General features: G+C 43.5%; 1 protein-coding gene across 1 annotated transcript; it reads right to left on the bottom strand.

The window, feature by feature from the left end:
• Positions 1–8,625: 8,625 nt before the first annotated feature.
• LOC147633400 (uncharacterized) lies at positions 8,626–39,409 on the bottom strand. Its single transcript, XM_086806466.1, has 4 exons — positions 38,227–39,409; positions 37,821–38,123; positions 9,593–9,665; positions 8,626–9,279 (listed from the first exon to the last, which is right to left on the bottom strand). Exons 2-4 carry the CDS (start codon positions 38,001–38,003, stop codon positions 8,723–8,725), a joined length of 813 nt encoding a protein of 270 aa, XP_086662592.1. The 5' UTR covers positions 38,004–38,123; positions 38,227–39,409; the 3' UTR covers positions 8,626–8,722.
• Positions 39,410–72,089: the final 32,680 nt, after the last annotated feature.

A 72,089-nucleotide genomic window follows, 5' to 3' on the forward strand; every position in this document is an offset into this window, starting at 1 on the left:
TATCCCTTTCATTCTAAATTCAAAAAATATTCCCCCCAAAAAGGAAAATTTGTATTTCCCACTAGATTCCAAAAGAAACAAAAACAAAAACCCACGTGAATGGAAATCTCACGTGAACGGAAAAATAATGTGAACGAAAATCTGACGTGAACGGAAATCCGACGCAAAAAAAAATGAAAACTTAATTTCCACGTAAAGTCCGGTTCACGCGTGAAAAGTTTTTCATAGCATGAAACAACAGTTCACGCGGTAAAAAAAAATAATAAAATAAAAAATAAAAACGAAATTTAATTTCCACGTGAAGTTCAATTCAAGTGTGAAAAGTGTTTCACAGCGCAGTTCACGTAAAAAAAATAATAATAATAATAATAATCCCACGTGAAGTCCGGTTCATGAGTGAAGAGTGTTTCACGACGTGAAACAATAGTGCACGCAGCCAAAAAAAATAAAATTTAATTTCCACGTGAAGTCTAGTTCACATATAAAGAGTGTTTCGCGGCGTGAAACAGCAGTTCACGCGGCAAAAATAAAATAAAATTTCCACGTGAAGTCCAGTTCACGCATGAAAAGTGTTTCACAGCGTGAAACAACAGTTCACGCAACAAAAAATTAAAAAAAATAAAATTTAATTCCACGTGAAGTCCGGTTTACGCGTGAAGAGTGTTTCACGACGTCAAACAACAACTCACGCAGCAAAAATAAATAATTTTAAAATTTTAAAAAATAAAATTTAATTTCCACGTGAAGTCCGGTTCACGCGTAAAGAGTGTTTCACGGTGTGAAACAGCAGTTCACACGGCCAAAAATAAAAAACAAAAAAAAATAAAATTTAATTTCCACGTGAAGTCCGGTTCACGCGTGAAGAGTGTTTCACATCGTGAAATAACAGTTCACGCGACTTTGGAGACCACCCCTCTTTGGATGCCCGTATCTCCTAAACCGTATATCCGATGAAGGCGCTCTAGGGCTCATCGAAGACCAATCAAGAAACTAGAACCCACCCAACCACCCCAAATGGATAATAATGATCACATGACATATGCAGAAGGCAAAAAACAAGCTCAAGAGTGCATGCTTAGCATGGTTGAATGTCTTACATGGTCACCGATTGTGATTGAGCCTCATAATGCCAAAAGTAAAACAGCAACCAAGATACAAAACCTAGAGGAGTACCACTTTCCCTTTCAAGAGGAAGACATACTCTCTTACAGAAGAGTCATTTGAGATAGATTGTACAAACTATAGGCTTGAGAAAGCACGTAAGGAATTCGATAATTCCCTCTTACAAGATTAAAACAATCTCTCAAAACCTCATTCGGAGGAATGCTCTTCTCTCATGATAAAGCCAGCATTATATCAACACTTGCATCTTTAATGGCTCAACCTGAGTTATACAAGGACATAACGAACTACATAAACCAGGACTGTGAGGATTTGCAAGTTTCTAAATAGCCCTCATTAAGAATTGTCAGAGGACCAAGTGTGTCATTGTACACATTGGGTGCTCTTGAAAAAGCTGAGACCCAAACAGAGGATGAAAGTGAATGGGAATATGAAACAGACACAGGATCTAAAGCTGAAACAATAACCGAAACACCCATGATTCCTTTGGAAGATTCTATCATGGTATGGTTGGATTTCCTTACAAGAAATGATGTTCAGCACAAACACGCATTGATTAGCCCTCGAGCAAGTCATAACATCATGACAATGAACACTTGGGTGTCATTAGGACAACCTAACCTCACCCCGACAAGCAATAGTCTTGCAAAAGGAACCAATGAACAAAACATTGAAGTTCCAAGTTACTTTAGATACACTACTCGAACGATGGCGATATGGAATTTACATTTCATATCACCCTAGATTCCCTTGAGTATGATGTCATCATTGGCGGTTCTTGGATAAGTGAATCATTGTATTCACTAGATAAATCCATGCAAACAATCACCTTGAACACTCTTGCATTCATGTAATGTACAATTGCTATTTACGGGAGGAAGAACCTTGCACGATCTGGAACTTCCAACATATCTTACTGAAAAGATTCCTAGGATTTTGGTTGGATTGGAAATTGCAAATGAAATCACCACAACTCAAGCACAGCTTTATCAACACAAGAACACAATCTCATGACCCTAGAGCTATGGGATTTGTTAGGTCAACCTCATGACCCTAGAGCTATGGGATTTGTTAGGTCAACCAACACTCACGGCCCATATTGAAAGGATTACCTTTACACAAGACTTGAACATGCCATGTCTGGGGTACTTTGAACATACAATAATGTATATTGAAACTAACCTCCTCACTTGCAAGTTTTTGGTGGTTGAGTATGTGTTGGAAGTAGATTTGATCTTGGGACATAAATGGACTATTGCTGCCCAAGCACCACTGTGCTTTGCTAGCGATAGAGTCATCATGATGGTCAACGACAAGAAGTTAACAATACCATACTGCAAGGAAGAGAATCTAACTTTAATGGATATCTATGATGCTGAACGCAAAAGAATACCAGCCTCTTCCACAAAAGCCCCTCTACACAATGACCTACCATCTGCATCAACAACAACCAACTCCGATAAAGCCTCTACTCCATCAACCCCTTACGAAGTTTGATGCCAAAACCTCGCAACAACAATCAGCAACTATTCCTGAAGAATTTCCCAGATCCCAACCATCTAACTCTAACAGGGAACTCAAAGGAAAGGCCTCGGATCCTATGCATCTTCATCGACAAACCTCATCAAAGAAGACATCCACATGCTCAAAGGCCTCCTCATCAACAAGAGACTCTAATCTCATCATCATCAACAATGCCCATGAGTTTCAAACCTGCAGCCTCCGCGCCAAAAGTAGGGCCCCAAACCTTTCACCCCAAAAGAAAAATCCACCACGACAACCACAATCAAGATATCTTAATAGTATCAAAATGTGGGTGGAAAAGCAGCTACTTGTAGCTCAAGGCTACTATGAAGGTGCCAATCAAATTTGGGTGCCTCAATAGTCAAAACCTCTTCCACAACGTAACACTCGAAAGCTAAGGAAGAAGAAAAGTACTCCACAACACCTTCCACCACAAAAGCCTATGCGAGTTCCTCAAAGAACCCCACCAATGCAACAAGTGTGGATACCAAAAACATTGATGCAAGCGCAAGGGTACTACCAAAGAAATACCAAAGCTTGGGTCCCCAAGCGCATCACAAAGTCCCCTAAGCTCGCACAAAGAAGGAAGCCTCAACACCAAGCATATCGGCAACCAAATTACAATGTTCATCAAAGATGGGTGCCTGTGCATGTACGTCAACAACAAGGATACTATGATGGTGATTCCATCTTATGGTTGCCAAAATCGAACAATGTGAAGAAACCCTCACCACTGACTTCAACCCCAACAACTTCACTTATAGTTCAACAAGAGTGGAGACCCAAGAAACAGCAAGAAAATCCCTCAACCACTCTCGTGCATATACAGAACCAACACAAGAGCTTGTGTGTTCAAATAAACAATCAACAGTCTTCCCTATTGACTCGACATCATGTCAGCAACAACAAATTCAAGATCAAATACATAGACTTAAGAGCACATCAAGAACAAAATAACAATGCTCTTGTCACCCCTCTGGAAATGATAAATGATCCATCCTAAGCATGTGCAAACACAGGCTGTCAATCTCTGCAGTTTCACGTCTACAGATTCACGTCATGACTTTCGCGTCTACTATTTTATGTCATGACTTTCAGTCTGCAGATTCACGTCTTGGACTTTCACATCTGCTATTTCATGTCATGACTTTCACGTCTGCTCTTTCACATCATGACATTCACGTCTAGTCTTTCACGCCTCAGTGTTTCACGTCTTAGCGGTTCACATGGAGACAAAAAAAATTGAGGTCAAAATTTACAAATTCAAGGAGTTCCATCTCAAGGCTTAAGAACTTGTACTTTCACGATTTAAGTCTCATCATGGATTAAGCCATATCACACAATAGCCACTATATATTTGTTAAGCTTATTGTTTACTATTCTTTTGGCTAAATTAATGTAGCAGCTGCTCCATGAGTATGAATCCATACTCATGCACTAGAGAACATTTGCACCAATGTCTCACCAACAACAACTTCCACGTACATCTGTGGATGAGGGAGCCATGGTGGGCGGAAGCGTGGTCAATGGTACAACCCATCGCCTGGAATTTTCCTTCAAATTATAAACCTCTCCAAACGATGCCACCATTTTCACAAATCAATGATCTTCAATTCTTCGTGAAGATATCTATATTAGCCTCCCAAGTCGACGTAATTCTTTCAATCCTTACCAACAAGTCGCTACTTCAACACAGAGCAGTTCAATAAGAGTCTATATGACTCAATTCTTGTACTTTATGAAAATCTGCTTCTAAGAGCACTTAAATATACATAAAAACATAAAAAGCACATAGGTAGAAGAAGAGAGGATTAGGTCCTACTCAACAACATTTAACAAGAATTCCACCACACAAAGGAACATCATCACAAGCCAATTACTTCAAGTGATGAATGTCGCTTCAATGAATCAAATGAGGAACTAAGAATCACCATCTCGTTCTGATGATTAAGTCTTCGTTCCTCCGGATCCTTCTCTCTTCTTTCCCATTTTTAACATCTCTTAGTGTCCCCACTAACAAAAATCACATGTAACCTTGCCAATGATTGCCAAAAACAAAGTGAGCAAAAAAAAAACGCTCACACATAAAAATGCAATCATTCGCAAGCCTCCCACCCCGTTAGGAATTCTCAATACACCACTAATCTCTCCATTTATTAACTAGCTTTTCTTATCTCCTCCGGAGGAACAAAGACCATTGAACGTCATTCAACATCAAAGCCATCGACAAAGCTTATTCATTCTCCCCACACAAAAGTCTTCAACACGATCACGAGGACGTGATCGTCATCAGGAAGGGGAGAATGTTAATCTAATTCTAGAATTAATAAGAGCTACCGGCATTATCTTACATTAGGGAGTCACGATAGATACACCAAAGAGACATACATTCAAGATATCAAGCAATAGTGTCCAAAGCTACAACTTGGACGGGCGCCTGTAATGGTGTGACGGAGTATTTATGGTAATTCCCGCTTCAAGAGCGTGTGGTAGCAAGTTAGGATGAAGTCCTAAGTGATGTACTTAGTGGATGTATTATGAGAGTAGTCATTGTAATAGCATTAGGCCTCTTATGAGCCTAAAGTACCCGGTCGGCCATAATTTAAGTGAGTGTGAACACTTATGGCCATGTATATAAATGAATTTCTCTCATTATACAACATACTCTCCCATTGTGCAATTGAGTCTTGCTCTTGCTAATCTCTCTCCCTAATGCATGCTAGTGAGTGTGTGAGTGAAGTGAGGTGAGAGGAGGGACGAGGACCCATACTGCAACGTGGCGGTGTGACAACACTCGCGGGAGACACTGCGAAATTACTTCTCAAGGAGTTGTAGAGCTTGGAGACCTCGAGGATTACGAGCTCAACCATTGGAAAGATCCTCAAGACAGTTGCGGTTCACCAGGTAAGCTCTTTTTAGATGTGTTTCAAGGAGGATTAGGGTGAGCCTTAACAATTGAGCAAGGTCTTACCGCTTGGCTTATAGCTCAAGGGCAATGTCTATTACTTTACAAAAGCTTGGTTTGAAATCAACACATAAGATCAATCATCCATTCCAAAACAGTTTTCTTCATATAAATACATATTGATACATAGAAAATCACTCAATCCCATTGCCCTAGCATATGGTTTTATTTTTCTAGTGAAGTTGGTCTTTTTATTTGTTGCTTGGCTTTGACATACTTGGCGTTGGAAGATTCAAAAGACGATGGCATGGATAAACCACCAATGATCCAAAAACACAAAGATTAGGTTCAATTAGGCCTTCATTAGTAAAGATAATTCATTGTTATGAACTAAAAAATAAACCAACTTTGGAGTGATGAGATGATTTGAGCAAGATAGACTTGAAGAGAGCTCGAATCCTTTTAAGGACATGAATAGCAATGGATTCGCTTCAGTATGAAAGAATAACTGTCATTAGGTGTATTAACCATTAGCTACTCCCAAATTTACCAAAGTAGCTCTTTGAACTTGCAAACTGCTAAAAACACGACATAGCATCGTGCTTTGTCAAATCTAACCACACAACCGTGTTCGTGATGTGCCAAAACCCCAAGTACCAGATCAAGTTACGTTCTTTTTCTTTGTGTAGATGATTGGACCAATTTTTCCCAATTTTACTATCGTCTGATTTTCGACCTACCACCGCCAACAATTTATGCCCTTTCACTTCAATTTCGCCGAGTAGACGACGTGTCTATGAGATGGGATCAAGGCTCAGGCATTTCTTTGAGCAATGGTGTTGAGTGCAGAAAGAAATCTAGCCTCCACTGTAACTAGGTATGGCAGAAAAAGAAAAGAATGACTGAAAAAATGTAATTAAGTTAATGACAATGATTAATCATTCAATTAATAAGATTAATTAAGAGTAATGTAAGCATTCAAGTTATGACCCATGCTTTGATACCAATTGTCAGATATCATGGAGACTAAAACACATCAAGATAAGCCAAGGCTAATCATAATTAAAAGGGATTAGAACTTAAATACAAGTGATTAACTTAAGCAAATACGATTAGCATAATGACAACACAATGTAGGAGAAACGGAGAGTGTAATTCTTTATTAGAGTGAGCCTCTTTTATAGGCTAAGGACAAAGCATAAAATGCTAAAGGCATCTCTTCAAATCACTCCCAAATTCTCTCCGAAAATATCTCCACTCCATGATTCTCTCTCCAAGATTCTAGGTCCTTGATTCTCTCTTCATGACTCTAGCTTTGGTGGGCTGAATAGCATCCACTTGGCCACTAGCTAAAGTAAAGATTCCCTGGTAACCAAGTTGCTTTTCCAATGATTAATTACAATGATTAAAATAACCTTAGACCACACGACCCTTACATACACGAGTGACCAAGAATATTCGGTTAACGCTATGTCTACCAACACCTATGAGAAGAACACCTTATAAAAACACTCTATTTCATTGTACATGCATGATTCACAAAGTTTACGAGCCTTGCTTTTAATATATGGGTTTTTTCCTCTTTTATCTCCATGCTTTTGGACATTCAAACAATTCATGGATCATATGTAAGACCTTTTGGTCTCATAGGCCCTTTGAGTCTTTAGTGGACGTTGATCTCTCTCTCTCTCTTCCCTTAATTCAAGCCCCTTGCAAAGAAAATATCCTCATTTGCTTGTGCACTAGTCAAAAATATCCTCATTTGCTTGTGCACTAGTCAAAAATACGGTTAAAAATAATTAGAAGCTCCTCTCTCTCTCTCCCCAAAATGGAAGATCCTTACAAAGAAAACATCTTGTTTGCTTGTACAATGTTTCAAAAAAATGGTTAACAATAAGAAAATATCCTCCTGTTTGCTTATGCATTGGTTTAAAAAAAGGTTTAAAATAAGAAAATCCTACTTAGTAACTCCTCTCTCTCTCTCTCTCTCTCTCTCTCTCTCTCTCACACACACACACACACACAACACGCTCACACGCACGCACAAGACACTTTCTGTGGAGGAACTCTTCTCATCATTACCATCAAACTATCGCATAATTTAAGTGGATTAAAAGGCCAGTTACTTCTTGATAGTAGTAAGAGTTCCACTAAAACTTTGATGTTTTGAGAATCTAGAACAATAATAATCTCATACACAAGGTTGAGTCGTGAATATATGTATATCAAGTCATGCTCAGTATTTCTAGCCCTTGGGAACTTTCCTTCAATCTTTCATATTCGGCTAACCTTCATTTTTACTTCCCTCAAGTTAACTATGAGAAGGGAATTGCTATTACATTTTACATCTGAGGAGGAAAATAATGGTTGAGCCTCTTACACATACTTCAAAGTATATGTGCGACTATATGTACTTGATTCCCCCAGTACAAATAGTAGTTGCAAAGGTAAATGTGGCAGATGTGATGGTGGCAAGGGACAGCTACCCAGCCTCTGGCTCTCGCAAGTGATCATGTATGTCAGCATTGAAGCGTGACCAACATGTTTTACATGAATTTCATGGCCAAAAAACAAGAAATGAACCCCTCCTTCTATCCCAGTTCAAAAAGACTTGGTTCGATGGACTTGAAGCTTCCAAGCAGGTTTCAACATTTCTATTACTAAGCTTGCCCTCAGCATCCCACAGAAGACGCTAAAGCCCCACCTTGGGCATAGAGCTACGGAGTATGATCCCATGTTAATGGCACAAGAGCAGACCTTCCACCCTGCTATCAAAAGAATGGGTGAAACCTTCACATCTTTGGAGAAAGTTAATGAAATCTTGAAAACGGCACACTCAAACCCTTACAAGGCATGAAAAAGAATCATGACTAGGGGCAATCCCACCCTCCAAACACATCAAACCTGTTTGGGGCTTGATAGACCATGCTACATCTAAGCCACATAAATGAGTTGATAAAATGCAAGATGCACAGCGTTATGGATTCTAACCACCAGAACATCAAAACTTGACAAGTACAAAGAGCCCTGTACACTTACGAAGGCCTGGAGAAGCACTCATGACCAAACAGAGGTGGTGAAAACCTACACACGCTATATCCTTTAAAAAAGCCCCTCATACATGCTCAAAAATTTGCTTCCACGCCTTTAAAATGAAGACAATTTGTTTTATCAATATGGTACCACATATGGCAAAGCGTAAATGTCAACCAAAGGCAAAAGCAGTGCTTCCGCCAACACCTGAGAAGTTCCACCCTCTCCTGTTTTTTCCCTTGGCTTCAAGTCGATCTGGTTATTATGGAGAAACAACCACTCCTGGTCATCAACTGCAGACCAAACCTCTTCACTTTGGGGCATGGACCGAGTATGACTCAGCCTACTTGGGTCAATTCTGCTTTCTACAGCATGACTGGTCGGAGGAGCCAAATCACCTGCAACTGAAGCATTACCATTTCCTGCAGGCCTATTCACAACCAAGGACAGCCAACCATCTGCTCTACCATTAGCCTCCCTTGCTTTGTCATGGAATGCCTGATCATAGTTTGCAATCTCCAGCGACTGTTTACTACTAGAACTGCCTGCGTGTATGCTAAGAGTCCTTTGGAGCAGGTTCTCCATCTTAACGGTAGGGCAAGCAGCTTTGATCTCAGGTATCTTCCCATTCTTAAAGGTGACCACTCCATTGATGAGTTCAGTTCGTTGGATCTTTTTGGACCGCTTGTCCTTGTCTGTCGGCACAGGCAAGTGGATGCAAACCCCTTGTTTTATTTAAATTTACAGAAATCTACGGTACCACTACATGCACACATGCAAACCTTGGACCTCAACCAGGACCTAACAACAGAATATTTGCATGAGCAATGTGGCTTTCCTGGCAAAGTCTACAACCTAAAGGTAAAAGGTCTTTTGAGGTCTTGTTTGACTCAGCTGTGCAGGAGACATGTAATACAAATAAAGGCACTCTGTAAAAGGGGACTAGCTGGACACAAGAAGGGGAAAATTTGGAAGAAGCAAATAGGCACACAGGGGAGAGCAACTTACCATGTGAATCACCATTTGCATCACTGTCTCTCGTCCTCTTTTTCTTCTTGTCCTTGTATTTATGATTCTCTTTCTGCATGTTTTACAACGGGCAGCAATCAGAAAGCCTTACAATGAAGCATTGCAGTCAGCACAACTTCACAATGCAAACTTTATAGAGAGAAACTGTTTTCTTTCCTTTTCTGCTTTCTTGAACGGAAAAAGGAAGAGTGTTCACATGCTCCAAAGCAAAAATTACAACTGCATGTGAACTGGGCAAATGGACCGCTCAGCATAGGACCACAGGGTAAACAAAGGGCGTTGACATGCTCAAAAGCAAGGGTCTTTACTCAACTTTATACCCTCTTACAAGAGAATATTTGATTGGTACCTTGACAGCCCCCTTTCTTAAAGCTCAGTGTGTGGAAGCAAAAAATACAAGAGCATGTGAATTGGGCAAATGGAGTGCTCAGCATAGGACCACAGGCTAAACAAACATAAAATTAGGGGACATGTTACAAAGCCAGTTATCTACTTCCGCCTCAAACAAATCCTTATTGTAAAACTTTCAAGATGTTCATGACACTTTATAAGGATGTGGCTTGATAAAGATTAATGGTAGGCAGACCTGCACTAGGCCCGTGTTCATGGGTTCAGTTGTCAATGTGTCAATTGGATGAATACCATGTTGAGCCTATCCAATGAAAATTTTGGTATAATGGTCACGACTCATAATGTACTGAAGATTTGCCTAGCCTTTTAGAGTAATTCCATTATGTAGGCCACTGCTCGGGCCTGCTCAAAGCATGTCTCACTTATTAAAGCTCTAAATTATTATTCCCATGCATTGACTTCTGAGCCTAACCCTCGGCTGCTTTGGCAATCAAACAAATTTTGTCAAGAACAGGCTTCTCGAACTATTCTTCACCTAGTTGGAGATAAGAGTTCACTATTCCATCCCCACAAGTTGAGTTCACTATTCCATCCACACATGTTGAGTTGAAGAAGGGCAAGACAAAAAGAGGGATGAGCACAGAGGGGAGGGATTTGAATGCTTCTAGTCCATGGAAAGAAAGGAAAGGACCTCTCTTTCTACTCTTCTATTTTATAAAAGTATTCTCATCACCTCAGCAAGACCCTCAATCTGTGCTTCTCGCGGTCTGACAGGAGGAGCACCGGTCCAATCTCTCTTGACTTGATAGATTCTATGTGGATGAGTGGGCTTGCGGTCGCGGGGGCATGATTGGTATCTTGGCGGGCACTACCTTCTGGGATCATGCTCGAGTCATTCTGTCCTTGGAGAACCCCTAGAAGCAAGACAAGAACTTGAGCACTAGGATTCCGGACAGCCTCATACAAGACCCTGAGATCTACAGCAGGATAGAGGAGATATGGGAGGGACTAGATTTCATCTTAGGTTCTGCCACACGCACCTTGGATGCGGGCCTCGACGAGATCAGCATTTTTTTGCAGGAGGTAGCATAGTAGAATGGCAGGATTTTGTGAGCAAGAGAGGTGCATTTGGAGGGGTCTTGCTTCTCTCCAGCGTCTCCATGAGAGTTCCCTCACTAGCCCGTGGATAGAGAGTCAGCTTGCTACCACCCGTATGGAGATCAGATCCATAGAGGAGAGGAGGGTGGAGTATAGATATCATGCTAGAGCATCCTTCTGAACCCAGGCTGGAGATAGCGTCACTCGGGATTTCTTTGAGATTGCAAGCCCTCACAGACGGAGAGATAATATTCGCAGGTTGCGAGGCCAGGATGGAGCTATACCCCCCCCCCCCCCCTCTATTGGTCATGTCCACTCCCGGCTAGTTCAGGTGTGAACACAGCTTACTCACGGGCATTTTTTCCCCGTGACTGGACAGGTTTTTCCCCGTGTGAACACCCTTATGTGTGTTGGGCACTTATTGAGTACATCTTTTCCAGCAATCTCACGTTTCTTTGTGCTTGAGGTTGTGTGTGTGTGTGTGTGCAGGCTAGCTGCCCTCCTACCCAACATTGGTATCAAAGCCTCGTTAGGGTTAGGGTTACACCCTGCTGCCCTCCCAACATTAGGGTTACGGTTTTGTTGCTTACTGCACTGAGCACTAAACATCACACCTGCTGTGCTGCTGCCCATCGATTGTACCTGTATTGCGCCGACCGTACACTGTTGTACGCTGTCTGCTGTGCGCCGCCGCCAACTGTACCTGTGCCACCGCCGCCCAACTGTACCTGTGCTGCCGCTCATCGACTACCTACGCCGCTGCCCTCGCTGCCCAACGCCACCTGTTTGTACCTGCACTTCACCAGAACTGCGCCGCCCTACCTCAGATCTGCGCCGCCTGCCACAGATCTGCATCGCCTGCCTCCGCCCCTGCGTTGCCGTATTGTGCTGCCTTGTGTACCTACCCGTACTGTTGTACCCGCCGAATGTGCTACTGTACCTGCACAATTGAAGCTGCTCACACTTTGGGGTATTTTGCTATTTTTTCAAATACTCAGAAATTGCTAAATACACTGCATTATTTTTGGGGCTTTTCAACATTGAGCTCAAAATTGCACATTTTTGACCTGAAATTGCACATTTTGTTTGTTGAAATTTGGGGCTTTTCACCATTGAGCCTGCAATTGCAACATTGGCACACATTGGCATTGATTTCAGCAGATTTGGTGCATAATTGCACTAGAAATTTGGGGATATTGGAGAAATTGGCACAATTTTGCAGAAATTGGCACTATTTGCAAGTATTTTGGGTATTATAGACACATTTACTTGGCATTTTTGGGTATTACAGACACATTTACTTGGCATTGGGGTATTTCCCCCAATTTTTGGGCATTACAACATTTGGTACAGTTGACTCCTGTTCAGATTTGGTCTAATTGGCTGCCTTAAAATTGGGGCTTTTCTACATTGAGCCCATCTTTGCAGCATTCGACCAATTTACCTTTGATTTTGCCAGGATTTGAGCACTTGCAGATTTCACAGGTGTCAGCTGATCGTGTTTTTCACAGCACATGTATACATTTGTGGTTTGCTGCAGTATATGTATGCCATTGTGGACAGTATATGTATGCCATTGTGTGGACACTTTGACTGATTTGCATCATCATGCAATACACTTGCAGATTTGGGACATGCATATGTATTTCTCGTGGTGAAGGAGTTCCCTTTCAGTCCATTGATTATCCTGCTATTTATCTCCCGCATTCTTACAATTTTGCAGGGCATTGCCTACTTGTGGTGACTTGTGACAAATTTGTTGTGTTGTCATGGCCGACAGTAATAATGACCTCTTTGGAATGCTCCCTCAAGAGGACAAGCTCAATGGGAATAACTACCCTATGTGGGCTTATATGATGCGTCATGTATTGGTTGCCAAGAATGTATGGCTATAGGTGGATGGCACTGAGGAGCGCACTTGCTCCAGTGGAAGGTGAAGTGATTCCCGCTCACCCTCCTGCAGGTTCACCTCCTCGTCCTCCTCCTACTCAACAGCAGCATACTTGGGATGCTAGGGATGCTCAGGCCCATGCGTTGATTGCTCTCTCGTGTCGCAAGCATATCATTCCGCACATTTGTTCTTGCACCACTGCAAAGGGTGCTTGGGATACCTTGGCGCCGTTGTATTCAGGTCGCAATGAGGCTCATGTAGCTTACCTTCGGAGCAAGCTTGAGACCGACCGCATGCTTCAAGGTGACTCTATCAATCACTACCTTACGCATGTGAAAGACCTACGAGAGCAGCTCATTAACATTGATGAGGTCTTGACCGATGGCTATCTTATTCAGACAGTTTTGCGTAATTTGCCCAACTCTTATCAGACATTTGGCACCACTTTGCGGTTGTTGGCTGGCAATGCACCTAATGCGGTCACTTTTGACAACCTTGTGACTCTCTTGCTTAGTGAAGAGCTATCTCATTCCAACAAGAACAACATGATGTCTGTTGAGTCAACAATGGCTGATCCCTTTCGTGGCAATAGATTTGGGCCTAAACCTAACCCATCAAATCCTCCCAAGACAGAGGACAAGCCTGAAAAGAAAAAGCGCTGTAGTTATTGTAGGAAAACAAGGCACACCATAGAGGAATGGAGGAAGCGTATTGAGAGCGAAAAGAAGAAGAAGCTGGCATCTTCTTCCACAGGTGCAGATCAGGCCAATTTGGCTACACATGTATCAGCCTTGATCCTTACATCTTCAGAGATGTCTTTCTGATGCCGTTGCTTTTGATGACTATGCTCTATAGTCTGTACTCCTTGGTATGCATTGTCTACCAGATGCATTTCAGGGGGGGATTTTACTTGCCCACATGCAGTTGGTGATGCCTCATGGTCACTTATGCTTGTTGACCCTTATGCTTGTCTATGCTCGACGCTTGCCATACATGCCACTGATCATGGCATCGCTGAGAGTTTACCCATCCTCTCATAGCATTGGCTGATGCCCGCCTCGAGCCCCCACTTTTTCTCCCGATTTTTAGCTTTTCCCATTACTGAATTTTTACTTTTATCAGCCCTACCATTGCTGATTTTTCCTCATCGGATCCTCCATTGATGAGTTTCCCTCTTGCAGCTTACATTGCATGTCTCACAGGCATGACTTCTGAATCTTGTTGCCTTTACACATGCGTATATATGCTACCTCTTCTTATGTTTATCACTGGTGCAGTTACAAAGCTATGCTTTGCTCTCCTGTTGTCATTGATGTGGATTACATGCAGTTCAGCTTGGCATTTGGTGCTTGCCTTCAGGGTGATATTATGCAATGCCTCTTGATTTGATGCAGTTGATGTCCACATAATCTTTGCCATGCATTTCAGGTGATGCGTTTATGTACTACTCTCCTCTAGCATTAGCACTATGACATTGGGGCTTCTCTATTTCCCCGTCATATAGTGCTTGCTTTTCCCATTGGCACTACAGTTCATCTTTGCTATCGTGATAACTCTTACTGTGGAGCATACTGCGCGGCAGCATTCACAACTTTATCACCCTGCTTCCAGTTTACACCGTTCACTTGAGGGGGATTTGTTGGTCATGTCCACTCCCGGCTAGTTCAAGTGTGAACACAGCTTACTCACGGGCATTTTTTCCCTGTGACTCGACACAAGTTTTTCCCCGTGTGAACACACTTATGTGTGTTGGGTACCTTGCCCTAGGCTACTATATGTACTCACTTGTACTTTCATTTGATTATTATTGAGTACATCTTTTCCAGCACTCTCACGTTTCTCTATGCTTGAGGTTGTGTGTGTGTGTGTGTGTGCAGACTAGCTGCCCTCCTACCCCCCCCCCCCCCCCAAATGTGAGCCATTGCCACGAATTTCTTCACAGCCCTCCTCGCGGGTGCCCCATTATCCTCACAAGTGGTGGATGCGCGAGAGGGTCTGGTGGCACACGAGAGGTGTGGTTCCCCCCACTCTTCGGACCTTCTTATTGACTCCCTTCACAGCAGAGGAGCTGGCGGAGGCCATGACGGCTCTTCCTAGGGGCAAATTCCCAAGGACGGACGGGCTTCCAATTTCCTTCTTTCTTTGCCACTGGGATCTCATGGAAGGCAGCCTTCGAGCAGCCTTAATGAGATTATGACTACATGCAACATGCTAGAGAGGCTCTATGAGGGTCTGATTCACTTGATTCCTAAGGAGGAGTGTGGTGACAGATCAGAGATTCGGCAATGGAGACCCATCACCCTCCTTGGGACCGCCTACAAGATTTTGGCCAAGGCCATCAGCCGGAGACTTCAGCTTTTTCTCCCCGACTTGATCCAGGACACTCAGACACGTTTTGTTCAAGATCGTAGCATTCTTCACTTTCCGGTGTGACAGATTCCCCCTTTCCCGCTTGGTACGGAAGGGTTGTCCATTGGCACCATACCTCTTCCAATTTGTCGTCGAGGCCATGAGCAATTTTCTCTCGGCTCAAGAGACGGGGCTCCAGGGATTGTGTCTCCCCATCGGTACTCATCAGCTGCTAGACTCAGAGTTTGCAGACGACACAACTTACTTATCCAGAGATTGGGGAGTATGACACATCAGCATAAAAAGGATGTGATGGGGAGTGTGACACACAATGAGATAAGATAAGAGTGGGCTAAGAGATAGTTCTCATAGGAAGCAACAAATCCCAACAAAAACCCTCCCACTCCACTTGTATGATTTGTTTGCATGGCAAGCAACACAGAGAGCCCTTCCCTCATGAGGCTACTCATCCGGCTTCTCACATCCTGGAACTTATACATATGGACTTGTGTGCTCCCATACCAAGGGTGGTGCTAGGTACTTCATGCTTATTATTGGTGATTTCTCACATAAAGTTTGGGTGTATCTCTTGGCAGAAAAATCTCAAGCTTTCTTCCGCTTTCAAGAGTGGGTGGCTCTGGTCGAGAATGTGACCACATAGAAGGTTCGACAAGTTTGTTCGGCCAATGGAGGAGATGACAGCATCTGCATCAACCATAACAGCTCACGCAAGTATCCAAATATGCCTAGTACTCAGCCTCCTCAGTAGAAGAAATTGATATTGTATCTTGCTTCTTGGATCGCCAGGAAATGAGCCTGAAACCTAAAGTGAAGCAATAACCATAAGTGGATTGCATGGTAAGACGATAGTCCAAGGTACCAGATAAGTATTGAAGAACCCTGGGAGCGGTCTGCCAAAGAGAATGTTGAGCAGTTGAAGAGAACACTGACACTGTAAGAAATGTCGGCCTAGTATAAGTCAAGTGAATAAGAGAACCCAAAAGCCTCTGGTACTCTGTACTGTCCTCAAAGATGGGAGTAGAATCTTCTCAAGAAAGCTTGGAGTTAGGATCCATTGGACAAGAAAGAGGACGGCACTCGATCATCCGAAATATCTCCAAGAGCTGCTGTAGATATTCGTTCCAGCTAAGGAAGTCTCCATTAGGAATCTGATAGACCTCCATACCAAGAAAGTAGTGGAGAAGTCCTAAATCAGTCATCTCAAAAGTGAGCTAAATCTAACTGGAGCTGTTCGATCTTAGCAAGATGAGAGCTAGTGATCAACAAATCATAAACATATAAGACAATCACACAGATCAAAGCATCCTGAGCAAAGGCATAGAGATTGCTATTTGCAAAGCATCTTTGGAAGCCAAGGGAAAGAAAGAATGCATCAATCTTATCATACCATGCCTTCGGTGCCTATTTCAAACCATAAAGGGCTTTGTGCAATCTGTACACCTTACCCTGGTGTCCAGGAACTTGAAAACCTTGAGGCTGTTCAACATAGACCTCCTCATGTAAGTCGCCATTGAGAAAGGCAGACTTGACATCCATCTGATAAACCGGCCAACGAGGATGAACGGAGAGAGCAAGAACTCTCCGAATAGTGGTGTATCTTACTGTTGTTGGGGTAAAGGCGTTATGCCCACCCTTATAGTGTGTACAAGCCCATAAGTTATAGTACATAGTACACTTAGTACTTTTAATGTACTAAGTGCACTATGTGTACTAGTGCAATATACATGTGTGATAGGGGAGTCACACACTCATGCTATTATGAGTTGACTTATCCCCACAACTCTCTCTCTCTCTCTCTCCCTTGCTTCTCTGTGTATGTCTCCCATGAATGAACCTAACCCTAATTCTCCCATCAACTGGTATCAGAGCCCTGGTTTTGTTCTTGAGTGCTAAATCACTAGCTTGTAGGGGTTTCCTCTCTGACGCAGGCAGGCAGCAGCTCGACTTCTCCCATTCAGCAGCCTGTGTGTGAAGAGGCCAGAAACAACCAAAAGGCTGCTGAGCAAGTAGCCCACGCTGCCCAGCAGGCAGCAGCCACGCTGCCCAGCAGACGCTTGGTCACAAGCGGTGAACGTAGCAGTGCACGGGGTGTAGACTGTCGCTAGGCGAAGCATGCGAATTCGTCAACCTGGCGACAGCAAGTCGTTGGTGATCATTGACACGAACGTGCGCTTGCAGCAACGCATTGGGCGGATAAGCGCTACTAGGCGAAGGCAATAAGCGCTCAGCAGCGAGCGAACACGTCTATGAGGCGAACTCAGGCGAACACGCTTCAGACATTCTTGCAGGCGTACGGTGTGTGCGCTTACAGCTTGTAGTTCCCTCTGTCAACGTCCCCGGTGCTTTCACGCCACGCAGGCGTTGGGCGGATACGCCTGGCCACAAGGCGCTTATTGCTGCGAGCGCTTATTGCTCCGACTGTGAAGCTAGGGGGGCAGCATGGCAATCTGGTTAACCAAAGACCTTCCCATGATGTAACCAGGCGCAGCCAGCGCTTCATAGCAGCAGCAGCCAGCTATCCGTACAACTGGGAAGCGTGAGGAGTCCTTCATCAGCACAATTCTTTCTGCAGCAAAATCATCACCCCCCCTTTTCCTGCAACAGCCTGCAAATTGAAGAAAAATTAGAAATTACAAGGTATTTTCCTCAATTTTTTTTTTGGGATTTGCAATTGAGCAAGTACAATCAACAATTGAGCAGATACAGGTGTCGAATTGCTCAATTTTGAGCAAAATTGGCAAAATTGGGTGACATTGGTCACAATCAGGATCAATTTGCAGGAAATTGGTCACAATCAGGATCAATTTGCAGGAAATTGGATGTCAAAATTTGGGGCTTTTGATGTAATTGTGCAATTAAGCACTCATACATGCTGTATGATGTGAGAAATCGCACATTTGGGCAAAATTGCAGCAAATTGCAGTGCAAATCAAGGGGCTTTTGTGCCGATTGGGTTGATTTGCATGCAGGCGATCGCATTTGATGCTGTGGATAATGTGTTGATGCCTTACAAGCACTCAATGTGCCTGTAAATCAAGGGGCTTTCATTATTTGGATGTATATGTGGCCAGGGGGAAGCATCGTGAACACTCTGGATGCCTTCATGTGCGTCAATGTACCATGTATGATCAGCAATTGATCTTAAATCAAGGGGCTTTTCAAGTTTGTATGCTTGTTGAGCTTGGCAAAGCAGCAGGCAAGACATTTATGCCTTGAATCCTCAAAAATCAGCTTGCAGTCAAGGGGCTTTTGCCCAATTTCTGTTCGGGACTGTTTTATGCAGTGTTCGGGACTGTAAAAGTCTGATTTTTACTCATTTAAACAGCCAGGAGAGCATTTATTGCTACTGTACCTGCTGGTACAGATTTGGCACAGCTTTGTGCAAGTTTTGGCATGGCTGTACATTGTTTTGAGTGACCAAAAGGTTCAATTTCAGTTGCTGTACTTGCCGGGACAGGTTTGGTACAACATTGGTGAGCACTTGGTACTGCTGTACAGTACTTTGGAAGGGCAAAAGAGCACATTTGAGGTGCTGTCCAAAATCTGCAGCAACCAGATTTTGGTGTTTTCATCACATAAAGTGGGAGAAAAGTTGCATTTGTGCTTCCGCAGTGGGAGATAAAGCTTGGGAGAACATTTGTGAGCACTTTGTGTGCTTTTTGGTGCAGTGTTTGCACATTTTCCAGGGAGTCAGGCATTGACAGGTTGCATATTGCTATGGCAACCACAGGTGAGAGCTCTTCATTGCTTCACATCAAGAAGCTTGAAGGCTCGCATAATTATGATATTTGGCAAACCCAGTGCTACAATGTGTTGCTCCAGAAAAAGCAGCACAAGCCTATCAAAGAAAGGGGTGTAATGCCCGCTTCTCTTACTGCTGAAGAGTGGGAAGATATGGATGAGCTGGCAAGATCTACTATCATGTTGTCTGTGTCAGACTCATTACTTTTCAGCATTCGTGAAGAGAAGACAGCTTGGGGAATGTGGCAGAGATTGCAGGACTTGTATGCCCAACAAAGTGCCTCAAGCAAAGTGTATTGGTTGAAGAAACTCATAGGTCTTCAGATGAAGGAAGGGGCATCTATGACAGCCCATCTCAATGAGTTTAATGGTATTGTCAGCCAGGTCATCAATCAAAAGTTGGCAATGGACGATGAGTTCAAAGCCACTTTTTTGTTATGCACTTTGCCAGAGAGTTGGGACACATTCAGGACAGCCACTAGCAATTCGAATGCTATGCTGTCATATGCAGATGTTGAGGGTGCTCTTCTTCAAGAAGAGATGAACAGGAAAAACAACTCTGTTGGAAAGTCCAATGCAATGAATGCACGTGGGAGATCCCAGCAAAGGGGGAAAAGCCAAGAAAGGGGAAGGAGCAAGTCTCGCTCCAAAAAGGATTTGGAATGCCATTATTGTGGCAAGAAGGGACACATTAAAAAGCAATGCTACAAATGGAAAAATGATCAAAAAGAAAAGGGAAAAGGCAAAGACAAAGAGAAAGATGAAGCCAAAGATGTAAAGCCAAAGGGCAAAAGTGGAGTCAAGATTGAAGAAATCAATGTGTCACATGCAGGTGGCAGTGAGGATGAGGTCCTCTTTACGTCTTCACTTGATGCCCATTCACTTCTTACAGGTGGTCATGGTATGCACTCATGGATCATTGATTCAGGTGCCTCCTTTCATGTCACACGTTGCAGAGACTTGTTTGTCAGGTATACTGCTGGCAATGAAGGAGTGGTTTATTTGGGTGATAACCATGCATGCAAGATTCTTGGCAGAGGTGATGTGAGGCTTGTGTTTTCAGATGGCTCACAGCTTATGCTCCATGATGTCAGGCATGTGCCTGAGATCAAGAAGAATCTGCTTTCTACTGGACAGCTTGATGATGCTGATTATGTTACCACATTTGGTCGTGGAAAGTGGAAAATTAGTAAGGGCTCACTGGTTGTTGCCAGAGGCTCTAAGGTGGACACTCTTTACTTTATGCATGCAGGTGTTTGTCACCATGCTAATGTAAATGCAACCGAGCTGCCGGAAATTTCTATGTGGCATAGCCGGTTGGGACACATGAGTGTCAAGGGAATGGAGCAATTGTCTCGTTTGGGTTACTTGCCTTCTCTAAAGTTTTCAAGTTTTCAGTTTTGTGAGCATTGTATATATGGTAGGCAACTACAGTGCCCCCACAAGAAAGCTCTTGGACAGAAAGATGCTCAGTTAGAGCTTGTGCATACTGATGTATGTGAGATGCCTCAGCTTTCTTTGGGAGGGGCAAAATACTTTGTGTCTTTTATAGATGATGCCACACGCAAGGTGTGGGTCTATCCTCTTCGTTTGAAGAGTGATACATTCTCAGTGTTTCAGAAGTTTGTTGCTCATGTTGAGAATCAAACTGGCAAAACACTGAAGGCTTTGCGTTCCGACAATGGTGGAGAGTATATGTCCAAACAGTTTCAGGACTTTTGTGATGCTAAAGGCATCAAGAGGGAGCTCTCTACTCCTTATGATCCTCCACAAAACGGGACAGCAGAGAGGATGAACAGGACCATACAGGAGAAGGTCCGTTCTATGTTGTCACATGCTGCATTACCTCATGGTTTTTGGGCTGAAGCTGTTATGACAGCCGTTCACCTTATAAACAGGTCACCTAACACGAGGCTTGGTGGGAAAGTGCCAGAAGAAGTATGGACAGGGAAGCCTCCGTCATACAAGCACTTGAGAGTGTTTGGTTGCGTTGCGTACGTGCACATACGCAGGGAAATGCGCACCAAACTTGATCCTAAGTCTCACAAATGCATATTCCTAGGATATGGTGACAGAGGTGAAATGGGTTATAGACTTTGGGATCCCGTGAATAGAAAGATCATACGCAGCAATGATGTCATTTTTGATGAAACATGCATGTATAAGGAGCCTGCAAGGCAACAGGAGCCTAGCAGAGTCATCTTTGATGATGATGGACATCATGGACAACAACAAAGGGCTGTAAATCAGCCATTACAGCAGGAAAACCAGCCCTTAAATGGTGCTGAAAATGGTCCAAATGGACAGCCAGAGATGGCAGAAGATATCCCTATGGATATACCACAGTTGGAGGAGATACCGGGCATGATTTTTCAGCCTTATGGCATGGAACAGGAGCCACCAATGGGTGATATACAGGCTGGACAGCAACCTGCAAATGATGGTCATTGGGTACGGAGGTCCACTAGACCCTCCAGAGCCCCTGACAGGTTTGTTCCAGGGGTTGACTACTTGATGCTCACTGACTGTGGGGAGCCCTCATGTTATAAAGAGGCTTTATAGAGGGCAGACAAAGCTCTATGGGAGCGTGCCATGAAGTCAGAGATGGATTCTCTGCATAAAAATGGAACATGGAAGTTGGTGCCTTTGCCTGCAGGCAAGAAGGTTTTGCCATGCAAGTGGGTATACAGGCTCAAAGTTGCACCAGATGCAAAGCCAAGATACAAAGCCAGGTTAGTGGCTAAGGGCTTCAAGCAGGAATATGGTATGGACTTTGAGGAGATCTTCTCTCCAGTGGTCAAAATGACCACACTTAGAGCTGTGTTGGCTTTGGTTGCGCATGATGATCTGGACTTGATTCAGATGGATGTGAAGACTGCTTTTCTTCACGGTGATCTCCATGAGGAGATATATATGCAGCAGCCAGAGGGTTATGCAGTAAGTGGAAAGGAGAAGCTTGTATGCAAGCTGAAAAAGAGTCTTTATGGGCTCAAACAGGCACCAAGGGAATGGTATCATAAATTTGATACATTCATGAAATCACAGAAATTCAAGAGAAGTGACATAGATCACTGCTTGTACACCAAGAAAGCTTTGGATGGCAGTCTATTGATTCTCATTTTGTATGTTGATGATATGTTGATTGCCGGGAAATCTCGTAAGGAGATGGATGCATTGAAGCAGAGGCTGCATCAAACCTTTGATACGAAGGATTTGGGTGATGCAAATCACATTTTGGGTATGCGGATACTTCGGGACAGAAATCAGCATGTGTTGTATTTGTCTCAGAAGGAATACATTGGCAAAGTCTTGCAGAGGTTCAATATGGACGGGGGGAAGAAAGCTAGTACTCCTTTGCCTCCATATGTGAAACTCAGTGCTATGGACAGCCCACAGTCAGATAGAGATAGGGCTGATATGGCCAAGATTCCGTATGCTTCAGCTTGTGGCAGTCTCATGTATGCCATGGTTGCTACTAGGCCGGACATTGCATTTGCAGTGGGAGTGGTTTCTAGATACATGGCCAACCCTGGCAAGAAGCATTGGGAAGCAGTGAAAGGTGTCATGAGATACCTGAAGAGCACACAGGATTTGTGCATTTGCTTTGGCAAACAGGATGCATTAGTGCATGGTTACACGGATTCGGATTATGCCGGTCATCCAGATAACCGGAAGTCTACTACCGGTTATGTGTTTACATTCACAGGAGGTGCTGTGTCATGGATATCCAGGATGCAGAAGTGCACAGCCTTATCTACTACAGAGGCCGAGTATATTGCAGCCACAGAGGCTTGCAAGGAGGCATTATGGCTATCTCGGTTAGTGGTTGATTTGGGCTATACAGGGGATATTCCATTGTTGCATTGTGACAGTCAGAGTGCCATCCAATTGGCAAAGAACCCTGTCTTTCATGCAAAGACGAAGCATGTGGATGTGAAGTATCACTTCATCAGAGAGGTGATAGAAAACAAGCAAATTCAGCTTGTTAAGATTCATATGGATGACAACCCGGCTGATCTGTTGACGAAGAGTTTGCCTCCGGAGCGGTTTGCTCATTGCAGACACTTGATGGGCATTGGATGAGGCCAGTTTCAGCCTTGATATGGCCTTGTATACTATCATGTACATGCTGATTTTTCTTTTCCTTTACTTAAGGGCACTTTGCCTTTAAGTGGGAGGTTGTTGGGGTAAAGGCGTTATGCCCACCCTTATAGTGTGTACAAGCCCATAAGTTATAGTACATAGTACACTTAGTACTTTTAATGTACTAAGTGCACTATGTGTACTAGTGCAATATACATGTGTGATAGGGGAGTCACACACTCATGCTATTATGAGTTGACTTATCCCCACAACTCTCTCTCTCTCTCTCTCCCTTGCTTCTCTGTGTATGTCTCCCATGAATGAACCTAACCCTAATTCTCCCATCAACTGTAGGGGCAAAAGTTTCCTCATAGTCAATACCCTCAATCTAAGAATACCCATTTGCAACCAATATGGCTTTGTGTTTGTCCAAAGAACCAACGGCATGAAACTTGGTCTTAAAGACCCACTTGACCTCAATGACATGCCTATGTAAAGGCTGGTCCACAAGCTCCCATGTACCATTCCTTTCAATGAAATCAATCTTGGCCTCCATGGCCCCCCGCCATCAAAAAGAGCAAGAACCTCTTTCGCTGTAGTAGGCTCATATAACTGCACCACTTTACTCATCAAGGCGAGGTTACAAGAATGACAAAGCTGCTGTAATCTCTGTGCCCTTGTCAAAGGTGTTGCTGAGGAGTCAGTAAGCTGATGAAGATCAACATCTAAGAGAATTGGGTAACCTGAGGGTAATCCTCGGTCGCACAGAAACAATAGGAGTAGGAGAAGCTTGAGGGTGGACAAGCAGGGGGTGCTGGGAAAGAAGAGGAAGAAGCGGGAAGATGAGGAACCCTGGGGTGAGATTAGGAATCATTGGACGAGGGTTCAACAAAGTGAACATCGTGGGAAATCACGAAGGACTTCTTCTCCGGATCCCATAATCTATAAGTTTTGGATTGAGAGCTATAACTAAGGAATTTGCACTTCCTAGATTTGGGATCAAATTTGGACCTGGCAAAATCAAGGATATGAGCATAGGCCTCACAGCCGAAAACCCTGAGATGTGAAACGAAAGGTTTCTGTCGTGAAAAAGCCTCCCCCGGTGTCATATTAGCAACCGTCTTTGTGGGGATGTAGACAACAGTGATCACAACTTCTCCCTAAAAAAAAGGGAGGAAGATCGGAAGAAGAAAGCATGGTACAAGCCATCTCTTGAATAGTCTTTGTTGCGGAGTGCCAAGTGTCCGTCGTTCCTAAAACTCTGAACCTCCTGAGGCGATGTTGGAGAAAACTTCCGTCTTCTTCCGTGGAAGAGAACCCCCTGCTGCTGCCCATTGAAGCCCAAATCTTTATGTACTCCTTTGATGATGGATGTCATTCTTCCCCAGAGAATTCATGGGCAAACATGTATGCCTTGCAGATGCAAGACTGACTACTAAGATGACTGCTATGCAAGCCATGTGCAACCCTATATGCTATGCAAGACTGCAAATGGATGGGTTACTACCTAAGGGAAAATCCCTAAGGATGGCCTGTAAGATTTTGAGAACTGGGTTTAACTGTGCGGAAGCAATTAACATGATGACTGACTGAATGAGTGACATGTGAGAGATTGACCATCGTAAACACAACTTTAGGCTGACTAAACTTCACTTAATGATGCTTAAGAAATAGACAGATAGTGTCAATGCAATGCAATGCAGCTATATTAAATGAATGGGTTTACAATGAGATCTAAATAGATCTATGATGTTGTCCTAGATGAAGATCCTTCTCGGGATGAGATGGATGAGCTGAATGCTGAAGATGAGGACTGTTCCTTGCTCCAATGCTGAGGTCCACCCTTCGATGCCAGCTTCCCTCTATGTAGGAGGTAGGAATGATGACTTATATGCTGAATATGCTGCCTATGGTGCTGAATATGCTGATTTGATGACTATCGGCTGGATGAGCTGCTGTCTCACTGACTTTCCCTTGTCTCCTGGGAACGGAACGCTGAAGGGAATGCTTGGAACTAATGCGATGCTGACTGTATGCTGAAACGCTGATGTACTGATGCTGAACTGATGAACAGATGACGAACTGATGCTCTCCTTGTTGCCTAAGAAGGAAACGCTGAGGAGAGGATGATCAATGCGTTGCTGATCTGAGATCTATGAACTGAACTGAGATGGACTGAATGGATGCGCTTCTTATATATATGTGGGAATAATGTTGGTCGGCCAGCCTTGCTGCTGTCGGCCAGTTCCTAGATGCTCACGACCTGCCATAAATGCATATCTGTTGTCGACTGGTCACAACATGCTATCGGCTGGTCATACTGCTGTCGGCTAGTGCTAACTCCCGACCTGATGCTAATGAATGCCTTATATGCTCATGATGACTAAAGTACTAATGTTGGTGCTGAAACACCCCCATATACATGCTTATGCTGATATATGCTTGAATAATACTTAAATGTCCTGATTAATGCTTGATGATGCCATGCCACTTGTACACCTGATGGGTGTGCACATGACAGTGTGCATTCATTTGTTCATTTGATTTATGCTTGTGAGTATATTTGTATGTGTGCCAAGGGTCGGGAATGCCCGGTTCAACCCATGGACGAGTATGTGTGCACGTGTTTGTGTCTTTTGACATATAATGGGTGCGTATTGATCTTGACAGGAAGAGAATCATGGTGGGAAACTCCTGCCTGAGGGCGACTCTAGAGGTGCAAGGGTGGGAGTATCTGCCAAAGAGGTCAAACCCAAGGTCACTTTATGTGAAGGGTGAAAACCGTCAGAGCAAGATGCTCCCCAAAGCCAAGCACAAGAGAAGAGGAGGACATTCCGCATGAAGAACCATGTCTCAAGAGCTAGAGAGAGAAGAGCTAGGGCCACAGCAAGAAAAAGAAGAGAAAAGTAAGACCTATCAGTTGCGGACAACTATTTAATAAGTTGGGGAATGTCACCAAAGCATCAAAATACAAGTTGTTGATGTAACACGTCCCAAAAAAAGAAAAAAAAAGGTGATGTGGCACTGATGATGTGGCGATGGTGACATGGCAGTGACACATGGTAAGATAACAACACAAGGCCACCTTACAAGCTTGGAATGATGCGACTAGCTTTTGAAAAGCAAAAGATTAAAAACTTTTTAAATATGAAAAAGAGACGAGCTTTTATTATTAAAAAGATGTTTTTTGGACTATAAGTGAGTTTTAAAGCGCTTTTCTCAACTACTTTTGGGCAAGCACTATAAATTCAGCTATTCTCTCATTGTTGAGACATGTAAAAACACAAGAGAGCTCTCTCATTCCAAGAACTTGTACTCAAGACTCCTCCAAGGGGTTTCATCTAATATAACTCGGAGGGGGGCTGGGGTCGGCTCAAGGCTATTCTGACCCCTAGTGTGGTGTCTTCTCTCTCTCCTCTCTCTCTCTTTTGTTTATTCTCAAGTTTTTATGCGTGAAGCTGTTGTTTTCTTGAAAATAAGGTAAGTGCCCGTGCCACAACCCTTAGGAAGGCCTGTGAGTAATCTTGATGTTCAACACATTGAGCCATTTTCACTTTGTTCGTGAGCTAGTCAATGAAGGCATCTTTTCTCTCGAGTATTGTCCCTCTCAAGACAACCTAGCTAACCTCTTCCTCAAGATTCTATTGATCGACTCCTAACCCGTATGGGAGTCGGTCCACCATGTTGGAGCTGAGAGGAGGTGTTGGACTGTGTTCATCTCCAGCATTTATCCCATTTATTGCACCATTTATGGACCATATTTATCTGATGTATTTTACTCAGTCGTGGGTATCTTTCCCCACATTTTTAGGCACTTTTCCCCAGTTGTAGGTATTTTTCACCAGCCGCGGGTTTCTTCTACTGGCTGACTTGGCTATTTGTGTTGTATATAAGAACAAGCTTTTTGCCATTTAATTCATTCATCATTTTGCTCGTGTTGGATCGTTGTTGGCTGCTCCAAGTCTCTCCTCTGCTTCCACTTGCTGCCTTCAACCATTCTCTCATGGTGTGGCCGCTTGCTGCCTTCAACGATTCTCTAAGGACCTAGTCATCTTAGCGCCTAGGTTACTAATCGTGGATCCTAGTAAACCTTCTGTTGTTGAAACGGATGCCAACGGATGCCAGTGATTATGAAATAGGTACTTCCTTGTTTCAAGTTGGGAGACCAATGCTTTTGAAAGCAAGAAGCTTACAGAGACACATATGAGGTATCCTACTCAAGAAAAGGAGCTTTTGGCTGCTATCCATGCGATGGAAATCTGGAGATCTTATTTGTATGGGTCTCGATTTGTAGTTTGGACAGTTGACCACTCGTCGAAGGATATTTGTGATCAACCCGACCTGAGAGGTCACGAGCATTACAAGTTATCTTCTTAAAATTGTGGTTCCTTTTTTTTTCCCGAGAAAAAGATCCTTCTATTGGTTAACAAAAACCAGCCTCAAAGGGCTAAATACAACCACAATGGGCTAGATACGCACTCTCCTCCATGTACGGGACGGGGATCAAAGAATCAAAGGTTGAGAAAGATGCAATTCTCCTCCAGTTGGCTGCTCTATGAGGAGAAGTCTATCTCATACAGGGGGAAGGGGAGGGGGAGGGAATAACCACATAAGTGGTCTATAGTGCCATGAGGAATCACCACCTCTATCCATAAGAAAAGGGCCACGTCGCCAGAGCCTCAAGAAGCCTTCCCACCGCTTCCGCATGCGGTCAGAGCCACCCTACAGCTTCCCCTGCGGACCGTGGAGGGTATGAATGATGTCGAGCCAAATGCTCCTGATGGACTCCGCAGGCGGAGTGTGGGTGCCTTCAATGGCTTCGCTGCATCGAGCTCTCCATATGTGCCTGGCTACAATGCTGCTACAAATCTCCCATCTCTGGCACGAACCCGGAGTCCAATAATCAGTAGAAAGGGCTAGGACTCGTACTGCCTAAATGCGAAGGTGAGAGACTTGAAGGGCTAGCCCCCCACCCGCAGGCAACGTGTGGGTGCCTTCGATGGCTTCACTGCATCGAACTCTCCACATGTGCCAGGTTGCAATGCTGCTACAATCTCCCACCTCCGGCACAAACCTGGAGTCCAATGATCAACAGAAGGGGCTGGGACTAGTACTACCGAAATGCAAAGGTGAGAGACCTGAGGGCTAGCCCCTCACCTCATAAGCCATGACAACCTCAGCTTTTGTGGCCTAAGCGACAGTGCCCCATGAAATGGTATGGGTCGAGGTCCTATCCATCGTGAAAATGCAAGAGAATCCGCTCCCAAACCTACTGAGCCTTCGGGCAATCCCAAAGACGTCACTGAGACTCCTTAGGGTGGCCGCACCTCAGACAAGCAGTTGGTCAACCGCCAATGGCCAACCACGTGCCAACCGCCAAACTCGTGTGTGCCAGTAGCCAAAGAAAGAGGGTGATCTTTTGAGGCCGAAAACTATCCTAGAGCCTCTTCCAAAAATCTGAGAGAAAATTACCCCGTGATTGCCAATGTACAGCTTCTGCCAAGGTGCCCTCAATCTCAAGCATCTGGATCCTGCGGCCTAGTCGTGTGGTGTATGCGCAGAACAAGGTACCCAAAGTCTCCTCCCTATCAGCACGATCACGCCAAGTTCACTCCCCCGGGTCCCACTGGAGGTGCGTGAGGGATAAGTTCTCCCAAATCCATAAACGCCAGTCTCTCTCCCTGGCCACCTTGGCCGGTGGGGGGTCAAGGTGCCACTGTGCATGAAATCACCCTCTGTAAGTGTCATGTGCACAGTGTGTATCTACCGACTTGCTCGTTCACTAGGCTTTTTTTTTTTTCTTTTTTTTTCTTTTTTTTTTTTCCGGAAAAAAGATCCTTCTATTAGTTAATGAGAAAACGCCATATGGCTACAAAGCTCACCTCGCAAGGAGGGATAAAACACAATGAACACCTGAGCTCCCCCCCGTGGCTGGCCGCTCTCTGGGGGGGGCTACCTAGTAATACATGAAGGAGGTGAGAAAAGCCAAACTGGCGGCCGATAGTGCCAAATGACATCCTCGTCCCTCGCGGTGAGGAAAGGGCCAGGCTGCCAAGTGCGGAGGAAAGCCTTGCGGCGCCCTCTCATGCGATCCGAGTCTCCCTGGAGTTTCCCCCAGTGTCCTCTCAAGGTGTGGATGATGTCCACCCAGAGGGCCTGTATGACCTCCGCCGGTGGAGTCGTCTGGTGGTCAATGGCCTCCCTGCATCGGGCTCTCCATATGTGCCAGGCCGTCATGCTGCCGATCAACTCCCATCTCTGCCCGACCCCCTCCTGAGAGGCTGCCGAGGAGAAGTCTGGCGTCGGAACCACCGCCATCGCCCTGTCAGAGACCTGGATGGTCACACTGCCAGGAGCGTCCTCATATCCAAGTGCAGGGCCGCTATCCGTGGCCCAAGCTACCGCACCCCATGTCACCAACATCTCCCCTGGAGAACCTGCAAAAACCATCCTGAGAGCGCGCTGCCAGACCTGCTGTGCCTGTGGGCAATCCCATAAGCAATGCCGCTGTGACTCCTGTGCATGATCGCACCGAGGGCAGGACGCTGGGTGTCTACCAAAAGCAAGCCAAGCCCCCACAGCCAATCCTCTATGCGCTGTGAGCCAGAGAAAAAGTGTCACCTTCCGGGGACGGAAGCTGGCCCAAAGGCGCTGCCAGAAGTCCCTAAGAAAGGCAGGGGAGAGCCCCTGTCGCCGCCAATGCTCGGCCGCTGCCGGGGTGCTCTCTATCCTGTGTCTCTGAATCCGCCGCCCCAGCCTCGCTGTGTACTGAAAAAAGGGAATGGCAGGGCTGGTAGGGGCCGAGTAGGGATCTCGCCAAAACCACTCCCCTGGGTCGCACTGAAGGCGAACAAGAGGCTTGCTGTCCCAAGCCCAGAGTCTCCAAGAACAATCCTCCCCTATCGAGGCCGGTGAGGGGTCTACATACCACTGTCTCTGATGAAAGCCGACCACCCGAACCCTCTGAAGGATACAACCCTGGAACCCATCCAAATCTAGTCGTGACCTCTGAAGCTGGCCACCCTCTCCCACCTCGAAAGTGAGTGGGGCGACTCTCTCCGCTGTGCCGCAAACCGCTAGGAGGATCTCATGCCGAGTAAAGACACCCATCCACTGTGGAGGTGAAGGGTCCTGTACTGGGGTCCTCCACTCCCGGGGGATGGCCGCCTCAATATCCTGTCTCATCAACTCTCTGCCCCTCATCCCACTGAGTCTCCTCTCCTGAGCCTCTGGAGGCAGCTGCTGAAAACATATCCAGTCGTCTAGGGACTGGGCTGGGCCGGAGCTCAACGGGCCCCACGACACGTGAGACCGCGAGCCAACCATATGGCCACTGGGGAGACGAATCAAGGGGTTCCAGATCAATGGCTGCCTCAGGCGCTCCTCATCGGTGCCCGGGGGAGTCTGGAAGAGTGCCGGCCTCAGATGCGCCCAGGCCCTCAGAAGGCTGGCTGCAAAACGCTCCTCGAAGCCAAGGCCCACTCCTCTGGAGCGCTGCTCCGTAAAGATCCACCTGATGCTGGGGTTCCAGGGGCCGCTAAGAGACGGAGTGCGGCTGAGCATCCTGGAAACAAGAAGCTCCTTCCACGGCTCAACACCTGGCAGGAGACCACGAACTACCAGCTTGCCAAGCAAAGCTCGGCTTTGGCAAATAGGATCTACAATGCCCAGGCCGCCTCTCTCCCTCGGCTGAGTGATCACAGCCCATGCCACCTTTGCCCTAGCGGGTCGCCCATCGCCTCCGGACCAAAGAAAGTTCCTGATGAGCCTCTGCACCTGGCCAATGCACGCCCGAGAGAAGGCCCAGCAGGAAGAGATGTACCACATGGTAGCGAGCAGAACCTGGTTGGCCACCACTACGCGGCCAGCCAGAGATAAACGAGCAGTACTCCAATACAGAAGCTTCTTCCGAATGCTCAGAAGAAGGGGGGCTATCTGCTGCTCCGGAGAAATATCAATGCCCACATAGCAGCCCAAATAACGCACTGTAGTGCCGGGGGGCAGCCACTGAAAACCATCAACTGGCCTCCAAGTTGGGGGGGGCATAGAACTGACCCACAGCCCACACGACTTGTGCCAGTTGATCAAAGCGCCCGAGGCTCTGCAAAACCTGTCCATGGCTGAGGCGAAGCGGCGGAGGTTCTCCTCACCTCCCTGAAGATAGACAGCAGTGTCATCCGCAAACTCCGAGTCTAGGAGCTCCTCCGAGGTGCGGATGGGAAGCTGGAGGCCCCTCAAACCTGTATCCTGTGCCGTCAAGAAGGTGCTCATGGCCTCCGCCACAAAAAGAAAAAGAAAGGGCGCCAAGGGGCACCCCTGCCGCACCGAGCGCGAAAGCTGGAACCTCTCTCCGCACACACCCTGTATCAGCACCTGGCTATGAGCCGAAGTGTAGAGTGCAGATACCCCACGGATCCACTGAGGGGGGAAGCCCATCCTCTCCATAGTGCCTTCCAAGAAGGCCCAGTCCACCCGATCATATGCCTTCTCGAAGTCGAGAAGGAGCACCGCCAAATCCTCCTGCCGAAATCTAGCCAAGGCCGTAGCCTCCCAGAAAGAGAAAATGTTATCCAGAATGCTCCGATCCTGGATGAAGCCTGTCTGCGTGGAGTGGATGATGTCCGGAAGGTGAGGCTGAAGCCGCCTGCTGATCGCCTTAGCTAGGACCTTGTAGGCCGTGCCTAGCAAGGTGATCGGTCTCCACTGTCTAATCTCCAGTCTGTCTCCGCCCTCTTTGGGGATCAAGTGAATCAACCCCTCTGCAATGCTATCCAGCATGACTCCCGTCTCCATAATCTCCTGGAATGCCAATCTGAAGCCCCTATGAAGGAGGCCCCAGTACCTCTGGAAGAAAGCCACTGAAAGACCGTCCTCTCCTGGGCATTTGCCCCGCGGTAATGCCTGAAGAGCCTCCTCCAGCTCCGTATCCGAGAAGGGGGAGAGAAGGGAGTGCTGTAGATGGGCCGGCACAACCGGTCTCGTGAAGCTCCAGACTGCCTCCCTAGCCTCTCTCACCCTGTCGTCTGCCGGCTCAGCAGAGAGAAGAACCCTGTAAAAATCTATGGCTATCGCCCGCACCCTGGGGGGATCCACCACAACCTGGCCATCAGCCTGACGAAGCCGCCTGAGACCCTCTCGTCTGAAGCGAGGCCCAGTCGCCTCAAAGAAATCCCGAGTCACTCTATCTCCAGCCTGAGTCCAAAAAGAAGACCGAGCATGGAATCGGAACTCCACCCGCCTCTCCTCGATGGATCTGATCTCAGTGCGAGCTGTCTCCATCTGCTCAGAGATCCAAGGACTCAGAGGATCTCTCTCCTGGAGTCTCTGGAGGGACGCTAAACTCCTCCGTAGGCTCCTCTCCTGCTCCCTGAAGGCCTCCAGACGGTCCAAGGCAGCCAGTCTGAGCATCCGACTAATCTCCTGCAAGCCACTGGCAAGATCACTGGCTGCCGAGCCTCTCCTGAACTGTAGCTCCTGCCAGACCTGCTCAACTCTGATACCACTATCAAATCCCCATAGATCTCCTCGTAGAACGCTCCTGGTACAAGACTCGAAACGTGCAAACAAACGAAACAAACGTGAAGGGGGTGCAGGCCTGACTCACCACCCAACCTTGACAGCCGTGGGCAAGCCCACAAGACTTGGCTATGCCCACCGAGCCACGAGCTGAGCTAACTAGATGGACGTACCGACCAATCTCTACCTCGTGACGTCCCATACCGCCACAAAGCTACCCTTGCGGGCCTCGAGACTGCTACCGGCCTCGGTTGCATGAAGCAGGTGCACGTCTGCACTAGATCCAGGCTCCTGACCATAGAGCTCTCACAAAGACACGCGAGACTCTATATGACTAATGACTAACCAAAATAGGAAGGAATCTATTAGAAGTACTCAAGACCGAGACAGATTTTATTCTAATAGACATCGTTCACCCAAAGAGTTCTCTGAAGGCACGATGGTGTATTTGCGAGTTCCGAAAGATTCCAAGACTTTACGGACAGGTCGATCTCCGAAATTATCCCCTAGATACTGTGGACCATTTCGTATTACACGACGGATTGGTTCAGTCGCATATGACTTAGATTTGCCTTCTCCTGTGAAAGTTCATCCTGTATTTCATGTCAGTAGACTTAAGGAAGTACTGGGTGGAACAGACCAATTACTCCTCAAGAAATCATAGATGTGGAGGACATGACATTTGTTCCATACAAATCTGAAAAGATTCTTGGATTTCGTGAAAGAAGATTGCGTAATATGCTTATCACGAAATACAAGATCAAGTGGAAGGATCATGTTGAGGAGGACGCTACATGGGAGACATTGACTACTCTTCAGAGAGATTACCCTAGCTTTTTAGGGAGCTCAGGAGTGAGCTCTTAGAGGAAGGGGAATATGTCATGTGCACAATGTGTATCTACCGTGTGCTACACGCACACAAGACTAGCTTCGAGATTGGGGAAGCTTGGAGCTAGGCAGGCTAATTGACGAGCTGAGTTAGGGATAGACTAACGGGCGGGCACCCAAGTATGGACGGGCGGGCGCCCAAGTGTGGACGCCCGATGACCGGCCAAGAGCCTATAAAAGGGTGGCCAAGGTTAGTCATTAGTCATATAGAGTCTCGCGTGTCTTTGTGAGAGCTCTATGGTCAAGAGCCTGGATCTAGTGCAGACGTGCACCTGCTTCATGCAGCCGAGGCCGACAGCAGTCTCGAGGCCCGCAAGGATAGCTTCGTGGCAGTATGGGACGTCACGAGGTAGAGGTTCGTCGGTACGTCCATCTAGATAGCTCAGCTCGTGGCTCGGTGGGGACAGCCAAGTCTTGTGGGCTTGCCCACGACTGTCAAGGTTGGGTGGTGAGTCAAGCCTGCAACCCCTTCACGTTTGTTTCGTTTGTTTGCACGTTTCGAGTCTTGTACCAGGAGCGTTCTACGAGGAGATCTATGGGGATTTGACAGTAAGGTGCATCCATTGAAGTCATCCAAGGGGGGCTCTGATCTCTCTAATATGCCATGGGGTCCAATCGAAAATGTGAGCAAAGCACAACTCTCATGTGCACCATGAACTACCAAGAAAATAGTAAAAACGCCCAGCCACTACAAGAGAGTCGAGTTTGGGATAGGGTTAGCCACTCCTAAGGAATGTCAGAGTCAATGTCGAGGCTGAGTCTGTCATCTCTCTAATATGCCATGGGGTCCAATCGAAAATGTGAGCAAAGCACAACTCTCATCCGCGCCATGAACTACCAAGAAAATATCATGCCTAGTAAAAACGCCCAACCACTACAAGAGAGTCAGGTTTGGGATAGGGTCAGCCACTCCTAAGAAATAGCAGAGTCAATGTCGAGGCTGAGTCTGTCTCTACTCCATATCCTAGCCATGCCTCTCCTGAGCCTAAGGGGAAAGTTGTCTGAATGCAATCCAATATCCAAGGGATCTGGCAAGTCTTATGCTCAACACTCCCAAGGATACATAGGCCGGGCCCTCAGCATGTTGCCACTAGGTAAACGGATCAGGGGATTCCATATCAAGGGCTGTCGAAGATGCTGCTCCGAGGCTACCGGAACTAACTGCTGGGAGGGCTGGCATGAGGTGATCCCAAGCTCGGAGTAGGCTGGTTCTCAAAAGCTGGGCTAAAGCCGCAGGCCCACATCTCTGTGAAGATCCATCTGGTGCTCAGAGAACGGGCTGAAATCCTGGCCAAGAGGAAGTCCTTCCAAGGCTCACCACCTGGGAGAAGTCCTAACAATCAATTTTCCCAGCAAGGCACGGCTCTGAATGGCAGGGTCGATGATGCCTAGGTCCCCTCTATGTAGCGGCTGAATGATCACTCTCCACGCCGCTTTGGCTAGGGCAGGCCTCCCATCACTGCTGGCCCATAAAAAGTTGCAGATCAACCGTTGTACCTGACCAATGTAGGCTCAAGGGAGAAGGCCTAGCAAGAGGTAATATATCACATGGTGGCAAGAAGGACCCAGTTTGCCACCACAACTCGGCCGGCTAAGGAAAGCCTCACTGAACTCAAGTACAAAAGCTGTGTGAAAATATACCCAAAAACAAGTATTTATTCAGCCCAAAAAGGGCCAACTTCTATGCTGACCGCTCAAAATCTCATACAAATATGAGGCTCTTCTCGTGTTCATCATCAATAACATCCACGTGGACTTTGGCGCCCTGCACCTCAGGCTGCGTTTCTCTTCTGCGTTTCATCACCTGCTCGACTATTCATGGACTGCGCCTCACTGTGTGCATCACCACCTCCTGATGGTCAGAATACGTTGCCTTACAACAGGTTCATCTGCTGCACCAACTGCTACTGAACTGGCCGCCTATATCAGTCTCACATCAGTGTTTTCGCAGCCCACTTCAGGTTCGCCTACAGCGCCTACTGGTGCTGGACTTCATCGCCTACAGATAACATGACCCAGATACAAAAGTTCCTGCTTCAAGAAGTACTATTTTGACTCCTTTGCATAAAGCTTCTCTCATCTAAGAATCTCTAAGGCAACTCTAAGATGTTGTATGTGTTCTTCCAATGATGTATCGTAAATCAATGTCATTCCAGAAGACAACAATCCACTTTCTCAGATATGGACGAAATAAATCATTCCATCATCTGCTGAACAGTAGCAAGAGCATTGGTCAACCCAAATGGTAGGACCAAAAACTCATAATGGTAATAGCGCATCCGAAATGCAGTCTTAGGCATGTTCTTAGGTTTGAACCTTACTTGATGATAGCATGACCGTAGATCGATCTTGGTTAAATACTAAGCACCGTAAAGATGATCTACCACCAATGTCACATGTGTTGCAAAAGCGTGATCGTCATTAACACTAATCCTATGTTTAGCAAACATACAAAAGACAAGATGTAACCCTAATCTCTTATATATTCCAAAATATGTAATATATACAATGGTTCTTGGATATAGACTTAGATCCATTTCGTGCTTGCTTGATACATACAAAAAACTCCAGATGTCCTCCACTTGCCAACGCACAGGAAATAGCTCCTACTGATCCACAAACATGCCCTTGCAGCCTTGCTTCTAATCTTGCAAACTTTGGCATATGGATGCATACTGAAGTGCCTAATGCCTCCCTTTACATGCTACAAGTGGGTTAGTCATGTTCCAGTGGGTTTCCCCTTTTCAAATCATAAAACAATGTCCAAAAACTCATATTTTGTGTCCAAACCATACCCCAAAGGCAAGTGGTAAATCATGTTCAAATCAGTTTCCCCTTCTCAACTCATAAAACAATGGCAGGCTGCCAAAACAGCCCCAAACAGGCCATATCCTGCCGCTTATCTTGCCAAGACACTGCCACGTGGTACTCGCAGATGTGATGCACATGACAGTAATGGCTTTTCTAGGCACTTTCTGGAGGAAACCTACAACAGTCGACACGTGCACCCATGGCGATGCCAGCACACCGGAGACCGCAAACAAACAGCATCCCCATGGGAGGGCAGGTAGACCATTAGACCCTACTCTGATACCAAGTAGAAAACCTACAGCACCAGGCACATGCACCCACGGCAATGCCAACACACAAGAGACCGCAAACCAACAGCACCCCCACGGGGGGTAGACCCATTAGGTGCCTATCTCCCACCCAACCACCCCTCCTCAACACAACGGGCCCGAGGAGATGACTATGACAAGGTGCCACTCTAGCCTACACATGGTTCTTCGCATCCCACCAACACACCTTTCAGCCATGCATCAACCCAAGATAAGTTGTGCGCGATATTCCACTCCAACAATTCCCCTGCTGCTCTTGACTTTGACTAAGTAGATATGGCAAGGCTGGTCAATGGATTAAGGTTAGTCTGTTGATTGTTGCCAATTGTGCCAACTCTGCCAGTTGTTTCCACACTTAGCGCACCTCATCTTTCAAATGTCCGGGCAACATTTGGTCCTCCTTAATAGTGCTTGTCCAGCCTCCAAACCTACCCAAAATCCTGTTGACCATGTCCATGGGCATTCACATAAGACTATCACATCTCCCAATGTAAGGGCAGATTCATCCATGATGAAGGCTACACTAAAGAACACACACACACACACACACACACACACACAGCCATTTAAAAAGCTTGCATTGTGAAATTGCCAGCTTAACAGCAGCCATGTTTCACCACAATGCAGTTGAGAGCATACACGTGTAGCCATCAAAATCATAAAAGGGGAGGTAAAAGGAACATCAGCGCACACTCTGGAACTTGACAGAATAAAATGCATCGCCATCACAAAGAGGATGACACATCTAGAAAACCAAGCACTGAGAAACTCAGTAGCCCTTCTTCCACAATGCTTGCACATAGTATATAAAATATGCAATTTCCAAGAAGAGCAAAACTTGGTAATGTTAAAACAAATTAGTACATCCAATTATGTACAAGCTCTAGAAAGACTGAGATATCATTCCAACTTTTCAATGCAACATGTGTGAAGACACACCTTTCCAATGCCAACTATACAGAATAATGAATTCATTATGTCCAGAACAAATGCAATCAAAAGCGCACAGAATCTCTAACCAAGACCTTTTCAATGCACAGTATGTGTGAAATGGCCCTCTATAGGATTCTTTCCATTGCTATTATGAAATCAAAACAAAGTCTAGTGTATCAGATGTAAACAACGTGGTTAGAGTAAAAAGTCAGCAAACCTTTGGAGACAAAGCTAACTCTGCTTGAGCCTTCTTTTCATAGCCTGGAGGGGGGTATGGATAGCAGCGAGACATGGCACCGAATATGTCTGCAGATGGATATGGAGTCTTCCAACAAGCACCACAAACAATGCCTACAAGAGCAATAACCAGTGCTCTGCTCTGTCCCCACTCTTCAACCATGTCAATGCATACAAACAAAGGCTTGAAAATGTGAAACTAGGGCAAGTTATCAGAACTTCTTAGCTTGTCATCTACCATTGCCATAAATAAAGCTGCTTCATAGTGGCGAAAAAATCAACCCTGCACAGAAATTCAGCGGAATCTAAGGGCTGTCATTGTTGCAAGTAAACCTATGGCCGGACTATCTTTGTTGCAGAAAAAAGCCTTCACCAGTATGTCTTACTGCATGTGAATCTGTTGCGAGTGAACCAATGCCAAGACTGCCTTTGATGCAGAGAAGAAGGCTGTCCCAGTACTGCATATAAACCCTATGCCAAGACCGTCTTTGTGCATAGGGACTTATCTCTTTTTTGCATAATATTGTCCTCTTTGCCAGATAAACCCTAATACAGAACAATCTGTGTTACAAGAATGATGAAATGTACAATCCAGACAATCGGAACTGTACTTTATCTTCAAATCCCGCACAGGAGAGCTGTTCACGCATTCTTGGCAATCAGTATAAGAAATAACTTGAGTTTTCCCTCTGATTAGTCCAGCTCAGAGAACTGTGCAAGCTTATTACATGGATGCTTTTGAGCAGTATTTGTTTTCTGTGAGCTGTTATTGTCCGTGTGTTTCTCTTTTCTAGGGTTAAGACTTAGGAAAATGTTGCAAAACTGATAGCCTCGTTTGAGAATCACGCCCCAGATGACTTATCAATGGCTCTCTGCTGTCGGCGATGAAGTCTACGCAAGGAAACCTAGCACCCAAACGTGTGATAGTGGCTATGGAATCCCCAGATGCAGAACCCTAGCATTCAAATGATCCGTACAGAGTTGCACCTGTCTATTATTTTTGGAGGCTTGTTTTTGAGAAGTTGGAAACAACTTTGAATTTGAGTTCCTTAGATCATCCTCAATTTGAGATCGCCACGGACATGGAGGAGAAACCCTAGACTGCAAGATGTTACGACAAGTATTTCTGGTGTGATTAGCTTGTTACTGCTGGCGACAACTGGGGGAACCCTAGAACAGAGATGATCCAGCAGAGCTATACCATAATACCGCTTTAGAATTGCAACCCTGGACTGCAAAATGATGCTACCAGTCATTGGCTTCTGTGCTGCTAGTCCACAGAGGGAACCTAGCACTCATATGGTCCACACAGAGCTTGACCTGTGTCGGAGATTGGCCATGGACATGAAACCCTAGACTACAAAAAAGGCTAAATATTAGCAGATGATTTGTCGACTGATTGGGAGCAATGCCTGCTTCTGCATCACATGCGATGTTGGATGATGAGGCAAATGTAGAGGAAAGGGTGCGGACGCCATAGCTGGGCCATAGCCGGACCAACTCGAGCTGTGAAGCAGAAAAGGGCAAACCCTTCTCCTCCCCGCCCTCTCTCCCATCCACTCTCAATAAACCCCTTTTATAGGACCTCTTTTTCCTTCTTTATAATATATATAAATATTGTTCCAAAAAGAGAGAGAGAGAGAGAGAGAGAGAGAAATGAAATGGGTTCTTTAGCCAAAGCACATGGGATAGGATGGGATAGGCGGTTAGGATTTACATTTACCAAAAAAGCATTGTATAAAAACAAGTCTTAATCAACCTAGTGCTACAAATCATCCATGTACAATGTGGAACCGCATGGGATCTCTCAATAGATATATATATAGAGAAAGAGAGAGAGAGGAGGGAGGGAGATTTTCATACACAACCTTTGATGGAGAGAGAGAGAGAGAGAGAGAGAGAGAGAAAGAGAGGCACGAAGGGGAAGGACACAGAAAACCTTCGAAGACACACAGCTTTTCACTAATGACGAACTCAAATAAGCACAAGAAGCACGATGCCTAAATGTTGTCTGCTGGCACCCTAGTGGCTAGCCAACCATGATTGAAATTTCTTCCTTGGTACCTTTTTTTCGATAAAATAATTATTCACCATGTTCATACATGAGCTAATGAACAATAATATTAAAGGACAAGCATTGTCTGGATTATGTGAGCCTTGTGAAAAAGCAAAAGTCATCAAGAAAACCTTTCAACATGGTAACTCCTCACAATGAATGAAACTTCTTTCTTTTTTATTCTTAACAACACAAATAATCATCTCCAAATGTATGTTCATATCTAAGATAATTAATACTAGCAATCTTGCCACATGGCACTCGCATTTGCATGATATGTTATCAAATCATGAGCTTATATCATATGAGAGAGAGGAAGGATTGTGTGTGTGTGTGTACGCACGCGCGTGTGCATGCGTGGAGATGGAGGTTTGGGGGGGGGGGGGGGGTTGGCCCTCACCCACAATCTTTCACTAACAACAATCTAGAATAAGCACATGAACAATAACAATGCCCGAGTGTTGTTAACTAAGCCACACTCAAGATGACTCTTGTCAACAACCATAAACAAGATAAGGAACATAGTTATTCACTTCTAAATATAAATGTTCAAGGTTGAGCCACATGGCACTTGCATGTACATGATGATATACTAATGGATCATCGACTCTTATCAACTGCCTAACTCACCAAGGTTATAAATTTTAAAAATAAGCTAAGCCCTTTTTTCTAAAAGAGTCATCTAGAGTAAGCACATCAAGCACAATGCCTAAATGTTGTCAATTAACAAGCCACAGTCAAGATGACTCTTTTCAGCCATAAATGAGGTTGTTTCCTTTTTTTTACATAAAAAAATATTCACTTCTAAATAAGATTGAGTAGCATGGCACTTTCATTTACATGTACATAATATGCCAACGGATCATTGGCTCTCATCAAAGACCCTAACTAATGCCCAACTGGCCAAGGTTAGGCACTTAGGCATCGTTTCAGGATTTTAAAAATAAGGCCGTTTTGAATCTTCTAAATTTATTGTTTCTTTAATTTTTGCATTCATATAAAAACATTTTTAAGCAAATTTTTATAAATAAAATTAGAGGCACATGATCGTAAGGTTGATAAATACAATTGTTTTATCTCCTTTTTTATGATAGGTACCAAAGGGAATTATACTCAACTGTGTTTCAAAATCTTGTTGTGAAGGATTATAGTCTGATTGTTAGTCGAACCCATGAAGGGAAGTATGACTTATGGTATAGTCTGATTGTTAGTCGAACCCATGAAGGGAAGTATGACTTATGGTATAGATCCATCATGTACTAATTACTTACTAGTTAATGTAAGTGGACAAAGTGGGGAACCATAGAGCTACATATTGCCCACTATCAAAACAATTGTGAGGCTCCAAATCATCGAACTTAAAAATATTTGTTGAAAACAAGTATACTTGTAACATTTCAATTATGTAGATACATGCTATTTTTACAAGCTCGTAAACCAGACTCCCTTGAGCTCACTCTCTCTTGCTCTCATTTTTCATATTCAAAGAATTTACAATGATAAAAATATTTGTATCATTAATCTATTCTTTTTGGGTTCTTCGTAACTCACAATGATGATGATCTTTTTCTTACATGAAGTTTTCTTAGGGTTTTTCAATCCATATAATCCGTGTCTTGAATAGCATGTCATGCCTTTAGAACTTTATATATCAGCATGTGCAAGCTTGGATTTGTGCCTTAATATCTTCCCTCGAGATACGCAATCTGTCAAGATCTTTGCAAAATGGCATTTGACAAATCAAAGCTATAGGCGTCATATAAGTTGATAGACCCTTCACGCCCGCTTGCCTTGAATGTTGATAGACCCTTCACGCCCGCCTGCCTTGAATGTTGCCAAATTTTTCAACACTTTCTCAAGTGTACTTAGAAATCTTAAAAATTAAAATCTTGAACACAATCAACAAACTTTTATCTAAGGCTACTTCTACACGAGCAACATTTCGTTTTATCATTCAACTTAACCAACTAAAGCTACTTCTACACAACCAACATCTAGCAAAGGAATGTTGCGAATTGTAACCTTTTTTAACTCCTACCACGCTCGAATATGTTGAAATTCACCTAAAGAATCCTCTTATGTCGTAGCCATCTTCCACTTGCCCAAGTGTTCTTCCCTAAAGCTTGCAAACACATACTTGTTTGTGTGCTTATTAATAAGAGTCATTTTCCAATTAAGCAAGCACATTCTCTCTTAAATACTTTTCATCTCTTTGCCCTGTACACTAATGTAATTGTTCTCTTATTTTCCCCTTCCTGGTTAGCCCCCAAAACCGTACAAATTTGCATGATCATGTCTATGCTCCTCCATTTATATGTTGAGGCTCTACCAAAAAATCACTTGTGATTCCATATCTTCCTCCTCAACCTCACAAGTGGCAATGGTAAAAATCTCATAAATTATGCAATATCTCTTTGTGTTAAACATATAAAAAGCCCTACTTTTAACGTATTATACATTACAAAAGAATAGATTTATTCAAAATTGAATTACTCTTAGCATATCATATACATGGACAACCATTATTGCCAATCCAAGAATATGTGAACATGATCAAATCACAACCATGGTCTTCTCAAGTTTTTATCTTAATCGGCCTGCATTTTATTCACTATATCACACCAAAGATTGGGCATGCATATGACATGTAAATTGACATATTGAAAATGTAACACCTTCACAACCTTGCCATTAATGGGCTATCCCTTTAGCAAGTAGCACTTTTATTACTTTGACATTGTCGATGTTGCTAATTTAGTTTACTAGAACACCTCAGAAAAGGCAATTCTCATTTATACACTTAAGATTCCTTGAATATTTTTTTTTTCCCCAATGATCTTTCGAATTTCTCCTTTGTCTATGCATGTGGCTTTGTCCAACAATATTTGTCATGTTTCTATTACGATGCCTTGCATTTCATAACCACCAATACTCTCAAATATATAACTTTCATTGTACTATTTGAGAAAGCACTCAGCACTTTCAAAGAAATCACTATAGACACATAATTGTCATTGTACTATTTGAGAAGGCTCTCAACTCTTTTGAAGAAATCACTATAGACATATAATTGTCATTGTACTATTTGAGAAGGCTCTCAACTCTCAAATATATAACTTTCATTGTACTATTTGAGAAAGCACTCAGCACTTTCAAAGAAATCACTATAGACATATGATTGTCATTGTACTATTTGAGAAGGCTCTCAACTCTTTTGAAGAAATCACTTTACACAAGCAACTCTTCCTTGTACTATTTGTGACTCAACTCTTTCAAAGGAATCACTTATACAATCAAAGTCTATGGTATATTTGTGGTTGTTTTTAAACAGTGAATCAATTGAATGCATAACTTTGAATGTCTATCATCGTGTTCTTCATAATCTCTTATATCAGGTTTTGAAGGCTACTACTTGTAAGCTATGTCACCGTGTTCTTGATAGTCTCTTATATTAGGTTTTGAAGGCTACTACTTGTAATCTCTTCTTGTTTATTATCCTCGTCATGCTTAAGTATCTTGTAGGTTCTTACCAACTAAGCAAACACCTTAGTCATTGATAACATGTTGAAATAATGTTCAAATATATTTTGGTTTACTTATGGTGTGGTTTTATAGGGAGTTGAATTTGGAGTAAATGGAACCTTAGTTGCTAGATAGTTTGAGGATAGTGACTCTTCTAGTAGGAATACTTCTTCATCTCTCCCAATCAATGGCAAAGGATAAGCAATGTACCCTTCTTCTCTGATCAAAGCAATCAAATTCCTCTTCCTTTATCTAGATTTAAAGATAATTAAGGCCTTAAATCTATCTTAGACGAAGCTTTATCTCCATTTATTTGCCCCAACGAGTTACCTATATGAGGTAAGTGATTCTTCTTGTGGAGCAAGGTAGAAGCACCACACTAGGGCTAATAAGACCCTTCTTAAGCAAAGCGTCGAGTTAAAGTTTCAATTCAAAATACTCTTTGGTATTGTAAGGAGCTTTCAGGTGAGACACAACCCTAAGTATGTTTCTAGTTTGTTGAATTGAAATCCATAAAAGCATGTAAATGTTCATGAACCTGTAAGGTCTGGAGTAAAAGTCCTACTAAAAAATTTTGGGTAAAAGCAAGGGATTACTTATGACCTTTGGAAAAAGAAAAGAAGGGGTTACTTTTGACCTTTAGACAAACATGATAGCTAAAAAGCTATTTTTTAAAAGGGTTTTCCTTCCTCAAAACGACGCTTCCTTTTGCTCCAATGGAACGCTATCTGCTTGCATTCGGTTGATCACCTCAGCAAATGGGCTCTCTTTTTCCTGAAAAAACTTGGCTGTTATTTGTAAACAATTAGGCGCTAAAATCATCTCTTTAACCAGCGTTGTTTTCGCCGTTTTGTGTTACCCGTAGAAGCTTTTAAAAAAAAACATAAGAAAAGCTTTGTTAAAGCTTATATGGGTACCAAATCTTCTATTGCATTAATTAATTACTTTAGATGAGAATCTGGGTACCAAATCTGTCTCTAGCTTCCACGGAGCATTCACAGTGGCCTCTGTCTCTAGCGCACAGCGTATTTGCTTAGAGCAGGGAGGAAAGCAACGGTGGTAAGGTTTGAACCTTAGTATATTCATTAATTAGTGCCCCCTTTGTGTGCACTAATTAATGAATATATCTTTGAAAAAAAATCAAAACAAGAGGTAATGCATTATTCAAAAAAGGCTATCGTATCATATACATCAAGCTTTTTAGAGAAGCTTAACTCAGTTTCTAGATAGTATTTTTTAGGCTAGTTAAAGCCATAATGGCTTGTGCGAGCTCTTCTTCCTCGACCGACAGTTGATTGCCTACTTCATTCCATTCTTGTTCTTGGTTAGCCTTGTTTGCTTTGATGCCATTGATTTTCTCTTCATATTCCTCCCGAGCTTCATTTACTGCAAGGAGCTCTTCGAGTTCATTCCATGATTTCTGGGCTCGGCAAACAGTTACAACTGCTTTTAAAATCATCTTTATTTGCACATACAAAGCACTCTTCATGCCATGGCAATTGAGTGATACTCTGCATTTTGAAACACTGCATAGCTTCTCATATTCCACACACACCAACTCTTATTACACTCCATATCCTTGATGAACATCCAGTAACATCACCAAGAAGAATTTGCTTCCATGTTAACTGAGTGATATTGACCAGGGAGAGGCATTGGTGAATCAGATCCAAAAGACTTTTATTAAATTTGCTAGAGATAAACAAATGAGGGATGCTCTCTTCTTCTTGTCTACACCGGGGGCATAATCCGTCGCCAATTCCTAGTTTTTAGAGCATGTCCAAATACCTTTATGCATGATGAGCCAAAGTAAGATTGATTTTTTTAGGGGAATAGTTTTTGACCAGATTTTGGAAAAGCGGAATTCCCACTGTTTCCTATCCCAGAGGATGTTCCATTTAGAGTTTAATCTCACATGCATGAGCATTCCATGAAAGGGCAGGGGGGATGGGCAACAGCGAGTTGGAATGTCCCCAATTAAATGCATCTAGGGTGAGGGGGTTTCTGCAGTGTATGAGCCTTGCCTTGTTAGGATCCCATTGGTTTATCCTCGATTGAATGAACAAGAGATCCCCTTTGTTAATTTTATATAGCATCCTTAGTTTTTCTGCTGCATACCACGTTTGGGTTGTGAAATCCCAAATATCCTCCCAACATTGAACTCCCTTTTTTGAGAGTTTGTGGGCTTTCTTCAAACTGTCAGTGTCCACACTATTCTGTAGGCAGATGGAGAACCAATAGAATCCTTACAAAAGAAGCCAGCTGCTTTCTTGGTGTTCTTCGAAAGGCAGAGAAGACCTTTTACTATGTTCCATGAGGACCAAAAGCTCCTCTCACCAACTCCGATCTAGAGGGTTTGATCATAATGCTACTAAAGAATAGAGGCACAAATGGAATGTTTCTCCATTGCGGTCTCTCCTTCATCCTGTGAGCACTCAAATTCATGTGAATAAGTATTGACCAGTCTGGATTTGACTGGGCCACGCTTCTTATAATCCATTTAGCTGCCAATTGAGTGGCAAGGTCTTCTATATTTGGGAGCCCGAGTCCTCCTTTCTGTTTAGGTTGTGTACAGTAATTCCAGGCCACCTTAGGGATTTTATACATGTCCACATCTCCTAACCACAGGAAGTTCTTGCATAATGACTGTAGCTCTTTGATATTGCTCTTAGATGGCGTCCAACATGATAGGAAGTAGATGGTTATAGGTATAAAGAGGTGCTTGAGAACCAGGCATCTTCCTGCTAAGTTCTGTTTGGTATCCCTTCCATCTGTTAAACTTTGCTTTAACTTTTTCCATAACCCACTGCACCGCTACTTTAATGAGACTTCAAAGCCCATTGGAATGCCTAGCAGTTGGAAGATACGTCCCTCTTTTAAGTTTTGACAACCCTGTTGGACAATCCAATCTGGCGGGTCATTGATCATCATTTTGATTCCTGTTTTTTGATGATTAATTTGGGACCTAGAGGCCGTGTAGAAAATCTGAAGGCATTTCCAAAAAGTTCTGATAGATTTGTCATCATTATGAATCAATCCATTGGTGTCATCTGCAAAAAGATGTAGGCACATTTGATCCTTGTTTGTGAGGCAGTTCAATACCTTTCATATCCCCTTTTTGCATTGCAGCTTGTACAAGCCAGCCTAGAGCATCTGTAGCGCAAAAAGGAGAGGGGCTAGAGGCACCCGTGTCTTATTAATTTATTAAGCTCAAAAGGTGCATATAATTTGCCATTAATCACTACTCTTGCTCTAGCATTCCTAAATAAGGTTGCAACCTTTTGGATGAATCGAGGACCTAACCCCATATCCTTTAAGGATTGGAGGATGAAGTGCCATTTAAGTCTATCATAGGCTTTATCAAAATCAATTTTGAAGAAAATGAAGTCTTGGTTCGTCTCCTGGGCATGTTCCACACCTTCCCATAAAGCAATAATGGCATCTAGAATAAAGCGGTCCTTTATAGATCCTTTCTGTTCCTCTCTGACCCACATTTTCAGCTTATCTCACTAAGCCTTCTTGCCAGAACTTTAGCAAAGATCTTATATGCAGTAGGTAGCCACCACGGAAATTGGTCTTCCTGAACTGAAGGCATTTGGAATAGTTTTGGGTCTATATGGAACCATCTAGATTTTATCCTTACACACGATGATTTACACACGATGATTTGATAGTTGCAACAATGGGATAGTGATTTGAAAGAACAATGTTCTTCATGACTTTTATGGTTGAGCTCATATATTTCTGACTAAGGGCATCTAACAAATAGCATCTATCTAGCCGAGCCTTCCTTGTCAGTAAATCTGATCTACCATTGCTCGCAGTGAAGTCATTTGAGGATGCCAAATCATGAAGGGAATGAAACAATTTGCATTCTTCGTAGCTTTTCTTTTCCTGGCCTCTGATACTGTGCCCCATTTGTTTTTATCTGTCTATTTGAGCTTCCACCATGTTAAAATCTCAAAGCAGGATAATTGGTGGCTGTATTACCATCAAGGATGTCCACAGCTCAAGTCTGGACCCTGTAGCGCGCCGGAGGCATACACTGACATAATAGTAAACATATCTTCCCCTGTATCAATTCGTACAACAATCCACCTGTGTTTAGGGTCAATGTTAACCTCTTTAATGCATACAGGTAGAGATTCAACTGTGCCCATGCTGTCCCTCCGCTGCCTTGCTTATGATCTATCACATACCAACGGTGGTTCTTGGACACTGTCAGAAGATTCCTCTACAATATGTCTCCCACTACCTTGATTTCTTGAAGGCATATAATGGCAGGTTTAAAGGACAAAGATATTAAGTTGTCTAGCATCATGTTCTGGGGGTTTTGGAAGGAGGTTTCCCAAAGGGCTTGGGGGTCTTCTCATTGGGGGCTGGGGAATGCACCCCTCCCACTTGAGATTGCCTTCTTTTGGAGGTTCCTATGTCACTAAGGCTACCATTCCTTATCCCTTGTTTAATTACAGCTAAAGAGGGATTTTTTGTTCCTTCCCCAGGGAGGGACTCTTCATCTGCTTGTGAGGGGAGGAGTTGCTCTGCATGGAACTCCTCCTAAAAGTCCATATCATTCACTTCCTTAGCAAATGTACCTTGTCTATTTGCTGCCTGAGAACTCGGAACAAATTCCTCCACCTCACTTGATGACTCCTCCTCAGGTTGGGAAGGATCACCAAGGTCCATGAGAAGGGGGGGAAATCTATTATTATGTTTTAACTTTGGAATTACCCTTGGGATGCCAGCTCCTTGGCGAAGGGTTTGTTCCTCCTTCCTACATTCTGAAATCCTTGATCATCCGGCTCTGGGGTCATTTGCTCTTATGGCTTAGAAGGAGGAGGGGGAAATTTAATAGGACAATTCCTAATATAATGATCCTTAGCTCCATAATGGAAGCAGGTATTAGGGATATTCTTATATATTATCGGCTGGTCTATTGAGTACCCACTACCTGCAAAAATGGATAAGCTCATTGGAAGTTCTTGAGTAATATCTATCTCAATCAAAGCCTGGGGATGCCATCTTAGGTTGAGGTCATCAATAGGTCTTATCCCTAGTAGCCTTCCCAATGGGTTAACAATAAGCTTTAGCAATGGATAAAGATGTAGCGGGCAGCAGATTCGGGAGCTCTACCTAGATAGGAACTATTGAGGGTTTGGGACCCAAGGGAGAGAAGTTTGGAGACCATTTAAAAATAGACAATGGAGAATTTTTGATCATCCATTGTCTTGCACCAAGTACGTTGAGAGCCATTTGTTCATTTTTAAAGAGAAAACAATAAAAATTATTGGGAAGAAATTGAGTTTTCTAGACTTCCCAACTCTCTATTGTCCAGTTATTCCTAATCCATGTACAAAGAAATTCTACTAGTGGAGATAGGCGCCAAAACACAGACCCACAACTGTCCATGCTGCCTGGTAAGAAGAACTCCATTCATTAACCAGATTTTTAGGTGATGAAACAGGGATAGTCTTACCAGTTCCAGATTTCTTATCTTGGACTCTATCATGTTCAGGTCGCCTCTTGTTTTTCTTTTGTGTATTGAGCTAATTGATAGGCATTTTTAATCATGTGTACTTTTTTTATGAGATGCTATTCCATACAAGATACATAAATCTTAACATTTTTCCTACTTTTAATTTTCTTATTATTTCAAACTTCAAAAATGGGTGAACTTCCACAATGTTCTACTGTTTAAGACCCACTTGATTCTCTTTGTGCATTCTTATACAAGGAACGAGAGTCTCTAGAGGATTTTGAGAAAACCTTGTAATGTTTGTATAGGGAAAGCAAAAATAGATCAAAGAAGGATAAAAATGTTAAGAAAATCAACAAGTAAAGTATGATCGAGTGTGCATGTCACGTAGCTTGTAATAGCATGCATGAGTCACCCATAGCAGCGGCGGCGGAGCTCGACTGGACATGGAGTCCACACAGTGTAGCGAGTGTGTCTGGGGTTCATGGGTGAGGCGCCCGGGTCGAAGGACCATGGGCAGCTGGGCTAGTGTGGGTAGGCAGGCCACTATATAAGCTGACAATGTGGACACTTATCCACATTCCTCTTGTCAAATTTATGGGGAGTATGCACAACGGAAGTAATAGTTGATGGTAAGATAGAGCACCATATATGAGAGAGAGAGAAAGAACACAAGATGTATAGAAAGCTTCTATATTACCTTCTATTTTAGCCACTCCAAAGTTGGCTTACCCTTCTCCTTCATGTGTTGTTCCAAAAAGTAGGGTCTTCTGCCCTTTATATAGGCTCCACCAAGGGCTATGGTTGGGCCAACCCTAGATCCCTTTTCCACCCACATGTCCACTTTATTTGATTGTGTTCACACCTCCATTACCTCTTCCTCTCATCCTTGACCTTGTATATCATATATTTCAACACCCCCTCTCAATGCCACCATGGGACAATGCCAAACATAGAGCAAGGTGAGCATTGGCCATACAAGAATAAAATGACCCCCTCTTAACCATAGGATAGATGACAAGGTAGGTAGCCTTTATAAATTAGGCTTTTACAAAAGTGATAGAGTTATAGAGTAATGTGGTTCACTCCCAATTCTAGTAAGCATGCTTCATTCCTCAACTAGAAGAGTTGCTCGGCATGGGAGGAACTTACAAAATTCCCCTCAATCTTCTTAGTGACATCTTTAATACCATCTCTTCCATAGTGGCTTTGTGCACCACCCTTGTTGCTCCTTCACTTTGATGAAACCATCTTCTTGCAAAAGACAATCTTCAAGTGGGATTTGGATATACCATTCTTCATTACATTGGCTTCATTGGTTGCATCTTTGTGCTTCTCCAATCCTTTCTCAGGGTATAGATACTTCAAGCGTACATGTCTTCTTCTAATCATGCTAGATTCCTTAGTCCAGCTACCACATAGACCAACACATGGCTGCCACTCATGTTTTAATAGCTTATGCATGTGCTTCTCATCAATATGCTTCTTGCTTCCACCTTTCCACTTCATCATGATGCAAAAATACATACACCAATATGAACATTGATTTAGGAGAGGTCACCACTTGTTTATCAACACAAGGGTAGTGTCTAACTCCATTAGATGATTTCCATGCACATGAGTTCATAAAAAAAAGGGTCGGATTTCATGCTTGATGTGTTGATTTGCTTGGTTTTGAAAATTATGCATACCTTGCACTTCCCAAGTGAGAACCAAGTGAGAACAGTAAACATAATACATAATTTCTTTCTCCGCTTGCCTCGAGCTTGAAAGAAATGAGGGAAAAACTTTTGTAAGACCTTTGAAAGAAAGGTTTGAAATAGAACTTTGAAAAATTTATAAGAACCTTAGAAAAGAGATGGTTTTTTTTTCCTTTAAAAACAAAACCTCGATGAAAAAAAATAAAGGTTTTTAAACCTTTAGAAATGCGTTTTTTTTCTCCACTGAAACAACGATGTGCCTTTGTTACGGCTGCTTGTTGCTAAAGCTTTGCATAAGCAATAGCAAACACCACACTCAAGATGGCAGCTCGCTTATTGTGCTCTCAAGGCGCCAGCCACTGAACGGTCGGCGGCGACGGAGATGGCAACAATGTGGATGGATGGCAACGACGACGGAAAACATAGATGGACATGCTGCGTTTTTAGATGATGTGTTTGATGCGCCTTGCTCATGTTGCCCCCTTTGATTAAGAGAACATACCCAGCACACCTTCCACTCCTTCAAATGATAACAAAGTAGCCCCCATGCACGGAAGAAGATTAATGACAGAAAAAAATCGATGGAATTTCTTGACGGAAAAAACCAAAAATTCACCAATTTTGCTTGCTTTCTTTTCCATTCTTCTTTTCCCGCTTTCTTGATTTTCTGAAAATCTTGAATTTGATGATGGAATCTAAGTATGGAATGACTTTCATGAATTAAAAAAGTAAATTCTTAGCTTGCTTGGGCTATTTAATGTTGCAAAGTTCATGTCTTGAATTTGATGATGGAATCTAAGTATGGAATGACTTTCATGAATTAAAAAAGTAAATTCTTAGTTTGCTTGGGCTATTTAATGTTGCAAAGTTCATGTCCTTGTAGACCCTACGAGTTGCAAGGCATTGGGAAATGAGTGGATCATTACTCGTATGTGATAGGGTTACTACCTAGTTAAAGTGAGAAGTACTTCACTTCAGACGAGCATGGTTATTTATTGTTATTGGATTCAACATAGTTTTATAAACCATGATTATGTTTGTTAGAAAGAATTCTAAGTCGGAGACCTTAGCAGATTGAACATGGTGGTTCAAAAGTAAACTCAAGGTTTGAAGCTAATCCATAGAGATTAGAGGCAAGCTACACTAGATTTGATGTTAATCTGGAGTGATTATATAAATATTCATCTTGAAGCTAGTATGGAATGCCTAGCAATTATCTTGATTGTTTTGTTATACTTTGGCATGGTATTGTTGTATGTGCGTGCACTTTCCAACAATCATCGTCTTCCTCGTTAGAAAGGTGTGCTAATTTGGAGTGATTAGTCTAGGTTTCTATGAGAAGAATTGTGGGCCTGATCTAGAGTGATTAGACAAATCCCTTGGGTTATGTACTGAGACAGAGCACTCAAGGGTGGACCCTTCATGCCTACTTGACCTTGTGTTAAATAGGGGTGATAAATTCATCAGAAGAAATTGATCGATTCATTTAACTGATATAGGTGTTGACTTTCATTGAGCTCAAATTTTATGGAAAGTTACAAACCTTAGGTGCTTGTTATTCTAGATAAAGCCCTAACCTTGTCAATTTGGTGCTAAACCAAATTGGTAAGAGTGTTTAGTGTGTAGTTGAGTATGCGTGAAAGTGTTTTCACGCATGCTTAGGCATGGTAGATGGCCATGAGGTGGTACCACAAAGTTTTGAGCAACTTCTTTAGGGACTTTGCTATTTATATTCACACTGAAAGTTGAAGTCTAAGGCTAATATCACGGCCTAGTATGACTCATGGTTTGATGCTAACTGTAGAGTTTAGAGATTGACATAGTTGTTGAGTCAATGTCTTTGAATCAACAATAATTGGGTGCTAGAATGCCCCATTTTTTGTGCCAAAGTGCCAAAGGTTTGAATCAATCTAGATGAGCACTTCACAACAATAAGTGACTCGAGCATCTTGTTAAAGACGACTCTGTGGATATTTTAACTCGGTAAGGGTGTATCTATGAGTACGGAGTTGCTTAGCCAAATTGAGAAAGAATTTGGTATTTAAGATAGCAGATACACTCCATAGCAAAATGGAGTTGTTGAGCAGAAAAATAGGCACATTGCTGAGATTGCACGAGCATTGATGGGAGAGAAGAATATGCCGCATAGCTATTGGACTGAGGCTGTTTCTACAGTAGTTTACATCATGAACATGACTCCAACTGTAGCCCTGTGCAGAGGTTTACCTATGATGGTTATGTGACACATCACTATGCATACACGGTAACAGTTGTGCAAGTTGTAGAGCCCACATGCATTGATGATGAGGCTGTTGTTTGGAAATGTGTGTTGGGAGAAAGTTATGGATGAGGAGATGGATGCACTATATGGAAATGAGACTTGGGATTTAGTGAAATTGCCTGAAGGCAAGAAAGCCATTGGATGCAAGTGGGTATACAAAGTAAAACATAACAGTTATGGAAGCATAAGCAGGCACAAGGCTAGATTGGTAGCCAAAGGATATGCACAGACATATGGCATTGATTATGAGGAAACTTTCAGCCCAGTTGCCAAGATGGCAACAGTGAGAGTTGTGATAGCAGTGGTTGTGTCAAAGCAATGGTCTTTACATCAGAATGCATTCTTGCATGGGGATTTGCAGGAAGAGGTGTATATGTTGCAGCCACCTGGTTATGAGGATGTGAGTCACCCCGAGCATGTTTGCAGGTTGAAGAAAGCCTTCTATGGCTTAAAACAAGCACCAAGAGCATGGTCTGACAAGATTTCTGAATACCTTGTCACTATTGGCTTTCATGTAGCCAATGCAGATTTCTCGCTGTATGTGAGACATAGTGATAGAGGGGTTGTGCTTTTGTCATCTATGTAGATGACCTGATCATTACGGGGGACCATGATGCAAAGATCTTTGATGTAAAGATCTTGCTTAGACAGAAGTTTGAGATGAAGGATCTGGGGGAGCTCAGATATTTCTTGGGCATTGAGGTGATTAGGTCACCACATGGTATTGGATTACTGCAGAGATAGTATGGCTTGGACATGTCCAAGTATGGTATGACAGGTTGCAAGCCTATCTCAGTGCCATTGGATCAAAATGGCAAGTTGAGTGTGCAGATTCAGGAGAGATTTTGGAGGATCCTACTATGTATAGGCGCATAGTAAGAAGCTTGATCTACATGACGATCACCAGGACGGATTTGAGCTATGCTGTTGGGTTGGTGAGTCAGTTTATGTAGGTTCCACAAAAGCTACATTTGGATGCATTGAGACGCATATTGAGGTATGTGAGCTCTACTATGCATTGTGGACTATTTTATGAAACTGGGAGAGAGATATGTGTACATGGGTACACAGATGCTGATTGGGCTGGTAGTATCTCAGATAGAAGATCTACTAGTGGCTTCATGTTTTCTTTGGGGAGTGCTGCTGTGACTTGGAGCAGCAAGAAGCACCCTACGGTTGCTCTATCCACAGTACAAAGGCTGAGTACAGAGGTACTGCTATGGCAGCATGTGAGGCAGCTTGGTTGAGAAAGCTACTTGCAGATTTGGGTCTATTAGTGGATAGACAAGTTGTCAGTTTTTGTGACAACATTAGCAGTATACAGTTGGTCAAGAACCCAGTTTTTCATGCTCGCACGAAGCATATAGAGGTCCACTACCATTTCGTCAGAGAGAAGGTTTTGGCAGGAGACGTTGACCTTGTTTATGTCAGCACACAGGATCAAGTCGCTGACATCTTCACCAAAGCATTGGGTACAGAGAAGCTCCGCAGATTCAGGGCTTCGTTTGGTGTACATGAGATGGAGTTGAGCTCGAGGGGGAGTGTTGAGATATCCAGCTCATCTAGTGAGGCGGTGGACACTGATGACCCGCCTAGGGGATAGGCCCCACACTTACACCATTGGCATGGTTGGTGAGATCATGGGTGATATGTGGCCAGTGGGATGACAGGCTATGTGACAGCCATTCTAGAGACTGGCATAGTTATAGCACCAGCTCATTTAGTTGGGTTCACACTATAGAGAACCCTAGTATGTATTTGGTTGAGTACCTTTTCATATGGCGTGTACTCTTATCTTTGTATATGGTATGTTGAGTGTTGTGTGAAGAAGAAGAAGATTTTTAGCCTCTCACCTTGTGTGTTCTCTTTTACGGTTTTGTGATTGTGTGTGTGCTTGCAAGAGCTCAAGCTCTCTTCTCCCCTGCATCTTTTCAACACTATCATTTGTACTTCTTCACAAATACACCATATGAAAGCATTTTGGGCCTCAACTATCATCTTGGTCTTTTCCATCTACCCTAACTGGCGAATGAAGGTGGCAACTTCAGCTCTAAGAGGATCCTCCTTTGCCTCTTCAATGAGCCAAAAGCTCTCCATATCCCAATGGTTATTGCTGCTTTAACCTCTAGTAGCATGTTCTTGTCTGCAAGGTCTATTGCTTGGCATGTTTTGAGCTTCTTGTAGAGCTCATGCATTTCAGACGTTGTTGTCCATGCTTCTATAACGGCATCCGATCTACGTTCCTTTTCTTTGAGGTGCATGAAAGATTGAAGAGCTTTACTTAAGATGGTTGTAGCATTATAGGGATTGCTAGATGAAGCCATGATAAAGGAGTTTACAAAGAGCCTATTGCAATATGAAGATATAAGGGGAGGGTGGTGTGGGATGTGTCTAGAAGAAGAGTATTGGAGCATGGCAATCTCTACTATTTTTATAACTTTCAAAGGAATAAAAAATACTTTTTTGAGCACTAGAATTCTTACTTTAAGTATAAGAATAACTACTTTAAGCACAATGTCTAAAACCAATATATTTCGTTCATTATAAGCTAGTGAAATACATCTGTATCAACACCATGCGTGCCAGTGGAAGAAGGAAGATGGTATGGGGTAGGGGGCTCTACCAAATGGTGCAGGTACGGGTGGGAATAGTGGCCTTGCAAGATCATGCCATGGTGCCCATGATGAGGGAACTGCAAAAGAACCCATGAGGGATGTATGTGACATGAAATGTCGATATTGGGGCTCCATTGGGGAACACTAGGTGGTCATGTGACGAGGCACTAGACTGTGTTGGGCTCATTGGGTACTGGGAGGATATGGTGCCCCCACGTCCATGTGCTGCTCTTGTTGAGCATACTCACACTGACATCACCCCTGAAAATTTGGTTACCCAAATCATTGTGCACAGAGTCAAGTGGTCACAGACATGAACTAAGGCACACCACATCGCTCTCCATGTGCTGATGCAATGTCGTTGCAGTGTCCTGCATGCTCTAGCCATGGTCCTAGTACCGGCAAAGCAATCTAGGATTGCATCCCCGTGAGACTATCAGTGAATGTCCCGAGTAACCACCTGCCATGGTCCTAGTACCGGCAAAGCAATCTAGGACTGCATCCCTGTGAGACTATCAGTGAATGTCCCGAGTAACCACCTGCCATAGTACAAGCTCACAATCAGCATATATATAAATGGATGACAATGTTTAAGACAATGACTATATAACGATTTCACTACTCAAATCGTGTTGTAATTACCTTGTAAAAGGCTCGCTATGCTCAATAGTATATCTGATGGGATTCCCGTCCACATCCAACTGGTATGGCGAGGTTTCCTCTTGCGGTTCCGGGTCCAAGAAGATATCATTGCCCACCTTGAAACCTGAACAATCTGCAGCTACCTCGTCTCCCTGCCTGTCATACTTTGGACGACTGGACATACTCTCACTAAGGTGCGTGAATATAGCGATGACCAAAACAGAGACCTACGTGCACACACTAGTAAGTATGTTATGGAGGGAAATCATTGAGCTTCATTTTGATAAAAAATACAGAATTCTGCACTCACCTCTTCTTGGCCATCTTTTGACATGACATATAGATATCACGGGAAGCGCAAGAAAGAAGTCCTTCGCAATGTGAAGTTCCAAGTTCTTGCCTCCCGCACAACAATCTCCAGGTGCTATGCACGTACAGTGCACACCATAGAGCCATCGACCTGTAGAACTCTGCACAGCAAGCACAAAAGCCGACTCCACAAGTACCTCCCTAAAAACATTCCATCGAGGAACCACAACATTGTCCTTTTGTGGAGACACATATCTGTAGGAAAATTGGCCCACACCAAGCACAAGCCTCCAAGGCTATCAAAGGCGTCTATGCTTCCCCACCTCGTCAGAGATCCCATGAATCGTTTGCAATACTAGAAGATTCCTGGAACAACAAAGCATGTAAGGGAACTGCAAACACTATAATGACGATGAATGGAGAGAGAAGCTAGCATGCGTGAGAGTTCATACTTGTGTTTTCGCTTTCCCAAAAGCGCGAGACGGAGGTGATCAATGTTGGCGATTAAAACTAAGTGTAGGGAGTCCACCACAACGGGACGATATTCTTCATTTAGGCAACACCAAATACATGTTTTACTGTTGATGAATAAATGAACTAATGAATGTTTAAGCATGTTAAGTTCACTTACTAGATCCCAAGAGGTCCACCTCGTCATGTTTTAAACTCTCCGACCCCCCTGCCCTTTGCTCTCACCATGTGAAGGGGTCACCTTCTCTTCATCCTGTGTGTGTGGGACTGATGCTTATCATCCTCGGAATGGCTATCCTCAAATTCCTCATCAATGTCATCCCATTCTCACTCTGGCCAAGACCTTTTTTGGGATGATGGAGGCTCCTCGTTTGTGGATTTCTTACCCTTTTTCTTCTCGGGGGCCGATTGCTTCTCGGTGGTAGGCTTCTTGCCCTTTCTGGCTATTGCATTCAATAGAACTTTAAATTCCCAAAAAACAAGATTCATACCTCATACAAATTAAATTCTGTACATAAGGAAATGTACTTTAAAACTGCTCTGCCTCCTCTGGATGAAACTCCCCCTGGGTAGTCTAACCACCATGGGCAAAGTATCCATGTGTCCTTGCCCTGAAGCTCGCCGATCCATTCTTCGAGGTACAATCCTGTCTCCTCTGTCTTAGACATCACCCATGCATCTGAAGGGTGCTCGGGAATGTAGATCCGATCACATACACTACTCCACCACCTAATACAAAAACATTAAAGAAGTCTAAGAAACTAATATAATACGAATGAAAACTTCTCCACCATTTAAGGCGAGAAAAAAAGAGTTGTGCTACTTCATACCTGTACAAGAGGAGGTGTGTTGTGCATGGCAAGTATGGTTGTTAGTTAGGATCTAAGGTGGCACGCATTTGTCCTTTCCACCTTACGAATGCCTTCTCAAAATGAGACTTCCTGTAAGATTTCAGGGCATCCGTGATACCTACACTAGAGTCCAGTGTGGCTCTCTCGTGCATGCCGGCTATTGTAGGTGAGCCGACCTCTAACATCGCATACAATTGTAGTGTGTACTCAGTTAATTGAAACCAGTACACATGATGATGGATCTACATGAAGAACGCTCTATCGGATGGTGGAATCTACGCGTCCCTCATAGCGAACTCGCCACTAGCCAATATGTCAAGGAGCCTACATTTCCTGCATTATGAAGAAGCGTTATGTTTCTACTTACTTTAAAAAAATACTGTAATGCATCAAGAGAGTTAGAGATCTTACTCTTCATTTGAAATATGTGCTCGAGCAATCTCTGCTAGCTTCGGAGTAGTGAATTTGCTAGCCTTTTCACCCCAGCCCTAGTATGAGATCACTTTTTTTAAAAACTCTTTTCCATAGTCGGTTGGCAATTTGTGCCAGCTCATGTCCCCTCTTACTGAAAAGTGCCTCTGTTTCCTTAAGGGCATCCCTATAGTTCTTGTTGAACATTTCTACATTCATCATGTATTCTCTACTCCCTCGCTTAGGCAAGTCACTGATCTTGGCTTGGTACATTGCATCGAACTCTGACTGCAATGCGTTTATATTTAAGGCACATATTTCGAAATCAAAACATGCTTTGAGAAAGAGGTGCACACACACCCTAATAACTAATTGTGACAGGAGTGCCATCGAAAACTTCAGCCACTTGGATCTATTAGGTCCTTGATGAGTAAGTGATTTCTAGGCCCATGCACAATCAGTATCATTGAACTTTGACAACAATGATTGTGGATTGGCAAGACCCACATGCTGCATCATAAATATATCTTGTGCCGTTGTGTTCGGCACATGAATGGTAGTGACCTTGAAAATATTGCATGCATTTTAAACAAGGTAAATGATAACATATACAATGTTTGTTCATTTCATACACAAAAACAATGTACAATCCACTTACTTGTTTATCATGTGTAGTACCAATAGGAACTCCACCTCCTCCTCCTCAAGGAATCAGACCCCTCTGCAATTCACCTTGGGAATCCTCTCTTTTTTGACTAGATTGGTATTCACCCATTTTTGCCAAGCTTTGAGTCGACGGTTTCCATCCCAAACAATAAACATCTTTCCAACCATGTGTTGCCATCCTTTGGTCTCCTCTAGTATCGTGTCAAACTCACCTGACAATGATAGGTTGTGAGTGATGACTGGCTACACTTCGACAATCAAAATGGAATGGGTGCTTTGCCAAGGAATCCCTCAGCCACAATGAATGTGGCCATTGTCGATTTTGGTATTGTTTCTTGCTAATTTCCTTCTCAACGGAATGGCAAGACAATAGTCTGGTGTGACAAAACAGACTAGTCAGGCAATGCCGTGGGAGATGTGTAGTCACTTGCCAAAGTTTTTGGATACAAACACCAACTCTTAAGTGGTCATGGGGACACTCACAACACCACTCTGTTGTGTAGACCTTCACTCACACTCACTGAGCTCTCACTTTGCAACTCACCATTGGATGGATTGTCCGGGCTGGCCCATGGAGCTACTAAGCTATTGCCCAGTCGGTCTTTCAGGTGCTCATTTTCTTTGAGCAGGTCTTGGTTGGCATACTGCAACTTTTGGACTTCAACCAGTAGCTCCTTGCGCTCCTTTTTGGGTACTCTGGGGGCGACATCATTTTTGTGCTTTCTGTGACTAGCTCCACATGGGTCTTCACCTTTGCGAGTTTGCTTAGAGTTTGTTGGCCATTTCTTCTTTTGCGTCCTTTAGCTCTAGTTTTTCCACTTTAGACTTGTCTTCTGAGTTTTCCCTTCTGCTACTTGCCGTGCCTCCTCTATTTGCATATGGAGAGTAGCTTTGTAGTTTTTCCAGTCTTCGGGCCTTTCTTTTCCAAGCTAATTTTCATTCTCCATGCAGTGTTGCATTTCCAACTCTAGTGCATTCAGCTCATTGATGGTGTTTATTTCCAAGTTTGTGCTCCTTTCAAGATACTGTTTGTATTCCTTTGACTTCTCTTTGGCCTTGTCTCTGTCTTGGAAATCTTCTCTCAATATTTTCGCATACTCCTGGGAGGGTGTAGCATTCTACAACTCCTGCCGCAATGCCTTATTTCTTTACACTAGCTTCTCTGCCTCCTTTTCCCAATGTTCTGCTTTTTAAGTAGTAGCCTTCAGTGCTTGTACCAGACCCTGATCTTCATTTTCCACTTGTTTTCCCTTTTCGGAAGCACTTGTTTTGGGGGACTCCTAGCCTATTTGTTGTTACTGTTGTTGTTGTTGTGGTTTTTATTGTTGTTGTTGTGGCTCCTTGTCTGCATCATCATCTTCCTCTAGGTCATGAATGACCTGTTGTGGGTTGCAAGACATCTACTTCTGGATTTCTATCAAGGCTTGCAGTGCTGATCCCAGACCTTGCTGCTGAGTCTCACCTTTGATGTTTTTATTATTACTGCTTTGGCATCTAGTGGAAGGCACATAACCTCTTCTTCCTCCTAGTTCTTCAAGGCTTGGGATTTTGACTGGGTGACCACCAACGTCATTGTGCTCTCCAGCACTTCATCTTTCAGTCCTTGGATGGTGTTGGCCCCAGACCTTCGCTGGCTTTTGGGATTTCACTAATTCCGCTCTGAGCCTATCCGCACTTGGTGTAGGTGCTTCTCACTGATGCAGGCTTTGATCTTCCCTTTGTTTATTATTGCCTTTATAGAGCAGTATTCCTCCATTCTTTTAGGTTTGACACTTCACGGATGACACTCACTCTGACAAACCAAAAACAGTTCATCTTACTCCTAACATTTACTACAATTCGACACTCATGGTTCACACAATGCAGCTACACTTACACTACTCTCAAAAACATAGAATACCGAATGAACATGACTAGAATAAGTGAAGTGCAAAAGTTGTCTACTCTGCTGCCATTACAGGATCCGCCATAACCACTCCCAAAATCCACCAAGAACCCCATTCATGTATTACTAAACAAAACGGCTCCAGCTATGTAAGCTTCCCACGACTCTTTGCCTTCCAAGATCCCAAAACTAACCAACTTCCTAAAATACCAAAAATTCATACATAAAGCTTGATAAATAATCCGCATAAGGTCTACCCCAAACACCTGGCACAGCTTGGTGGCTTGAGCCAACGGCTCACCTCGGACTCACAGTCCCTTGATCCAATCAGCCACTTGCTGAATCCACTAAATCTGCCATTTTTGCTCCTGCACTTGCCTTTCCGCTTTCCTCTTGTGCTTCCATTGTAATCACTTCCGCCGCCTTATCACTACTCTCAACACCAACCATTTTGGACTCCTTGTTACCATCTCCCTGCTCATCCATAGTTTCCAAAGGCGAACTGGCCCTCTTCAGCATTGCTTCCTTCTTTACTGTCTCCACCTGCAATTCCAATTCTGCAATTTTGGTCTTCAGCGCCATATTCTCCATCCGAACAGCCTGCTCCCCCGCAGCTTCAAACCAAACTTTAAACGTATCAATAGGTAATGCTAGATGGTCCTGAAACAGCTGAGAAGTTTGAGTCCAAAGCTCCTTCACATACTCAAAAACCTCTGAGCGATGCCTTGACAACCATGCCTGTCTTCTATTCTGAGCTATCTCCACTGCATAAGCACTCTGGATCCGATCCTCCTCTAGTCTCAGCAACTCCCTTTGCCGATGCAAAACTGAATCCTCAGGGCTCAACCTATGCTGAACTGCTAGCCACAAACTGGGAACCACATATTCCATTGGAACAATAGCTTCTATACCATAAACCAGCTTGAAAGGTGTCATCCCAGTGACGACTTTATATGCTGTCCGGAATGACCATAGTGTAGAATCTAGTTTGTCATCCCAATCGGATCGATTTTTGGCCACAATCTTCTTCAAAATTCTCACAAGCACCTTGTTTGTACTCTCTGCCAGCCCATTTGCTTGCTCGGATGATACGGAGTGGATTTCTTATTCAAAATCATATGCTTAGTTTTCAATTCTTCAATGACTGAATTCAAGAAACGCACACCCTGATCTGACACCAGCTCTATGGGACATCCAAACCTTGTCATAATGTGCTTGTACAAAAACCTGGCCACACTAGCCGCTTTATTATCTCTTAAAGGTAATGCTTCCACCCATTTTGTGGCATAATCCATTGCTACCAGGATATATCGTGCACCAATTCTCCTTGCTTTGGGCTTTATGGGTCCAACAAAATCTAGCCCCCATTTTTGAAATGGTTCAAGTGGCAGCACAGGGTGGTCCTGCATCCTATCCATTGAGGTTGGCTGCCCAATCTTTTGACATTGCAGACACTCCCTAGTAAACCGATGTGCATCCTTGAGCAACAATGGCCACCACAGACCAGCTTGCATTATCTTCCGTCCTGTAATCTCTCCAGAAAAATGTCCTCCAGCTGCTCCAAAATGTGCCTCCTGCAAAACAGCTCTCTGCTCCTCATTTGGTACACATCTCCTGATGATCTGATCCGGTCCCTTCCGGTATAGTGCACCAAAAAATGGTCTGCTTCTCAATGCAAATTTCTTCTTCTGATCTGTTGACATACTAGAAGGCAAAACTCCATCTGTTAAAAACTGGAACATTTGATCATACCAGTTGTCAAACTCTTGTCCCTGTACATGAAACAATTCCGCATCCAGAAGCTGATCCGACACCCCAGGCATCTCCTGCATATTTTCCAATCTACTAAGGTAATCTGCTACTGCATGCTTGTTCCCTGGTGTATGCAACACCGTATAGTCAAATTCCTGAAGCAAAAGCATCCACCTTGCCAATCTGCCTTCCAGCTTTGGCTTCTTCACTAAGAAAATCAGCGCTTGGTGATCAACATGAAATATTAATTTGTTCCCAAGCAAGTAATGCCGAAATTTTTCCAATGCAAAAATCATTCCTAAAGCTTCCCGCTCAGTAATTGTGTAATTCTTTTTAGCCGGTTTCAACATCCGACTGGCATAATACACTGGTCGAAACCACTCGCGGATCTTTTCCTGCATCAAAACAGCTCCGACCGCCATATCTGACGCATCCACAAACACATGAAATGGCAATTGCCAATTTGGTGGTTGAATGATAGGAGAAACAACAAGCATCTTCTTCATAACCTGAAATGCCTTCTCCTGAGCGTCTCCCCATACAAACTCAACATCCTTCTTTGTCAAATGAGTCAAAGGTGCATTGACATCTGCAAGATACCTTAAGTACCTATTGTGCCACTTTATCTGCCCCATAAATCGTGATACTGCCTTCAAATTATCAGGTGCTACTGCTTTTTGAATTGCACTAATTTTGTCAGAGTCAATCGACATACCTTCTTCCGAGATGATGTGACCTAACAGCTTCCCTCTTTGGACTGCAATTGCACATTTGTATGGATTCAGAGACATCCGAAACAGCCGACACCTTTCCAAACATTTCCTCAGATACTCCAAGTGTTTTGCCCTCTTGCCAAATACAGAAAAATCATCCATGAAAATCTGCATGAATTCCATCAAATACGGCTCAAAATTTTTGAAAGCTGCTTTGGAAAACGATGGTGGCCCATTCTTCAATCCAAAACTCATGAGTGTATATGCAAATGCACCCCATTCTGTTATGAATGCGATTTTAACAACATCTTCCTCCGCCATCCGGATCTGGTTATATCCTGAAAAACCATCAAGAAAACTAGACATCTCATGACCTGCGACATTATCCAAGATTGAATCCATAAACGGCAATGGAAATGGATCAGCTCAACAGTTGCTGCATTCAATTTTTTGTAATCCACACACACCCTGATTTTTCCAGACTTCTTTGGTACGACAACTATTGGTGACAACCATTCTGCCTGATTTATTGGTATAATGAAACCTACTTGCAAAAGCTTATCCAACTCTTCCTTCACCTACTTTTCTTAATTTGGATTCATTCTATATAGCGTTGTGCTGAATCACCGACACCGCATCTTCCTTCAGATTGATCTGGTGTTTATACACCTCCGGATCCATGCCGGACAAATCCGAATAATCCCACGCAAACACATCAATAAACTCCTGCAGTAACCTCTTAAGATCCTCCTTAAACCTCTCATCCAAATTTACACTGACTTTGATCACTTTTGGGTTAACTTCAGATCCCAAATTCAACTCCTGCAAATCATCTTCTTTCACTCTTGACACTTTTTCCATCAACTTATCATATAGAAACTCAGCTCTGGTTATTGCCTCTTTGGGTGACACTTCATCATCACTCAAAATACTCCAAATCCTCTTTCATCTTGGAGGCAGAGCTGACTCCTAATTTCGGAGAATTGATCCCTGACCTGTATCCACTTCATCGGACTTAACAGGTGACTTCCTGTCGGATTTTGCAGAATCCTCCTGAAAAACATACTTCTCCACAATCCGTTCCACATCAACTTCAAATACTGGAATGACAGTAGGATTTGCCTCCATCATAAAACATGCTTCTTCATCATCTTCAACCTCATCCGCCAAATTAATTGTCTGAGCCATCATTGGCTTTACTGACGTTGACAATTTCTTCTTTGCAGTCATTGGAATCCTTACAGAATGTTTGCCTTTTTTCAAAATCACTTCATTTCTTTCCCAATCCTGTTTAAGCTTTGCGGACTTAAACCATGGTCTCCCTAAGAGCATTGAATAAGCATTCCCTGCATCCTGCATCTTTAAAACAACAAAATTTGCTTGAAATGGCAATCCATGCACCTTGAGGATTTGACCTCGCAACATCCCAATTGGCTGTACTCTCCGTTGATCCGCCATCCGCACTTGAAACGGTGCAGGCTCAAGCTTAACATCCGGCATCCTTGAAAATTCAGCTTCAGACAAAATATTCACACCGGATCCCCCATCTAACAGAACATCAGAAAACATACGACCATCAAATTCCAACTTCACATTTGGGATAGTAAAATCCACATCATCTGGACTGATCTGATAAGTCCCAACACTCTCCTTAAATGCACTTGGAATGTCAGGACTGGGTGACTTTCTTGTTACTGAATAAAGTTTGTCCCTAAAAATTGGAACCAATGAAAGCAACTCATCCAATGTAAACTGCATAGGAGTATTCAGTAATTCCTCAAACAATGCCCCTGATGCTAATTCTGAATTCCCCACTATCTTAAGCGGCTTTTACTTCTGTCCTCCAGATGTCATTTCTTCCTTTCCAGACTGCTCCACGTCATCTGCTACCTCATCTCGAACTTCCTTCTGTGCTTCCCAATCCAATGGTGGTTTAAGCCTTGCCTTTGAACGTGTAACTGCCATTGCCTCAGCAGGCTCACTAGACTTGCATTGCGAACAATCACACTCCGGAGAACACTCCGCTGTCACTTGATTTGTCTCCTGATCCTCCGAAACTGCAACATCAATAAAATTACTCTGAGGTGTTTTCTCTGCCTCCCCCTGCTGTACAGGTGGTGCAGGTAACTGTGGTAACTACGTATTTGGTGACTGCTGATCCCATGCCTGCGGATTCCAATTTGGCTGACTCCAATTTGGGGGTTGCTGCCATCCTTGCTATTGTTGCTGCCAATTTCCTCCCCCAAGGCCTGAAATTTGAATAACCGCCATATCGGGGTCGGTAACCTTGATTAAAATTTCCTCTGTATGACCTATTTTGATTAAAAGGTGGCCTCCACTGCTGTTGTTGTCCATGCCAACCCGAATTATTAAATGTCCTCTGCTGTCCTGCAGCATCCGGAAAGACTCCACTTGCATGTGGCAAATTTTACTGAATGCGTTTCGGAATTGGTCCCCTAAAATTAGGATTGTACCAACAATTAGTCGTTTTATGACCATCAATGTCACAGATATCACAATGAGGCTTCTTGCTACTTGATTCGGATTCTTGCTTAACCCCCATTTCTTTCAACTTTTTCTCCACCATCTTTTCAACCAAACTGCCTTTGGACTTGTCTTTATCCTTCTTCTTATGCTTCCGTGGCTTATCCCCCTTATCTGAACTCGAACCTGAATCGGAATCTGAATCTGAATCACTACTTGTCTCTGACTCAGAGTCTGAATCTGTGTCTGAATCAGAATCATCATCACTACTGTCATATGAAGATCTCTTCTTCTTCCTTCCCTTCTTTTTCTTCTTAGATTCTCGAGAACCCCTTTTTGAAGGACTCGGATTAATTACTCCAAAGATATTGGAATCCAAATATTTAAATGAGGAAAGTGTAATTCCTAGTGTAAAGGAATTGATGAAGATTTTTATTTAAATTTTTTAAAAAAATTTAGTTAAATTTATCTTTTTGTATAGATAAGATTAAATGATGAAAGAGAAATTCCCACTATATTGGAATTCAAATGTTTAAATGAGAAAAGTGAAATTTTTAGCTTAATGGAATTAATTGATATTTTTATGTAATTTTTAAGAAGAATTTTAAGTAGATTTAATTTATGATAAAAGAGGAATTCCCACGATAATAATTGGATTGCACTCATTGAAATGAGAAAAAGAAGGATTTCAAGTTTCTGCTCTTGTGGCAGTTTCAATCAAACCATCCAAACCTGCTCCGACATCCACACCTGCTACTGCATTCTGCAGTTCCTTTCTCAAACCATTCATATAATATCCGGCCAACATTTCATCTGTCGGCCTCTCTGCATTTGCAAGCCTTCTCAGATACTAGTTAAACTTCTGAGTGTAATCCTCCACAAACATTTTCCTCTGCTTAATTGCTTTAATCTTTGCAAGAACATCATTCGAAGTTTTCTCCTTTCTGAACCTATTCAAAAATGCATTCTTTAGTGCCAAATAATCTCCAAAATAACCTGCATTAAAATTGCTCAACCATTGCATGGCTCTTCCCTCCAGTGTCGCTTGGAATTGTCGCGCATCTTGGCTTGCACGTCATACACTCCATCAAATCCTCTAGCCTGCCATCTTGTCTCAAATTGAGCTACATGGCGATTCATTAGATTTAGCACTTGTGACTCCAAATTTTTCATGAACCTCCATCTGCATGTCATTTGCCTACATCATGCTGGCACTTGGTGAATTTTCTGGTTGTCTTTCTTCATCATGCTTTTTCTCCATGGCACATTCTGGTCTGGTGTGTCTAGGCTATTGACAATGGTAGAATGTGAAGGTTGTAGAACCACCGGCACGTCCTTGGCCTCTTCTTCTTGAATAATTTCCATGGCCTCTATTCCAATACCTACCCATTCCTATGGATCTTCTTTCCGCTCCTTCCATGTTGTTCACCATGGGAGCTCTATTTTTCATGTTGTACCTACAATTCCATGTACTATGATTAAACATGTTACAAATGGTACAAGTTGGTGGCACAATGCATTCCCTCCTTGAGGTGACCTTTCTGTTTGCATTGGAAACAGAACACATTTTTGTAGAAATTTGAGCCTTTGCTCTTTTTCATTTCTTGCATTAGCTGCTCTTTACCTACAACATCAATTCTTCGGGGCTTGTTTGTGCCTTCCCAGTTTTCTTCTTTTTGTCTTTCTTTTTCTTTATCGCCCTGGAGTGTCCTATGTGAGGAGTCGCTTGAATCATCCTCTTTAGTGGTGACACTCTTCCTAAGCTTCCTCTTTTGTCTTCTTTCTCGATTGATTTTTTCTACCATTTTGGCCAGCTCAACCAGTTCCTCAAACTCCTCTTCAATTTTCGCTTGCTTTGTTGACTACTGCGTGAATGTCCCAACTTAAGCGCTTGGACAAACCAATCAGCAACAATTTACATTGAGGGTTGGGTTTGTTCCACCACTCTTTGCCTCAAGCTTAGCATCTTTGTTGCATAGGCTTCTACATCCATGTCCTCTTGTTGTTGCAGCTCTCTCATTTGATCATAGAGTTGAGCTGCAAACTTTATTTTGTGGAATCTTCTGAGAAAAGAAGTCATGACCTCTTCATAGGTCTGGAAATGGTTGTCTTGATATCTTGACACCCACTCCGTGTGGCTCTTTCCTTGTTGAAGGTATTCATGAAAGCATATCTCCAGATTTCACTCAGCTCATCCTAAGGTCTAGCCACTTTCCAGTATTGCTCAAACCTCCTTATATGCAGATTTGCATCTTCCCCTTTCTCTGCTAAGAACACTGGGAAATTTTTGGTTAATGACGCCATGGCTCCCTTAAATTTTTTCTAAGGGTTTTGTTGTGGTTGTTCTTCCTGGTTTTGCTACTCCACCCTTTTTGGGCTTTTCGGACCTAGACTATGCCCGGCTTCTTGCTCTTGGCACTCCTTTTCTTGGTCCAAATTGTGCCTAAACTCTAACACTCCTTCATGCTTGTGTAGGGCTGCAGAAGTTTCCACATTGACTGCTTGATTGTAACAGTGCTGTGCAAGGCACTCCCAACTGCAAGCTTCGTAGAGAATCTCTCGGAAGGCATTACTTTTCTCCATGCTTAGATTCATGATCATGTGGAAAGCATGCCTGAATCTGGTTGGGTTGTGTGGTGAAAGGTTCTTCATACTGATTTTTTTGAAAAATTCCTTCCATGTTATGGTTTCTCCGTCGTAGACCGGTTTTAAGTGGACCCACAACTTTCTTTTTTGGAGTTTTCCTTCGCTTGAAGGTCTAGAATACTTAGCGGAGGTTTTTTTGCTTTGCCCACGATTTCCTCAACTTGAGAGATTTCCAGCCAAGATGTTGTAGAGTTTCTTCCACATGAATTTTCCCAGTGGGGTTGCAATAGCGGTCCAATAGAGTTACGGTAAGGGTTTTCCTCAGCATAGTTCTCAGTATGAATTTTTGTCCCTAGTAAGATCGCTAGGTGTCTCTCTGATTTCCCTCTCAGTAGAATGGCAAGACACCAGTTTGGTGTGACAGACCAGTGAGGTAATGCCATGGGAGACGTGTAGTTACCCGCTAGAGTTTCTGGATACAGACACCAACTCTTAAGTGGTCATGGGGACACTCAGAACACCATTCTGCTCTGTAGACCTTCACTCACACTGACTTAGCTCTCACTCTGCAACTCGCCACGCTGCTGACCCCACGGTGTTACCCTAGTTATGTCTTGATAGGTCCGCCATTTGGTCTGAGCTACAGAAGTTTCCAAGTGAGGGAAAAGTGAGCGCTCATACAGTTCTATAAAATTCTTCTTCACAGACTCGCTTGCGTCTTGAAGGTGAGAAATCATCATGGATAAAACCAATTCCTGCTGCCAAGCCATAAAGGAGATTAAGAAAGAAAGGGGATCGATGGAAATAAGATTACTGCGAGCGACAGGTAAGAGTTATGACTTATATAAAAGAAGGAACTAGCGTAACCTAGAAGCCAACGGGGTATCTTGCCACTGAAGTTTTACCATCTTTCCATGATTTGGGTTTGGCACATATTTCTATAGAAGGCTTACATGAGATACATTATGAACTTTGAGATGAGGAGGTAAAAGAAGCTCGTAGGCTAAGTCACTTACTTTCTTCGAATTCAGATATGGTCCACAATATCTGGGGATAACTACTTATACTCCCCAAGAGATAAAGAACTTCTTTTGGGCCGTACTTGAATGAAGACCATATTTGCTTCTTTGAATTCTCTGACTGTTCTCTTCTTATCTTCATCCTGTTTCTATCGATCCTGGGCAACTTTTATATCTTTATGATTGCCTGCATCTGTTGCTCCATGTCGTCAAGCATTTGACTGGTCATCTCGACCCTAATCAATGGGTCGGACCTAGTTAAATGGAGTTAAGTAATCTTGTCCCGAGACGGACCCTGATTAGATTGGTATGAAGGAATTGGTCTCTGAATTTGGGTTCTTGACTTCCCTGTGCCCTTGTCATGGCAAAAGTCGGGCAGTCTTTTAACTGATGACCAATACCTTGGCATCCAAAACACCGGTTCTCACTTCTGAACTCATTGTTCTGAATCCTTAAAACAGGTGGGCTCCTAATAAGGTATTCTGGGGAAAGTGTCTTTCCTTTTTAAACAAAATCTTTCTTTTATTTTAGAGAGGGAATAATTTTAAGATCAGAAAGGGAGATTCTTACTCCTGTATACCTCGAAGGTTGGGGAAGGAACCTTACATTCCACCCCACTTAAAAAGGTGCGAGATGTCCTCATCTCGGAAAGTAGAGGACAACTCTTTTTTTTAAGATCCAATTTATTCTGGGGTTCCTTATATTCTGGTCAACCCAACAGAATACTGGGATAAATATTCCTTATATAGAACTCATCATTAAATAACAATTCATTTAGATCATATCATTCATACGATAATGGTCCATTAGACTGAAAAATTTCCTTCTGAACATTCCTCCACGGGAATTTCAGTTAAGTTCTCAATTTGTCATCCCTTAACTTGATCTACCGTGTCAAGTGTTAATAGTAGCAATTTGACAGCACAATCCACTAATCTCATAGTGATTTGCTGAAATCATTAATCATCATTCTAGTTATGAATATCATCATAGGGACTCGTCCCATTCATCCTCATTGTGGTTTTGCTCAGGTTATTATATTTCAACTAAATTTCAGAAATCATCATTTTTCAATCAGAATCCAATTCAATTCATCAGTTCTCAAACAGAATTAAAAATCATATCAACCACATTCGAATTCATTTACTGGATAGCATTAATGCTTATAATTTCAAGTCTTAGATTTACTCGTATATACTGCCGGTAAAGAGCTGCAGTTATACCCTCGGTATATACGGGTAGTCATGATACTTGGAACTATAAGGTAAATACCATCATGTCTAGGCCTCAAGCAAGTCAGGGTTCCATACAATTGCGGTACTTCCATTTGAAGACCCAATTACTAATTTACAAATTTTCAATTTGAATAACAAATTGTATGAATTATATCACACAATTATAACCTTTTTGTGTTTCTTGATAAATTTTTGACATATTTGGCTTCTCAGTTGATCTTTATTAACCCATTTGCTCTGATACCAACTGTGAGATCCCTGTCCCCACTGCGCAACGGATTCGGGGTACTAGTAGCACTTCTTGCGCGGGGTAGGGTCCCACACTCGGGGCCTCGCCCCACGGATATCTGGACAAGAGACTAATCCGTCGGGTTTTTCAAAACCGAACCCGGAAAAACTTCCTTTACCCGAAAAGCATGGGCGATTCCACTAGGATAACTCTTTACTCTAACGTAGTCAAGACCATTACTGATCAAGCTGATCCGATTGTACCTATAAAGATACTCGGTCAGATCAAGGAAGAAACTTGCACTTGGATCATTGGGATCAACGCTTTTTCCCCCATCAAGAGGCACAGCTGTTGATTCCTATCCATAGAACAATTACTATCCGGAATTTATTTTATCTATTGTAATAACAGAATTTGAGTCTCGATTTACGGATCCATCAGTCCAGCCTAACCCCATCCAGTCCCATGGGTTAGCCAACCACTGTAGTAATGGGATCCAATTAAGAATTTGGTTAGGTTTTGTCGCGGGTACCAAGGAAAAGAGTTCCAAGGCCCCCTAGCCGGAAGTTCATGCAAACATAAAACTAGTCACACCACTTACACACCCAATATGAAATTGCCTTTTTCTTAGCATCAGCTAACTTTAAAACAATCCTTTAATGAAACCATTATGTCACTGATGACAATCCTCAAAGTCTCTGGTTGAATCCTTATTTCTAGTCATTCATTCATCGGTATACTTATGGCATCATTGGCAACCAGAACGCTCACCACCTGTTCACTCAGGGGCCTTTTCCATAGTTCCTAGCTCATAGTAACCGGCAATATATTCATATAATAGAATGGAATCTCCGTGGAAGATCAGCAAGATCAACCCACAGATCCATATAAAAGAGCCATGGACTCATCCGTTGAGGACCAGCAAGGTCAATCAACCAGATCCATGCCCGGTTTCAGAAAACAATTCTTATTCTTTATTCCAATATCTTCCATGACGCACGTGTGGGTATCTTCGGTGACCCAGAGCCCGAGCATCGTATGGTCCTCAGCACCCTCTAGGATCCTTCGTTCGCAGGTGACCTAGCGCTTCACTCATAGGCCGCTTCCTTGGTCCCTAATCCACCGTACCGGAAGCTCACCATTTAAATCGAACTGAGGCTGGTCAAGACCTCGGTCGACCTTGCTACGGGAGACGTCCTCCATTGACTCTCCGTCAGCAGTTGCAACTTTAACAGTTAGGTCTTCATGACCTTAATCCACAAGACGGTCAAAATGCTTCCCCAGCATTCTTGACATAAAACAGTCATTTACAAACAGTCACAAAATACAATTTCTAAATCGAACTC

Source organism: Cibotium barometz, chromosome 12 (genome assembly GCF_041138505.1).
Source record: "Cibotium barometz isolate CiBa-2024 chromosome 12, ASM4113850v1, whole genome shotgun sequence".
Classification (NCBI taxonomy): Eukaryota; Viridiplantae; Streptophyta; class Polypodiopsida; order Cyatheales; family Cibotiaceae; genus Cibotium; species Cibotium barometz.

What these genes read in the sequence shown, in the direction of transcription:
- LOC147633400 (XM_086806466.1), bottom strand. Translation starts at nt 38,003, where the DNA reads ATGGTTGAAGAGTGGGGACAGAGCAGAGCACTGGTTATTGCTCTTGTA. An exon ending in AGTTAGCTTTGTCTCCAAAG is followed by an intron (nt 9,666 to 37,820) that starts GTTTGCTGACTT and finishes TAAAACATGCAG; the next exon opens with AAAGAGAATCATAAATACAA. An exon ending in TGCAAATGGTGATTCACATG is followed by an intron (nt 9,280 to 9,592) that starts GTAAGTTGCTCT and finishes CTGTGCCGACAG; the next exon opens with ACAAGGACAAGCGGTCCAAA.